This window comes from Balaenoptera ricei, chromosome 6, assembly GCF_028023285.1.
Source record: "Balaenoptera ricei isolate mBalRic1 chromosome 6, mBalRic1.hap2, whole genome shotgun sequence".
Taxonomy (NCBI): domain Eukaryota; kingdom Metazoa; phylum Chordata; class Mammalia; order Artiodactyla; family Balaenopteridae; genus Balaenoptera; species Balaenoptera ricei.
Window position 1 is genome coordinate 122,334,074 of NC_082644.1, and position 63,456 is coordinate 122,397,529.

At 63.4% G+C, this 63,456-nt stretch overlaps 6 protein-coding genes across 13 annotated transcripts; 1 reads left to right on the forward strand and 5 right to left on the reverse strand.

Annotated features, from left to right (window-relative positions):
• Window positions 1–2,643: 2,643 nt before the first annotated feature.
• On the reverse strand, window positions 2,644–8,671 carry CLIC3 (chloride intracellular channel 3). Of its 2 annotated transcripts, XR_009503825.1 has the most exons (7): window positions 8,521–8,671; window positions 7,621–7,730; window positions 7,400–7,525; window positions 7,173–7,279; window positions 6,917–7,092; window positions 6,610–6,828; window positions 2,644–3,261 (listed from the first exon to the last, which is right to left on the reverse strand). XR_009503825.1 is itself a non-coding variant. In XM_059926095.1 (6 exons), exons 1-6 carry the CDS (start codon window positions 8,554–8,556, stop codon window positions 6,670–6,672), a joined length of 714 nt encoding a protein of 237 aa, XP_059782078.1. In that variant the 5' UTR covers window positions 8,557–8,670; the 3' UTR covers window positions 4,362–6,669. The 2 variants fall into 2 exon arrangements, 1 of the variants encoding a protein (XP_059782078.1); XM_059926095.1 differs by lacking the exon at window positions 2,644–3,261 and having other exon boundaries at window positions 4,362–6,828; window positions 8,521–8,670.
• PAXX (PAXX non-homologous end joining factor) lies at window positions 4,314–6,022 on the forward strand. Of its 3 annotated transcripts, none has more exons than XM_059926097.1 (7): window positions 4,314–4,626; window positions 4,707–4,767; window positions 5,009–5,058; window positions 5,142–5,332; window positions 5,409–5,480; window positions 5,637–5,721; window positions 5,825–6,022. In XM_059926097.1, exons 1-7 carry the CDS (start codon window positions 4,502–4,504, stop codon window positions 5,841–5,843), a joined length of 603 nt encoding a protein of 200 aa, XP_059782080.1. In that variant the 5' UTR covers window positions 4,314–4,501; the 3' UTR covers window positions 5,844–6,022. The 3 variants fall into 3 exon arrangements, with proteins under 3 accessions (XP_059782080.1, XP_059782081.1, XP_059782079.1); XM_059926096.1 differs by having other exon boundaries at window positions 4,369–4,626; window positions 5,821–6,022; XM_059926098.1 differs by lacking the exon at window positions 5,009–5,058 and having other exon boundaries at window positions 5,182–5,332; window positions 5,821–6,022.
• A 2,796-nt stretch (window positions 8,672–11,467) lies between the features above and the next one.
• ABCA2 (ATP binding cassette subfamily A member 2) lies at window positions 11,468–32,403 on the reverse strand. Of its 4 annotated transcripts, XM_059926092.1 has the most exons (50): window positions 32,270–32,348; window positions 29,258–29,430; window positions 28,534–28,627; window positions 27,374–27,485; window positions 27,130–27,293; window positions 26,708–26,835; window positions 26,467–26,577; window positions 25,925–26,143; window positions 25,181–25,551; window positions 24,796–24,955; window positions 24,430–24,525; window positions 23,813–23,941; window positions 23,556–23,723; window positions 23,382–23,478; window positions 23,062–23,235; window positions 22,888–22,990; window positions 22,690–22,804; window positions 21,563–21,753; window positions 21,313–21,463; window positions 21,032–21,236; window positions 20,754–20,918; window positions 20,484–20,664; window positions 20,173–20,385; window positions 19,889–20,085; window positions 19,618–19,800; window positions 19,278–19,462; window positions 18,774–18,894; window positions 18,261–18,497; window positions 17,976–18,182; window positions 17,621–17,723; window positions 17,200–17,519; window positions 16,914–17,127; window positions 16,718–16,823; window positions 16,508–16,619; window positions 16,370–16,430; window positions 16,114–16,288; window positions 15,863–15,978; window positions 15,631–15,778; window positions 15,342–15,465; window positions 15,085–15,217; window positions 14,828–14,945; window positions 14,534–14,712; window positions 14,321–14,462; window positions 14,117–14,251; window positions 13,586–13,689; window positions 13,412–13,504; window positions 13,209–13,311; window positions 12,916–13,053; window positions 12,635–12,841; window positions 11,468–12,214 (listed from the first exon to the last, which is right to left on the reverse strand). In XM_059926092.1, the coding sequence occupies exons 4-50, from the start codon at window positions 27,436–27,438 to the stop codon at window positions 12,179–12,181; spliced, it is 7,203 nt and encodes a 2,400-aa protein (XP_059782075.1). In that variant the 5' UTR covers window positions 27,439–27,485; window positions 28,534–28,627; window positions 29,258–29,430; window positions 32,270–32,348; the 3' UTR covers window positions 11,468–12,178. The 4 variants fall into 4 exon arrangements, with proteins under 4 accessions (XP_059782075.1, XP_059782073.1, XP_059782074.1 ...); XM_059926090.1 differs by lacking the exon at window positions 29,258–29,430 and having other exon boundaries at window positions 32,270–32,403; XM_059926091.1 differs by lacking the exons at window positions 24,430–24,525; window positions 29,258–29,430 and having other exon boundaries at window positions 32,270–32,403.
• A 2,502-nt stretch (window positions 32,404–34,905) lies between these two features.
• On the reverse strand, window positions 34,906–38,717 carry FUT7 (fucosyltransferase 7). The gene is made up of 4 exons (XM_059926705.1): window positions 38,691–38,717; window positions 38,155–38,238; window positions 37,667–37,803; window positions 34,906–35,989 (listed from the first exon to the last, which is right to left on the reverse strand). The coding sequence occupies exons 1-4, from the start codon at window positions 38,715–38,717 to the stop codon at window positions 34,906–34,908; spliced, it is 1,332 nt and encodes a 443-aa protein (XP_059782688.1).
• Window positions 38,718–41,248: 2,531 nt separating this feature from the next.
• On the reverse strand, window positions 41,249–47,288 carry NPDC1 (neural proliferation, differentiation and control 1). Of its 2 annotated transcripts, none has more exons than XM_059926100.1 (9): window positions 46,931–47,288; window positions 43,972–44,118; window positions 42,664–42,798; window positions 42,405–42,575; window positions 42,268–42,334; window positions 42,090–42,174; window positions 41,905–41,984; window positions 41,688–41,784; window positions 41,249–41,619 (listed from the first exon to the last, which is right to left on the reverse strand). In XM_059926100.1, the coding sequence occupies exons 1-9, from the start codon at window positions 47,040–47,042 to the stop codon at window positions 41,551–41,553; spliced, it is 963 nt and encodes a 320-aa protein (XP_059782083.1). In that variant the 5' UTR covers window positions 47,043–47,288; the 3' UTR covers window positions 41,249–41,550. The 2 variants fall into 2 exon arrangements, with proteins under 2 accessions (XP_059782083.1, XP_059782082.1); XM_059926099.1 differs by having other exon boundaries at window positions 41,905–41,987; window positions 46,931–47,287.
• Window positions 47,289–49,242: 1,954 nt separating this feature from the next.
• On the reverse strand, window positions 49,243–54,940 carry ENTPD2 (ectonucleoside triphosphate diphosphohydrolase 2). The gene is made up of 9 exons (XM_059926637.1): window positions 54,802–54,940; window positions 53,250–53,367; window positions 52,512–52,662; window positions 52,171–52,330; window positions 51,865–52,092; window positions 51,152–51,406; window positions 50,942–51,061; window positions 49,877–50,011; window positions 49,243–49,775 (listed from the first exon to the last, which is right to left on the reverse strand). Exons 1-9 carry the CDS (start codon window positions 54,916–54,918, stop codon window positions 49,572–49,574), a joined length of 1,488 nt encoding a protein of 495 aa, XP_059782620.1. The 5' UTR covers window positions 54,919–54,940; the 3' UTR covers window positions 49,243–49,571.
• Window positions 54,941–63,456: the final 8,516 nt, after the last annotated feature.

Here is a 63,456-nt window from a genome sequence, read left to right on the forward strand (position 1 = left end):
CCTTCTTCTGACCCCACCACTATGACTGCAAAGAGCCGGGTCACTGGAAAAAAGATTGTCCCAAGCCTGGGTGCTTCGGGTGCCTTCAGCCCTCGGACCAGCCTTTCCAACGCCCTCCTGACCCCCAGAGATGGGGCTCCGTGGAACCACGGGAGCTCTTCCCAAACCTCCCTCTTTTTTTCTTTTTTTTTTCTTAAACTGTGTCTTTTCTTTCTTTCCAACCCTCCCTCTTAATCAGCTGAGGTTGGTTACTGATTATTTACATTGACGAGAGGAAGAGACAAGTTTTGTTTGAGCTAAACTGAGGACTGCAGAGCAGGAGACCCAGATTCAAGAAGCACTTGAATTGTGTTCCCCAGGCTACAAAATGGGGGAGGCTTATACAAGCAAAAACTGCAAAGTTACATAAATTGTCAAGAATTAGGATTGGAACTGGCAATAAGGAAGGTGCTTGTAAAGCAAGAATTGGTTGGGCTCCAAAATGCATAGTTACCAGGAGAGATCTTGAGATTATAAGGTTGCTGGTGGCAGCGACTAGCAGATACTATTTTGAGAACAGTTGGTCATGACCTTGAGTCTGATACAGTTTAGAAAATTCAAGTTCCCAGTGATGCAGGAACTGTCTGAAACTACATCCGTAATGGCCACCCGGCTCCAATTTGGATGCCTGAACCACAGTTTAATAACTTGTCAGAACAACAAACATCAAACATGACAAGGGTACATTTCTGCAAGTTTTCAAAACAGATTAGCAGGTACACAGAAAGTCAGCATGACCTTGGCGTCTGGGAAGGGAATCTCATCTTCGAAGGAATGCTGGCATTGGTGTTGCTGGGGAAGGGGCAGCAGGCAGCATTTATCCCTGTATTCAAAGTGGACATTCTAAACAATCAGGTAATGCATTTTTCTCCTCCTCCTCCTTATTTTTTAATGGTTAAAGCAGATATACAGTTTATGTTTGACAGGCCATAAGACAGACTGTTCTAATTAGCATAAAGTTCAAGCCAAAGTATGTATAATCCAGAATAACTTCCCCATACCTTAATATGTGAAAATTTCTTTCATCAACTGTGTCTTCCCAAAGTGCTTGTTTAATTATTTCTGCGTTAGGGTGCTCTTGCTGTTTTCACTGTTTTAAGACACAAACTTTAGATGGGAAATTCCTGAGAGATCTCTCTCCTACCCCTCCTTGTTACGTGAATGTGACCTCAGTAGGTTTCCAATATGTGCACTCTCCCTTCCACGTGCGACAGGACACCCAGGAAAGGTCCTCCCTGGCATCAAGGGACAAAAGTTGCTGAATCTGTAAAAAACCTGACCGTTGATCAGCAATGCTTTTAGAGAAAGCATGTAAAGATTAATAAACAGAAACCTTATTTAAAATAGAGTCAGGAGGCCACAAGGGGGAGACCTCACCCCCTACTGTGCAGCCTCAATTGCAGACCAACAGGAAGGTTACTACTTACTACCCAGCAGGAGGAAGGAAGATTTTTCTTCCCGCCCAGCAACAGCCCAGCCAATGAGAGACCAGCACAGTTCAGCCAATGAAAAGCCACCACACTTCCAACTCCCAGTTTCCTCCAATGGACTCTTCGTTTAGAACACCCCCCCCATTCCCTCTTCTCCTCTATAAAAGAGTTTCCTGTCTGCTGGTCTTCAGATTTGCCTGTGGTTTCCCCTAGATTGCATGTACTGAATTGTGATTCTTTGCTGTTCCCAAATAAACCCACTTTGCTGGCAAAATAACTGGCTGTTTTATCGTTTTAGGTCAACACGTATAAGATAACCCTCACAAGTCCAGGGATTAAGGACCTGATATCTTTAGAGGTCATTAGTCAGCCTGCCACATTCTACCTAGAAACAACTTCCTAGAGCCTGAGCACTGTGCCTGGAGGGACTAACGTTTAAGGCTGTCCCAGGGGCTGGTGACTCCACACTCACATCTCTGGGCCTGATCCTCTAGACTAGAGTCTTGTGTACACAGCAGCTTTCATTCATCTCCATCAGATATACAGCCATATCAAGAACTCATAAGACAAAGGAAAGGCCCCCATGTCCTCTCCAATCCTGCCTTAGCCCAATTATCTTGGAAAGGGCATTTCTTTTTTTTTTTTGGCTGCATCAGGTCTTAGTTGCAGCACGCAGATCTTTCTTTGCAGCGCATGGGCTTCTCTCTAGCTGTGGCGTGCGGGTTTTCTCTCTCTAGTTGAGGCGCACGAGCTCAGTAGTTGTGGCGCATGGGCTTAGTTGCCCCTCAGCATGTGAGATCTTAGTTCCCCAACCAGGGATCGAACCCGCGTCCCCTGCATTGGAAGGCGGATTCTTTACCACTGGACCACTGGGGAAGTCCCGGGAAGGGCATTTCTACTCTTCCTAAATGCAGGGGTCATCCATGATCCCTCCCCTCCTCCCCCACACCTCTCTCCAACTCCACTCTGAGCCCTTGGCCCAGTCTTCATCAGCTCTGTCCTGAGGAACTCAGCAGCCCTCTACTATTCTCCCTGCCCCCCTCATCTCCACTCCCACAGCCAGCCTTCATCCCCTCACCTCATGGCATTCAACATGGGCTTTATACACATAAATCAGAAGTGCCACTCCCCACCCCACCCCCACTTAAACCCTCCAAAGGCTCCCCACTCTGCATTCATTTATTTACATATTTATTGAATATCTCTATGTGACAGCCACTGTTTAGACACTGAGGATACAGTGGCAAATAAAACAGACAGAATGCCCTGCCCTTGTGGACCTCATGGGGAAAATTGGCAATAAACAGGATAAATAACTATATTAGTCACCTACTGCTGAAGACCAGATTACCCCAAAACTCAGTGGCTTAAAACAACAGCATGTATTGTCTCCCAGTTTCTGAGGGTCAAGAATCTGGTCCTGGGTGCTCTGGACCCTCTGGCACAAAATCTCTCGTGAGGCTGCAGTCGAGCCACTGGCTGGAGCTGTGTTCTCATCAGAAGGCTCAGCTGGGAAGGGGTCTGTGTCTCAGCTCTCTCACTGGTTGTTGGCCAGGCCTTGGTCCTTTGCCACAGGACTCCTCATGTCATGGTGAGCAATTCCAGAGAAAGAAAGAAGTGACAGCCCGTCCTCTCTGCCACATTCTATTGGCTAGAAGCTAGTTACTCAATCCAGCCCGCATTCAGGGGAGGGCTACACAAAGGTGCAAACGCAGGAGGCACATGGTTGGGGGCCATCTTAGAGGCTGCTGTCACAACACGTAAATCAGAATGTACTTTATATAGTGACAAGCTGGAAAACAAGTAGATAAAAGAGGAGAGAGGACATGAGATGTTGGGCAGGGTGCTGAAATTGGATATAAAACAATAGGGAAGGCCTCACCAAGAAGGTGACTTTTGAGTAAAGACCTGAAGGGAGTGAGTGACTCTGGGGAAAAGGGGTGCCGGGCAGAGACAACAGCGAATGCAGAGGTCCTGAGGCAGGAGCCTCGTGGGAAGGGAGCTGAGGGTTGTCAAATAGGAGAAAGTAGGCAATGAGGCAGGCCTGGCTGCAGCCATACTTGAAATACATTAGCACAGCCTACAAACCCACCTGCCGCCCTCCTATGCCTCGGTGCGGGTACCCTGGCCTTCTTCCAAAGCCCTGAGCAGAACTGCTCTGTGCTCACTATGGGGCTTCTGCAGAGGCTGCCCCCTCTGCCTGGTACCCTCTTTCCTGGCATGCTGCATCCCTCTCTTCTTCCAGGTCACAGGCATTTGGCACGACCTGAGGATTGCAAGTTTCGTTTGTTTATTTGTCCATCCCATGAGCTCTCACAAGTTTCAGGAGATCAGAGACCTTGTCTCTTGATCAAGGTGTGCCCAAGGCCCGGGACAACACGAGGCAAAGAAGAGGTGCTGGGTAAACATTGTGGGATGCATGAACGAGTGGCGGAAGCCTGTTGCACCGGTTACCGTACTTTATTCACTTCTGTATTTTGACTTGTTTCAGTTGACGATAGGAAGCTGGGTGCGAGGGGGAGGCCGCAGGGATCAGCGAGGGGGTCAAAGCAGTCTGAGGCCAGAGCAGTGGCCGGCGCGGCCTGCGCCCAGTCAGGGTTTGCGCGAAGCGGGGGAACCCCGGACTCAGCGGGGACAGCGCAGGGGGTAAGGCTCAAAGAGACCCCCAAGTGTGCGCAGGGCCCCGAGTCCCGGACCGCGCCGCACAGCCCTCGTGCCGGGAAACAGCGCTCAGGACAAGCCAGCCCAGCCCGGAAGCCCCGCCCTGCGCACGAAGCTCCGCCCCCACCGGTGCAGGCGCCGTCCCGTGACTAAGCCCCGCCCAGCTAGCCCCGCCCCGCGCAGCCCCGTCACCGCTTGGCTCTGCCCCCGCCACCCCCAGCCCGCCCCCACTGGCACGGGCCCCGTCCCCGCTCCGGAAGCCTTCCGCCCGCGCAGGCGCCCTAGGTCCCGAGGCGGCCCTAGGTTTCGAGGGGGCCCTCGGTCCCGAGGTGGCCCTGGATCCGCCGGGTCCCTCCGCCTACCGAGGTGCCATGGTGCCGCCGCCGCTGTCGCCGCCGCTCTGCACGCTGCCGCCCGGCCCCGGACCCCCGCGCTTCGTGTGTTACTGCGAGGGGGAGGGCAGTGGGACGGGGGAACGCGGCGGCTTCAACCTCTAGTGAGTAGCGGGGTCCGCAGGGCTGCGAGGGGCGCGGGCAGCTCTGCGGGCGGTCCCGCCTGACAGCCCCTCCCCCGCAGTGTGACGGACGCCGCGGAGCTTTGGAGCACCTGCTTCACGCCGGACAGCCTGGCGGCCCTCGTGGGTAACAGGGCTCCTGGGCGGCCGGCAGCCTCCAGCACCCCACGCCTGCAGCGCGGACCACGTGTGGGATCGAAGGGGGCGGCCTGGGATTCCCCGGAAGGGTCAGGACACCCTTCCCACGGCTCTGTAGCTGTAGTCCTAAGATTGGTCCCGGGCGGCTCTGGGTCGGGCAGGTTTGGGGTGTCCCCAGTAGTCCTAGGGTGTCAGGCACCTGGTGACCAGTCCCTGTGCCCTGTAGAAAGCCCGTTTTGGCCTGAGTGCGGCTGAAGACATCACCCCCCGCTTCAGGTGAGCCCCTGAGCAGGGAGGCAGGAGGGATGGGGAGCGGCAGGTGGGTCTGGTCACAGCACTCAGCCCGCCTCCTTTCCCAGGGCAGCCTGCCAGCAGCAAGCTGTGACTCTCACCCTGCAGGAGGACAGAGCTTCCCTGACCCTTTCAGGGGGGCCCTCGGCGCTGGAATTTGACCTCTCCAAGGTGCCGGGCCCAGAGGCAGCCTCCAGGTTGCAGGCACTGACACTGGGCCTGGCAGAGCGCGTGTGCAGCTTGGAGCAGCAGCTGGCAGGTAGGGTGGGGGGTAGGCATCTCACACCCTCACTGGGGTCCCCCCGCTGGGGCCTACATTCCTGCTTTCTCCCCAGCTGCTGCAGAGGAGACAGCCACCAGCCCCAGGAAGAGCTCCCGGCAGGTGGGCCCTCTGCTCTTCTTACCGGGTAAGGCCTGTCACCTGTGACTTGGGTAGGGTGACTCAGTTTCCCCAGAACAAGCCTCAAGCTCCAGAGAGAGGATCTGTCTGTGTGGAGAAGGGGTTGTGGCCCTGGGATCCTGCTAGATTCAGGAGCCCCCCTCCCTCATCCTGTTTTCCCCAGACCCGGATGCTCAGAGAGGTGGCCCTGGACCTGGGGTCAAGAGGCGGTGTCCGGGAGAGTCTCTCATCAACCCTGGCTTCAAGAGGTGCCCACCCACTCCCCCGCCCTCTTGTGCCCAGGGTCCATCCCTGGACCCTGCCCGCCCTTCCACACCCCCATGGTGTCATTCCCTCTTCTCTCCCAGTAAGAAACCAGCTGGTGGTGTAGACTTCGACGACCCCTGAAGGTGCAGCAAAAAGTGTGACCGTCGGGAGGCTGCTTGCAAGGGGAGGGGCAGCCCCTGGGACCCTCCCGCTGGCACCTGCCCATCCCGCTGCCAGGCAGGAACAAGCCTGCTCCTCCAGCCCCTTCCCCATCAAATAAACATCTTCATCTGGCGGAGGTCACAGAGGTCCCGGCCAGGCTCTGGTTCCTGGGGGCTGGCTCCAGGAGAGGGCTCGGGGATTGCCAGGCCTGCGGTCTGGGCGTGGGGCCGCATCAGGCTCTGCGCTCCATGGTGGAGCTGCCGACTCTCCCGACCCGCCCAGCTGTCCCTGCCTGGCCAGCCCAGGAGCCAAGAAGGCTGTGTGAGGTGGGGCTGGGGCTCTGAGAGGCTAGAACTCTGCTCCTGTCCCTGCGGGCACACGCCTCCCTGATGCAAACCCCACGTGATGACCAGGGAGATGGGGGTGGCCTGCCTGCCACCTGGGGTAGAGCTGAGGAATGTGGGCCCGCCCTCCGGCCTGGAGACCGGAGTTGCCCAGACGGGGCTCTGCTCCCCACCCTCCCCAGCCATCCTGCCGCCCCGCCCTGGCCTGACTGGTTTGGGAGCCCAATCCAGTCCCGCCATCCCTGAGGAGTGGGGGAATGGACCGCGCCCCGCCCACTGGGCTCTCTGCCGGTCCTTCCTGGCTGTCATCTGGAGCTGAGCGTCTCACGGTGGGAGTTTGGGGGTGGCAGAATTGCGGGGCCTCTGGTCCTCGTATGTCCGTACCCGCTCACTGAGGCAGAGATGCCTTTCTGGGGCTGCAGACGGGCGGGGGAGGCGGGCGCGCTAGCGGGGGCGCACGGCGGGCCGGTAGGCCGCCAGGATCTCGGCGCTGTGTGGACACGTGTAGTTGAACTCCTTCTCCTGCAGGGCGTTGTCCAGGTAGCGGCGGACGCCGCACAGCTCAGCGGGGATGGGCGCCTGGCGGAAGTGCGCGCACACCGTCTGCGGGCGAGGGGCGCGGTCGGGGTCTCCTCGAGGGTCCGCCCCGCCCCGCCTCGCCCCGCTTTGGCCCGCCCGGCCCGGCGCTCACGTTCACGATGTGCAGCTTGGGCAGCAGCCCGCAGTCGGCCAGCGTGAGCTGGTCGCCGTCCACAAAGCGGCGGCGTGACTCGCGCAGCTGCGGCTCCCGCGCCAGCTCGTGCTCCAGGGGCGCGCGCAGGTAGCTGTCCAGCTTGGCGAGGGCGCGCAGCAGATGCTGGTACAGGGCTGGGGGCGGGGAGCGCGGTGAGGAGCCGGCCGGGGCCGCCACTCCACCCAGCCTCGCCGCGTCTCCGGACCCTCCTCACCATCGTCCAGCGCGGGCACCGGGTTCTTGATGAAGGCGGAGAATTTGTGAAAGACGTCATTGCCCGCCGCGGTGGACTCCCTGTATCTGGGCGCTAGGCTGGGGAATCTGAGGGCGGAGGGATTTTGGGTCAGACCCTTGCTGCCCCCTGCGAGGCCCCGGGCTCTGTCCTGGGGGTGTCCTGCCTGAGGGCCCCATCTTGCCCCTCCCACTGCACCCGGCCCTCACTCTGGGGGGCTTAGCGTCTCTTCCAGAAACTCCTCTATCTGCAGCGTGTCCGTTTTGGCGTCGCCATCATAGAGCAGGATGGGCAGCTGCGAACCCGGGGCAAAGTCCTTCAGCACATCTGGGGACCTGTGGGCACAAGGCAGGGGGCAAGCGGCTGGCCCGAGGAGGGCCAAAGCCAGCGAGGGGTTCCCGGGACAGGGGTTCCCGGGGCAGGGGCTCACCTGCGGGTGTCCACGGTGGTGAGTGTGAAGGACACACCCTTGAGAAGCAGGACCATGAAGAGCCTCTGACAAGAAGGGCAGTGGCCCACGCTCTCACCGTCCTCGCTCGCCTGGGTGGGAGGCGTAGAGGGGTGTCGGGGCAGGGGGTACACCCAGGACTCCCGCGGCCTCCCACTGCCAAGAGGTTGGAGCAAGGCCAGGGCTCCAGCTCAGTTGGGCATGGCCTGGACAAGCGGCCGCGAGGGCCCTTCACTCGGTCCCTGGGAGGCGGGGAGGGCTGCAGCACTGCTGAGAGCCTGGAGGCTGGGCCAGGGCACCGGGGTGAGGGGTGCAGAGGCGGGAGCCTGGCTCTGGGGGTTGACCCCTTATCTTCAGAGCCCGGGCCGAGGCCAGGCCCCTGGGCACCAGGCCCTGCAGGCTGGTCGCAAGGGTGGGGTGGGACAAGTGAGCTGCTTTCGGAGTGATTCACCTTGCTGAACCGGGTACCTCGCTGCCCTGGGCCTCAAGGGTGGGAGGAGGCCAGGCGCTGGCAGCCCCTCACCAGGGTCGGCAGATCGAGGCACGGAGGGCTGCCTGGCACAGCTGCTCTTCTGCGGCACTGACCCCAGCCTCCACCGGGCCTCGGCCACTGCTCCCTGCCAGCTACATCCCCCCCGCCCCCCAGGGGCTTCTCCTTCAGGAGGGCTGGGCTGTGCCGGGGAGTCAAGGCTGGCAGTCAGGGTGAGGCCACCCCAAGCCCTTTGGGAATAGTTCACCGGCGCTACCCCCCTCGCTGCCCCCACCTACGCGGCCTCCAGAGGACAGCCGGAGCCCAGCGCAGGGCAAGGGGTGCGGACCCTGCCGCGGAGACCCACCCTTCCGCCCTTCCCAGACCTCCCCGCAGCCCGGCCAGCCCAGCACCTTGACAAACAGCTGGAGCTTGGCGGTCTCAGCCATGGTGGGGAGCTTCGGACGGCGGCAGGGCCTGGGCGGGGACTTGCGGAGCTCCCTTTAAGGTTCCCTGAGCGCCCCGCCCTCCCCGGCCCGGGGGCCCGCCCAGTGGAGTCACCTAGGAGGTGCACAGGCAGCCAGGGCTCAGTGCCGGCGTGAGGGTGGGGCCGTGGAGAGCTGAGTGATCGGACCCGGGGCGGGGGCGCCACGGCTGGGGGCGGGGGCGGGGGCGGGGGGGTGGAGGAGGCCAGTGCACTGGCAGGCGGGGAGAGAGGGGTGCCGACCTGGGAGGGGGCAGCTCTGGGTCAGGACCACCCCCACCGTGAGCCCAACAGCCCTCCGTGCAGTGGACACCCCCGCCGCCTGTGAGGGTTCCCACCCCAGAAAGCCGAGGAGCGGGAAGAGAAATGAACAGCCTGGCCACAGCCTGTTTCCGCATCTGCGGACCAGGGCACTACAAGAGTGATAAGCCGCTTGGGAGGGACGCCCCCTTCCCACCTACTGATCTCCGTTAGATAGAGCCCCCCCCCCAGGGCAGGGCCCACATTCCAAACGTGCCGAAGGGGGACGGGCCGGGCTCAGGTGTCTTTACCCGGCCGACCCCACATCCCTGCCCTCCTTGTGGGCTCAGGGCGGGTTTCTCCCTGCTCTTAACCTTTAGAAGAAAGAACCCTTGGGTTAGAAGCCACAATCTTCTGAGCCACGGGGACCTCGCCCCCCACCCCACCTCCCCACGCTGGACTGGAGGGAGAAGGCCAGAGAAGGCTGGGGGAGTTGGCAGCCTCACAGGTGTGCGCCTGCCGGCCCGCCCCGATAGGGACCACTCACCGAACTTCCCCCACTGGGGCCCAGCGCCTGCGGGGAGGGGGCTTAGGGAGGAGCCATCATGGTGCAGCGCCACCTGGTGGCAGCCAGTGGGATCTGCATGGCACCTTCCACTCCAAGCCCAGGGCCTCCTCGTTCCCCTGTCCAGGCCCCCAGCCCGACAGACCCTCTCCGGAAGCAACAGTGGTCCGGGCTCCTGGCAGAGGTCCCCTGAGCCTGGGGCTGGCCTCGACATACTGTGGAGTTGGGGCCTGGGCCTCCGGACCACCTGCCACCACCACGGGGCTGCTCCTCAACAACTGGGGGGGGTCACCCCGCTCGCTTCCTGCTTCCCTGCCACACAAACTGCCACCCTGGAGAAGGGCCAAGGCCCCTCCACACCGGTGCCTGTTCACCAGATGTCCTGTGTGTAAAGGCACCCTTACACGTCCGTTAGAAAAATGGTGACACGGACAAATGAACAGGTGGTTCAGAAAAAAGGAAATAAAACACCAACAGAATAAATGACAGTGTGTTTCATTGTACACGTATTCCAAGAACAAATCAGAACAAGATACATACGGTTTGTGGTTACAACGGGCAGAAATGTGGCCACCATATTCTTGGCAACGGTGTGGGGAAACGCACTCTGGGGGCGTCCCTGGTAAACAGCAGCTGCCATCGAGACGTCCCCATAAGTACACGAGGGACAAACGGGTGTGCAGTGCCCCAGGGTGTGGCAGAGTCCTGGTGCATCCACAGGAGAGGACGGAGGAGGCGGGTCTCTAGCCTGAGATTTACTGGTGTTACGGGCTGAACTGTGTCCCCTCCAAATTCATATGAAGTCCTCCTCCCCAAGCCCCCACCCCTCAGAATGTGACCATATTTGGAGATGGGGTCTTTACAGAAGTAATCAAGTTAAGATGAGGTCATTACGATGGGCCCTAACCCAACATGACTGTGTCCTTATAAAAAGGGGAGGGACTTCCCTGGTGGTCCAGTGGTTAAGAATCTGCCTTCCAAAAGAGGGGACGCGGGTTTGATCCCTTGTCGGGGAACTGAGATCCCACATGCTGCGGGGCAACTAAGCCTGCACGCCACAACTACTAAGCACGCAGGCCGCAACTACTAAGCACGCAGGCCACAACTAGAGAGAAACCACGCACCGCAACGAAGATCCTGAATACCGCAACTAAGACTTGACACAGCCAAAAATAAATAAATGTTTTAAAAATATATATATACATATAAAAAAGGAGGAGATGTGGACACACACACACACACACACACACAGAGAGCCCTGTGTGGAGGCGGAGGCAGAGATGGGGGTGACGCTTCCAAAGCCAAAGGCCCCAAAGAAAACCACCAGCACCTGGGAGGGCAGGGAGCAGGCCATCCCTCACGGCCTCAGGAGGCTCCAATCTGCCGACACCTCGATCTTGGACTTCTGGCCCCCGGACGGTGAGAGTAAATGTCCGGTGTTTAAGCCGTCCCAGTTGTGGTACTTTGTTATGGCAGCCCTAGCAAACTAGGCCAAGTGGGAGAGAGAAACCCAGCAAACTGAAAAACTACCCATTAGCCTATGTCACTCTGAACCTATGCTTGTGTGTATCCTGCAGGATGACCTCTGACATGTACAAACACAGACATTCAATTTGTGTTTTCTATCCACTTCCATTGTATGAAATTTCTACCATATTTTAAAAATGTCTTTAAAGAAGTGAGAACAAACCTATGGTCACCAACCTTAACCAGACCACAACCTACCCCAGCCACGTGGATTGTCCCTAACCAACCCTCCCCGCCGCCCCTGCCATATCCACAGAGCAGCCCCCGGAGGGCCCTTGGGGGCTGCCCACCCTCCTCCCTTCACCGTCCCTGCGGGGCAGGCTCGGCCCGAGGGCCCAGGGCTGCTGTCCTCGACCTCATCCCTGTGTTGGAAACTCTTCTCTCCTGAGCCCCGGCCTGCAGGGCGAGGAGCCCACCCCTCCTCCAGGCTGACCCAGTCACCCTCCCCCACCCTGAGCCCGGCCTACAGGGCAGGGGCTGTACCTTGGCATCCAGTGGGCCCACCTTCACCCCACACCCCACCCTACGCACGCAAGCTGGCGTGAACGTTTTTGTTTATTTATTGAAAACAAACACCTGTGCGCTCCATACGGGTCTGGCTCCCGGGTGGGCAGGCAGGGGGCCAAGCTGGGTGGGAGAGCAATGACAGCCGGAGGGAGTGGGGAGGGGGTCCGGCCCCTCACCTGGCCGGTGGGGCCAGCTTCTCCGTTCCTGCTACCCGGCCCGCTGCCCTGTGGCAGCCCCCTCCCTGGCCCACGACAACGGCTCCCTGTGGGAAACCAGGGTGACGAGGCTCATCCTAAAGCAAAATGAACAGGCGCCTTGGGTGGCACCTAACCCCGCCCCCCAGTCCCAGGCTGGTAGCAGCCACCATCCAAACTGGGTGTAAGAGAACAGCCCTTTCAGGGGGGCAGGGGTCGCCAGGAGAAGTCGGGCGGTACCTGGCAGCCCGGGTCACCCCGTGGCCCTGGGGGTGGTGGGCAGAGCTGGGCAGGGGCGAGGGGCTGGCCAGACCCCAAGGCTTTAAGGCAGAGCAGGGTGAGGGTGTGCGCAGCCCGGGGCCGGGCCAGCCTTTGGCACAATGAGGGGAGGGTGGCGTGATGGCCGAGGAGGGCGGGGCTGGAGGGGCCTGAAGCCCTTGGTCCTGGACCTCCCACTCCAGGGCCTGGCAGGCGGGCACTGGGGGCACAGGGTGGGACCTCAGCCACCGCCCGACTTCCGTTCCCACAGCGTGACCTTGACCCAGCTCCGGCGGTCAGCAGAGCGTGTCCGTGTTGAAGGAGAGCTGGGCCTGGGGGACGGGGACAGGCCTGGCTCGGGCGTCTGGCCCCACACCTGCCCCAGGCCGGCCCGCACGCAGGCTCTCCCACCTCTGTCTGCCCTGAGCTTCCTCTCAGTGGTCAGCTCCCCGTGTGGCCTGTCTCTGACAGGCCGGTGGCTGCTGTCCCCAGGCTCTGCTCCCCCCACCTCCGCTCTGCCTGTCTCTGAAATGCCCTCCATTTCCAAGCTGTTCTGGGGTCTGTGTGGGTCTGTCTCCTCTGCCTGTGCCCAGGCCTCCTGCGTCCGCTATAGTCCTGAGCATCAGGCGGGTCCCTCTGTTCCCGTGAGCTCAGGACAGCAGGGGTCCCGGGGCCACCCCCCAGCCCCACCCGCCTCCAGAGCCTGGGCTCTCTGGCCGGCTTGGCTGCCCTGACGCTAGGACCCCGCTCACCCTCTCCTCCTCGAAGCTGATGAGGCCCTCGTCCTCCGTGTCCAGGTCCTCGGGCTCGTCGGCCACGAGCGCCCGCAGCTCAGTGGTGGGGGGCCGAGGCCGGAACAGGCTGAGCAGGCGGCCCAGCGGGGACTGCAGCGCCGAGGGCGGCTCCGTCTCCTGCTGTTCCAGGTTGTCGCTCTGCTTCTTGGCGAAGTTCACGAACACCTGGTGGGCAGGGACGAGAGGGTGGGTGGGGGCCAGCCCAGGTGGGCCCGGCGGCCCCGGCCCAGAGCACTCACGTTGTCCAGGGTGGTCTGGCTGACCGAATAGTCCTCGAGGCCCAGCACGCCCACCACCTGCTCCATCTTGCTGAACACCTGCGCCAGCGAGATGTGCTCCGACTTGAGCTGGTACTGCACCTTCGTGTGGTGCCGCTCCTGGGGGGGCGCAGAGGTCAGAGGCTGCTCAGGCAGTGCCGCCCCGCCCCGCCCCTGCCCCTGCCCCTGCCCCTGCCCCTCGCCCCGGGGCTCCGCCCCTCCCCTGCCCCTCGCCCCGGGGCCCCGCCCCGCCCCCGCCCCTCGGCCCCGCCCACCTTGAGCACGGCCTCCGGGAAGTTCCTGTTGAAGAACCGCACCACGTCCTTCACGTTCTGGCTGCTCTTGGTCCGCACCGTGATCATGTAGCCATCCCCGAACCTGTGGGACAGGCCCTTGGCCCCAGCCCGGCCGCCAGGGGAGCCCAGCCTCCGCCTGCCGCGGCCCACAGCCCACCGTCCCTGCCGCCCCCGCTGCTCACCGGTTCTTCAGGTGCTGGATGCTGCCCAGACAGCGCAGGCGCCCGTTCACCATGATGGCCAGCCGCGTGCACAGCGCCTCGCACTCCTCCATGCTGAGGGCGAGACGCACAGGCTGGCACGGGAAGGGGGAGGGCCCGATGTGCGGGGGCGGGGGCGGGGGGGGGGGGGCGGACCTGTGCGAAGTCAGCACCACCGAGCGCCCTGTCTTGATGAGGTCCAAAATGAGGTTCCAGAGGAAGCGCCGAGCCTTAGGGTCCATGCCTGTGGTAGGCTCGTCCTGGGGGTGGTGCCAGGCTCAGCTGCTGGACCAGTTCACCCCAGCCTGCCCCACCAGCTGCTTCCTGCCCGGCCCCCCAGGAAAACAAAAGGGGGGGGCACCTGACCCCCATCCCACCCCTGGACGCCCCAGAAAGACAAAGGCAGGGCACTTGACCCCCATCCCACCCCCGGGCTCACCAGGAAGACGTAGGCGGGGCCCTGACCCCCATCCCACCCCCAGACGCCCCAGAAAGACAAAGGCAGGGCACTTGACCCCCATCCCACCCCCAGGCTCACCAGGAAGACGAAGGCGGGGCCCTGGCCCCCATCCCACCCCCGGGCTCACCAGGAAGATGAAGGCAGGGCACTTGACCCCCAATCCCACCCCCGGGCTCACCAGGAAGATGAAGGCGGGGCCCTGACCCCCATCCCGCCCCGGGGCTCACCAGGAAGATGAAGGCGGGGTACCCGATGAGGGCGATGGCTGTTGACAGCTTCCGCTTGTTGCCTCCGCTGTAGGTGCCGGCGGGCTTGTCAGCGTACTTGGTCAGCTCCAGCTTCTCCAGGGCCCACCTCACCACCTGGGAGGGAGAGCGATGTCAGGGGCCCACGCTACACACCAGCCCCCTCCCCCGCCGGGCGACCCTCACCCGGGCCTCATCCTTCCAGGGGATGCCGCGGAGCCGCGTGTACAGCTGCAGGTGCTCCCGGGCCGTGAGCTCATCGAACAGGGCGTCGAACTGTGGGCAGTAGCCCAGGCTCTGCTGCACCTGGAGCAGCTCCTTGAGCACGCTGGGGACACAGCGCCGTCAGCACCGGTCACTGCCGTCGCCCCACCCACCCAGACACCCGCCCGCCCACACCTGTGCCCGTTGACAAAGGCCTCGCCCCCCGTCGTGCTCTCGTCGCCCGTCAGCATCTTGAAGGTGCTGGTCTTGCCCGCGCCATTGACGCCCAGGAGACCAAAGCACTCGCCAGGACGCACGCCCAGGCACAGGCGGTCCACGGCCAGGATGCGTCCGATCTTCCGCGACTTGTACACCTGGCAGAGGTGAGGGGGCGGCCCACTCAGCGGGGCAGGCGGGCCGGCCACCAGGCCGGACTCCGCCTGGGCCCCACCCTACCCCGAGCCCCGCCCCCACCCGCCCACGGCCCACCTTGGTCAGGTTCTCGATTTTGACCATGTCGTTGTCAGCGTCCCCCCGCAGCACCCGCTGCCGCTCGCTGGCCACGTCCACATCGTCCTCCACGGGCTTTGTCGACACGGGCATGCGCCTGGGAGGACAGGGAGGGCAGTGCCCGGCCGGGACCCCCGCCAGCGCCCAGCGCTCCCCTACACCGCGGCCACGGCGGGAAAGAGGGTAGCGCCCAGCCCGGCCCCCCACCGTGCGTTGCCCGGCGCACCCCCACTCACTGCGGCTGCCGCAGGAAGTTGTACTGGCACATGATGGTGAGAAGGAAGCCCACGAAGCCCTCGACCGTCATGGCCACCAGGCCCCTGGTGACAATGTCCCACTCGAACGGGGACTTCATCTTGTCAAACTGGCCTGTGGGGCAGCTGGTTCAGGGCTGGGCCTGGGGCCTCAGGAGCCCCCGTTCTCCCCCAGGCCTGGAAGTCCCCTCAGCCTCCCCGCCCAGGGGCGCACGCTGTCACCCCCTGGCCGGCCTCACCGATTTTGGCGTAGTACTCGTTGATGTACTCGTTGTAGGCCATCTCCATGAGTCCGTGGCCCAGGTTGTAGTTGGGGAAGATGAGGAAGCAGCTTTTCAGGTAACTGTTGACAACCTTCAGGTCCTAGAGGGTCACGGGGGTCAGGGCACAGCCTCAGCCCCGCCGCCCCGCCATCCCAGCACCCCACCATCCCATCACCCCGCCGCCCCGCCATCCCATCACCCCGCCGCCCCGCCATCCCATCACCCCGCCGCCCCGCCATCCCCTCACCCCGCCGCCCCGCCCCACCTTGTCACGCTCAAAGAGCTGCAGTAGGAAGGTGGCCACGGTGGCTGTGATGCCGATGAAAAGGTTGATGACGATGAGAAACACGTAGGCCGAGCTGGGCACCTCGAACCAGAAGGAGGCCGGGTACATGATGGGGGTGATGGACCACCTGCGGGTGGCAGGCGGGCGGAGGTCACTGGGCGGCCCGAGCCTGCCCTGCGCCCACTCCCCCCGCCCGCCCACTCCCCCTTACCCGTAGAGCAGGAAGAGGGAGAGCACGGCGGGGAAGTTGGTGGGTGACGTGTAGGCCGGCAAGTCAAACACAAATAGGATGATGACACAGCAGGTGGCCGGGACCAGGTAGTTGAGCTACCAGAGCAGGGGTGGCAAGTGAGGGGCCAGGGAGGGGGTGAGGCCCCGGGGCGGGGGTGGGGGGCCCGGGGGCAGAACCGGGGGCCCAGCAGGGGACGGGGGGACGGGACAGCCAGGGGTCTGGGGGCACACCATGTCCCACACGTAGTTAGCCAGCCAGTAGATGACAGGGTTGCAGCCGCTGACAAACTGCAGGTGCTTGGCCTTGGTGGACTTCTCGGCCACCAGAAAGACCACGAAGCTGGCCGGCACGAAGGACATGGCCACGATGATGAAGATGGCGATGACCACATCCGTGCCCTGCAGCCTGGGGGCGAGGCGGCCCTCAGCCCTGCCCGGCACACAGTCCCGCAGCGGCGCCCCCGCCCCCGCCCACCCCCGCACCTACAGGTAATCCAGGGAGAGGCTAGCACTCGTCTTGTTCATGGGATGGTTGGTGACGGTGATGCCTGTGGCACAGGGAAGGGCAGCCTCAGGGGCCTGCTCTGCGCCCAGCCCGGCCCGCCCCCCGCCCCGGCTCACCCACCATAGGCCGCAGGGCTGCCCTTGCTCTTGGGCAGGTTGGCACGCAGGATGGCATTGTTGAGGCTGTTGAGGTAGGTGGGCATGCTGTGGTAGCCCTTGTTGTTGTAGAAAACCTGCGGGGAGTAGAGAGAGACCCCGAGAGCCACGTCGGCCCCTGCAGACCTCGGGCGAGGGCCGGAAGGGGCGGGGCCCGGGGCCGAGCGGCGCTCACCTGGGCTGCCCGCCGCACCGCGATCCTCCGCACCATGGCCGGGGCCCGGGCGCCGAACGAGGCTGGGATGGACTTCTGGACGTTGCCGAAGGTGATGGCCCCGTACCTGGGCGGCAAGCCGAGGACCGGTGAGCCAGGCGGGAGACAGGTGTCTCCTCCTCGCCCACGGCCGGCGCGCCCCTCCCGCCTGGCTCACCGGTGCAGCCGGAAGCGGTCGGAGGTGAAGAGCAGGTACTCAGAGACATTGTGGCCGGTGATGTCGGTCAGGATGTCACCCGTGACCACCCGCATCTGGGGCGGGTGCCCACCCACACTGCCGGGGCAGGAGAAGCCGGTGCCCTGCCCAGAGCAGGTGCAGCGGACGGGCTCCCGCACCAGGCGTGGCAGGGAGGGTGCCGATGTCCAGTTCTCTGTGGGCGCAGCGGGCAGAGTCAGCCCAGCCCGTGCTGCCCCGAGCCCCAGGCGTCCCCACCAGCCAGTACCTGGCGAGGAGGTGGGCGGCAGGGAGGTGTTCCAGGCCTGCGGCGGGTCCTCGTCCAGGGACACGGGGGAGTCAGACGGGGCAGGCGAGGGTGGGGGCGGCACGAAGTTGGACAGCGGCAGCCCCTGCGTGAAGGACTCTAGGCACATGCTGTCGAAGAACCGCGTGGCCAGCAAGCGCGACTCACCGCTGCTCAGGTTCAGCGTGGGCCCCAGTGAGCCGTTAGCCGGAGACTTGAGCACACACGTGGCGCCCACGCCTGATGGCAGCCGGAAAGTGCTCACCAGCTGCTGGGGGCCGGCGTCGGGGGACAGCCGCAATCTGGGAAAGCACAGAGCCAGTCTGGGTTCAGGGACGGGACCACCCCTCCCAGCTCTCGCACCGGCCCCCGCCCTGCAGGGCGGCCCGTCCCACGGCCTCACCGGTACTCCCGGCGCTCCTCGTTGGCGAAGGGGATGAAGTTGCCGCGGGGCTGGGTGTAGTTGTGGTACTGGGAGGGGGACAGGACCAGCGGGGGCAGGTCGCCTGGCGGGGTGCACGGGGAAGCCTGAGCAGGTTCCTATGGCCTGCCAGCATCCCCCAGGCCCGGGTCCCCTCTTCCCAGTACCCACAGGGCCCAAGCTTGGGGCCTGGACCCCAAGGAGGCAGGAATCCCAGATGAGCCTAGGCGCATGCCCGCCAGCCTCAGGCGCAGCGCCCAGGCCCAGAGCAAGTGTGGGTTCCCCACATGGCTCCCGAGCAGGGCGGACATCCTGATGCCTGGCCGGGCGGCCATACCGATCTCTGGGACGGAGAGTGCCACCGTCATAGCCACGCAGACAAAGAAGGCAGGGAGCAGGATCTGCGAGGACAGCGCCTTGGAGTTGCGTCGAGCACAGTGGAAGCGCTTCACCAGGAGTCCGTGGAACTGGCGCACCTTCAGCCACCAGCCCTCCAGCTTGCGGCTGCCCTGGCCGACCCGCAAGAGGGTCTCCGCCTCGGCCTCTGCACGGGAGGGGTTGCTGAGCAGGGGGCCCTCACCACCCTCCAGGGACCCTGCGGCCCCACCCGGACGCCTCCCACCTTGCAAGCTGACGTTGTCAGGGTCCTGCAAGTTGTCGCAGAGGGAGCGGTAGTCGCCGTAGACGTCGGTGTAGCCGGCCCCCTCGTCACCACGGGCAGAGCCCACCGAGGACGCAGACTGCAGCGACGCCTGGGACTGTGCCAGCTCTGCGCACCGGGCCAGGTTGCCAGCGTGACCCTCCCCCGACAACGAGTCCACGGCCCCAGGCAGCACATCTTTCCTGGACTCTTTCACGTCTGCAGCAGCAGAGAAGCCAGGGAAGGGGATATGGGGCTCAAGGCTGCCTGCCACCTGCAGGCCTGTCCGGGACCCCAGCCTCCACACTCACCCACCCACCCACGGCCCCAGACCCAGTCTGACCCTGGGGAGATCTGGATCCTTATTCCCACCTAAGACCCTTGGCCCCCACAGACAGAGGAAAAGTGAGCAGCCCCAGGCCCAAGTTCGGACCTGGTGGAGTAGGGTGGTGGGGGCAGGGGCAGAGCTGGGTCAGTAGCCGTGGAGCCTCTCACCTGCCTCGCTGTTCTCCAGCGACTGGTCCTCCTCCGATACCTTAAGGAACACCTCCTCCAGTGTCGTGTCCATCAGCCCAAAGCTGCTCAGGTGCAGTGCATCCAGACTGCGCTCCAGGTGCTGTGAAAGAGCTGGGTGAGGCCCACCTCAGGGTGGGAGGGGGGACCCCACAGGGAGGGTTGGGCCCACTTCCCCTTCAGCCACACCTCCTCCACTGGCCCCACCCCTGAGCCCAGCCCCGCCTCCTCCAGCAGTCCCACCTCCCCTTCAGCCCCGCCTCCTCCACTGGCCCCACCCCTGAGCCCAGCCCCGCCTCCTCCAGCAGTCCCACCTCACCCTGTAGCCCCACCTCTGCTGGCCCTGCCCCCGAGCCCTAACCCGGCTCCGCCTCCTCTACCAGCCCCACCTCCTCTGCTGAACACACCTCCTGGGCAGCTCCACCTCCTACACTGACCTCTCCCCTGAGCCCCACCCCCTCCACCAGCCCAGCCCCACCCCCACACCTGAAAGAGGCGCTCAAAGGCTCCCTTCTTGGCGGCCTCGCTGGGCAGGATGTAAGAGAGCTCGGTGCTGGTGTCCGAGACCAGCAGGCAGGAGGCCACATGTTTGCGGATGAACTGGGAAACCTGGGGCTCAGAGCAGCTGCTCAGCTGGGCCCGACCTGGGGGGCTGGCTGTCAGCCCTGGCTCTGGGAGGGTAGGGAGGGCTTCACTCAGGGGCTGGCGGAGAGTGTGAGCCAGGCCCAACCAGCACCCTGGGCCCACTGGGGCAATGGTGAGGGCCCAGCCCCTCAACCTCATTGGTCTTGGGAAGGGGTCCGGGGCAGGCAGCCTCAGCACAGACCTTGGGGGTCCCCGGGCTCGGCAGGCCGCTTGACCAGCGTGAGGCGGTAGCCATCCCCGTAAGCACCCTTGAGAAAGAGCGGGGAGCCACAGCACTTGAGCTTCCCGTGGGAGATGATGGCAATGCGATCCCCAAGCAGGTCGGCCTCGTCCATGTGGTGGGTGGAGAGGAGGATGGTGCGGCCTGCGGGAGGTCAAGATGGGGGTCGGGGGGGGGGCGGCCGGGCAGGGCTGGGCAGGGGCTGCTCACAACCACCCCGCGCCCCGCGCACCTGGCTTGTACTTCAGGATGAGGTCCCAGATGGCGCGGCGTGCGTAGGGGTCCACGCCGGCCGTGGGCTCATCCAGGATGATGGCGCGGGAGCCGCCCACGAAGGCGATGGCCACGGAGAGCTTGCGTTTCATGCCGCCGGACAGCGTCTGCACCAGCGAGTGCCGCTTGTTGGAGAGCTCCAGGTCCTCGATCATCCTGAGGGCAGGACGGGAGGGTGGGACCAGCCCTCGGGGAGCCGGTGCCTCTGCCTGCAGCCTTGCCTCCCACCCGAGCCCCACCCACTTGTCCATCTCCTTGCGGATCTCCTCCTGGGCCATGCTCTTGAGCCTCGAGTAGAACCAGAGGTGCTCCTCCACCGTAAGCCGGTCGAAGAGCACGTTGTGCTGGGGGCACATGCCCAGGTTCTTGCGGATCTCGTCCATCTCCGTGCGGATGTCGTGCCCGTAGATGGTGGCCGAACCCGATGTCGGCGGGAACAGGCCGGTGAGGATAGACCTGGGCGGGGAGGCGGGGTCACGGCCCCCACCTCCTGCAGGGAGCCCTCCCTGCCGCCCGCTCCGCCAGGAGCTCCGGGCCGACCCCCACACGCTCACATGGTAGTGGTCTTGCCAGCCCCGTTGTGGCCCAGGAAGGACACCACCTGGTTCTCGTAGAGGTTCAGGCTCAGCCTGTTCAAGGCCGGCTTCCTGTCGCTCTTGTAGACCTTGGTGAGCTTGTCCACGCGGAGCACCAGCGGCAGGTGGGTGGGCTCCTCTTCCATGCCCCGCATCTCCTCTGCACCAGGGCCGAGGGTCAGCGCCAGGGGTGCCTCCGGCCCCTGAAGCTCAGCCACTGCCCCTGTCCCCGCCTTGGTGCCCGCTCACCCAAGCGCCGGCTCTCCATGGCGCAGGCCTGGTCCTCCTCCATGACGCTGAGGCGGGGGGCGCGAGCCCACGGCCAGCTCCACTCCCACGCTTCCGTCCGCCCGCTGCCCAGCCAGTAGGACTTCTGCAGTGGGAAGTACCAGGGCCGGGGCAGCCCGTACATGCCTACGGGGTAGAGGGGAGGCTGACCCAGGGTCTGGGGTCACTGTCTGCCCCAGGCCACGGGTCCCCCTGGACACAGCCTCCTCCCCTCCCCCACCCCACCAAAGGGCTGGTACCTGGATGCACGGCCTCGATGTACCACGTGAGCACACCGTAGACGACCGCGTCTACCATCAGCATGGTGACAGCCAGGAGCAGGTTGAAGTCGTCCCCTTCCACGGGCGACTGGCTGAACGTGTGCCACTGGATGCCCACACCCGCCACCTCGTACAGGGCGAAGTACTTGGAGCCCAGGCCAAAGGCTGTCGTGGACATCAGGGACTGAGGAGACGGCGGTGTCAGTGGGGGAGAGGAGGCTGGACACCCCCAAGCCTGGCCCACCCCCCGTGACCCTCACCGCGATGCACTTCTCGAAGGCGGTGATCTTGTCGTGGGCCACCTCCTCACGGATCGCCACGTACATGTAGGGCACGTAGCTCAGGAAGTAGATGATGCCGCCGCAGGCCGAGGCCAGCTTGGCCTTGGAGTACAGCACGGACACCAGGAAACTGGGGGCACGCAGGGCCACGGGCTGTCAGCCACGCCTGAACCGCGGAGCCACACTCGAGGCCCGCCCTCCAGCCCACTGCCATCCACACAGCGCTCACCAGAACATGATGGTGGCCACGGCGTAGACGGCCAGGAAGAGCCAGATGATGACCACGTGGCTGTGTGTGAGGACCTGGCCGTACTTGAGGATGGCAGTCAGTGCCGTCACCGAGATGGAGAGCTGCACGAAGCCCGTGATGAACCAGGCCACCCAGTGTACGGCGTTGTTCAGGCCCATGGTCTTCATCACCTGTGGGCAGGTGGGCGGGCACGAGGCCTTGGGACAGGGGCACCAGGAAGGAACACCCTGCCCCTGCCTTGCCAGCCCAGGTCCGGGGAGGGAGGGCTGCCCACAGCTACCCCCCTCACCTGTAGTCCTCCCCCTTCTCTAACCTCTATCTTTATCGCCCCCATTCCCCACCTCCATCCCTCTCCTCTTCTCTCCTCCCCCATCTCCCCCCTCCATCCCTCCCCTCTTCTCCCCTCCCCCATCTCCCCCCTCCATCCCTCCCCTCTTCTCCCCTCCCCCATCTCCCCTCCCCCATCTCCCCCCTCCATCCCTTCCCCCTCCTCCCCCTCCTCCATCTCTCCTTGCTTGCATCCCTCCCCCCATCTCTCCCCTCCATCCCTTCCCTCTTCTCCCCCTCCCCCATCACCCCCCTCCATCCCTTTCCCCTCCCCATCTCCCATCCCTTCCCCCTCCTCCGTCTCTCCTCTCCCCATCTCCCCTCCTCCATCCCTCCCCTCTTCTCCCTCTCCTTCATCTCCCCCCTCCATCCCTCCCCTCTTCTCCCCTCCCCCATCTCCCCCTCCATCCCTCCCCTCTTCTCCCCTCCCTCTTCTCCCCTCCCTCTTCTCCCCTCCCCCATCCCTCCCCTCTTCTCTCTCTCCTTCATCTCCCCCCTCCATCCCTCCCCTCTTCTCCCCTCCCCCATCTCCCCCTCCTTCCCTCCCCTCTTCTCCCTCTCCTTCATCTCCCCCCTCCATCCCTCCCCTCTTCTCCCCTCCCCCATCTCCCCTCCATCCCTCCCCTCTTCTCCCCTCCCCCATCTCCCCTCCATCCCTCCCCTCTTCTCCCCTCCCCCATCTCCCCCTCCATCCCTCCCCTCTTCTCCCCTCCCCCATCTCCCCCTCCTTCCCTCCCCTCTTCTCCCTCGCCTTCATCTCTTCCGCTCCAGCCCCCCACCTCCTTCAGCCGATGCTCCTTCTCCGCCACAATGTGCTGGATGGTCATGGCCACAGAGTAGACCCAGGAAATCACCATGCAGAGCGGCATCATGTGCTCGATGACAAACAGAAAGCTGGGGGGGGGGGGGGGGAGGGGAGGGGCGTGAGGGTGGGGCTCCGCGCTGGCCCCGGGCACCCAGCACTCGTCCACACTCACTCGTCCCGTGTGTAGCAGGGGTAGGGGAACATCTGCACGTAGTTGCCCGGCTCCACCACGTCGTGGCCCACGAAGGTGTCGATGATGGCGCGCTCCATCATGTCTGCGGTGGGGGGCAGCGGTCAGTGGAGGAGGCCACGTCCCGCCCCCCGCGGACCCAGGGCCGGCCCTCACCCTGGATCCAGACGAAGCCATACAGGAAGTAGAAGCGGCCGCCGGTGTTGGGCCCCGGCCGCCAGTAGGCCCGGCGGATCTCATTGGTTTTCTCGGTGAAGCTGGAGTTCTGGCGGATCTTGTAGTGCACGTGGGGCGGCAGGGAGCCGTCCTTGCGGGTCTGGAAGATCACGCCTGGGACGGGACGAGGGGCGGGGCCGAGGAGGGGGACGGGTGAGGGGCTGGCCAAGGACAGCATCAAGGGGTGTGGGGCGGGGAGGGACTAGGGGAGGGAGAGGCGGAGGAGCAGGGGCCGGGACCTGCCCAGGGGACTGGCTCACTGGCGAACACGGTGACGTTGTCCTGGTAAGCCTGGTTGAGGGTGTAGTTGACGATGCTCTCCTCGTCAGGAAAACCCTTGAAGATGTCCACACTCACCTGCGGCGGGGGGGGGGGGGGGGGGTGTCCTCAGAGCCGACCCCAGGCACCAGCGGACCCGGGGCTCGCCCACCCACCTTGGACATGAACTGGATCCAGCCACAGGCCGCGTTGTCGATGGTGTCCAGCTGCCGCAGGAGGACCGAGCCATTGGGCAGGGAGAAGTTGTCCTGGCGCAGGGCAGGCGGCAGCTCCTCTGGTGACAGGCTCAGTGCCTCCGGGTGCAGCCGCAGCTCTGCCACATACTGGGGGGTGAGGGAGGCCAGCTCAGAGGGTGGCCTGAGGACAGAGCGGGCTCCGTGCCACCCCCACCCCAGCCCAGCACCCCCAGCACCTGCTGCAGCCAGCGCAGGTGTTGCTGCAGCCGGCCCTGCTCCAGGTAGCTGCGGATCTCAGCTGAGATGTTGAGCCAGACCTGGGCGTAGTGAGTCACGTTGCCTACAAGGGCGAAGGTCTCGTTGGCCTGCAGAGAGTGAGGGCAGAACATGGGGCTCATAAAAGGACCCCGGCCAGCAAGGGGGTTCTCACTCCTTGCCTCCCCCCATGGCTGGGGGCCAGCCACTGGCCAGTCCCCACCAACCACTAATCTTGGTCTGGCCAGATTCTACCTGGAAGCTCCAAGCCCTCCCGCTCCAGGCCTCTCTTCAGCACCTCCCCTGAAAGCCCCTCTGCCCAGCTACCAGGAAAGCACGGCCTCCGGTTCCCCCCACACACACCTTCCCTGCTCCTTTGGGGGACCCCCTCCACGCATCTCTTGGGCAGCCCTGACACTTGGTCCTCATCTTCCCCCATGGTCATCCTAGGGACCCCCCTCCACAGCCTCTCCCTTTCCTGAGCCATTTCCAGCCCTGGTTTCTACTTCTTCCAGACAGGACTTCTACCCTGGGATGGCCACAGACATCGTGCCCTCAGCTGGCCCCAAACCACCCAGCTGCGCCGCCCAGATCTCACCCACTGGCTGCTGCTCTGGACGGGTTCTGCACGCGGCCCCTCCTCTGTCCTCACCAGCACTGCCTGGCCCCAGCCGTGTCCAGCCAGGCCCGGACCCTGCACCACACCAGCCATCCAGTGTCTCCCCAAGGCAGCCTCCAAAACGTCCCTGCACCTTGAACCTGCCTACAGGTCCCCTCACCCACAGAGCCAAGCCGGAGCTGGAGAGCCAGGGCTGCACCCCTCCCATGCCAATTCTACGAACCACACCACCTGCCCCCGTCTGCTCAGGGGTCCCCGGCCTGCAGAACCCTCTGCCCAACCCCTCCAGTTCCTGTTCCAGACGACACATGCAGGCCAAGCACATCACACAGTGGACGCACGCACCTTGAGGATGACGCGATCTGCCTCGGAGCCCGCCGGCGCGTACAGGATCTTGGGGTTGCTGGTCATGAGGTGCACGAGGAGGCCCAGGTTCCGCTGCTCCTTGCTCGTGAAGCCCAGGGAGCTCATGTTGCCCCTCCGCAGCGCCTCGGGCTCGATGGTGCTGGGGCGGCAGCGGGCGAGACCTCAGGGTGGCGTGGGGCGTTGGCGGGGAGGGGCGTGGGGCGAGGTGTGGGGCGGGGCTTCAGGGCAGGTGCCAGTGTCAATTGATGGAGGTGGAGTGGGGGCAGTGGACCGAGCCCAGGGAGGAGGCGTCAGAAGCAGGCCTGGGGTCGGGCCCTGCCCCCACCTGTCTTCCTCACCCCCCCTTCTCCTGCCACCCACCTACCGGTTGTTGCCACACAGGATGGGCTGCAGGCCCGCCCAGAGCTGCACAAAGGCTGAGCACTGGCCCTGCAGCACGTCCGAGGAGGAGGCCGGGGCTGCAGCGGACGGGGCACCCTCCTCGGACGTGGTGTTGGAGCCCAGGCCTGCCCCAGCCCCGGTGCCGTTGGCTGCCCCGCCAGGGCCGCTGGCTGGGGGCCCAGGAGGCCGGCCCGTGCAGGCACCCTGAGGCAGCAGCAGGGCCAGGGCCGAGAGGAGGTCCACATCCTGCAGAACCTTTTGGGCGTCCAACAGGTCTTCCAGCAGCGCCTGCAGCCGCTGGGGAGGGGCTGGCTGCGGCTGGGGGGCGGAGCCGTTGGGGGCATCCAGGCCCAGCTGAGGGGAAACGGGGCAAGTGGGGAAACGCAGGCCCAGGGAAGGGAACAGCGTCTGGGGGCTGATCTGCAGATGGGTGACTGAGGTCAGGGTAGACTGAGGAGGACACCCTCAGGGGACACGAGCTGGGAGGAGGGGAGCAGCCTGGGGGTCAGGGGAGCACTGGCCAGGGGCCAGGAGACAGACCAGGGCGAAGGCCTGGAGCAGGGCAGGGGGCACAAGGCACAGCATTCGTAGGGCCACAGGACACCCAACCGCAGGCACACCCAAGCACAGCCTCAGGCCCAGGAGTGCCCTGTGACGCTGAGGGGCCCTGGCACCTCCTCCAGCCCAGGCAGCAGATCTGTGGGCCAGCTGGCAGGCAGGGCCTCACCTGCTGGGCGATCTTGGCCACATCCAGTTGGTTCCGGAGCTCAGCGGCCAACCCAGAAAAGCGCTGGGCACGCACTGCGTCCTGACCTCCGCAGATGGCGTCCCGGTAGCCCTGCAGCGCTGTCTCCTGACCCTGGGGCACCGTGAGGATCCGGCCCAACTCCCTGGAGCCTGGCGTGCACGTGAGCTGCTCCAGGAGGGCAGGGGTCAACAGCAGCTCCTGGGGCAGGGTGCAGGGGAACAGCTGAGAAGGAGCCCCAACCAAGAGGAAACCAAGGGCCTGGCCCAAGATGGGGACCTTGCCCCACCCACTGTGCCAGGTCTGAGACCACCCAGGTTTTGCAACGACAGGCTGGGGGGGGAGGGGGGGGCGGGTGGGTAGGGATGGAGACGCATCACCATCCTGCCCCCTCCCTGTGCCAACCACAAACTCCTGGGGACTCTCCCTCACCCCCAAGGGGGCCCCTATCTTACCCACCCAAGCAGAGACACCCACCCAGAAGCAGGCAACATGTCTCCCATCCCACTAAAAGCCCCCCTCACCTCCATCCGGAATAGGGGATTGCTGCCCCGGCGGCTCCAGGGCTCCTGATCCCTGGGGATGCCTGACCCCGCATCCAGGGCAGGTGAAGAGCCAAAAAGCAGACGATACACCTAGAGCGTGCGGGGGTCATGGCTCAGGCTGGGGGCTCAGGCTGGGGGCCCTGCATTCCCCACCGGAAACCAGGAGAGGGCAGAGTGGAGCGACCAGGGCTGGGAGCTTCCCCAGGAGCAGACACCTCACCTCGGGCAGGTCCACCTGGGCGGCCAGGAGAGCCTGGGCTGTGCCATCAGGGAGCGACAGGTTCTGTGTCAGGAAACGCCAGAGCTCCCGTGGGTCCCTGACCACCGAGTCCAGAGAGAAGGAGGACACTGGACAGGTAGAAGGATGGGGCTGAAGGCCAGCCCTGCCCGGGGCCGAGGTGCCCCAGACAGCCTCAGAGCTGAGCTCCCGGCATCACAGCTTGGGCACAGTGGCAGGCGGCTCGCCAGGCCCCAAGCACGTGCACCCTGAGAACTCAGAGCCAGGGTGTAGGTAGCAGGGCCCGAGGCACACGCAGGCCCAGGGCAGGAAGTGAACGAGCTGGGCTTCAAACCCAGCTGACACTAGAGCTCGGGGCTTGGCCACCCCCAGCACACGCACTGCTCCACCCACCCAGGGCGCACCTGCAGGTCGGTCCAGGTGGCTCTCCCAGGTGTCCAGGCCGGATCTGAGGGCCTCCAGGTGCTGGCGCAGCACCTCGAGCTCCGAGCCCAGGCTGGGCCTCGCGGGGTCAAACAGGTTGCCCTCCTCCACCACGCGGTTGAGACGCTCCAGCAGCTGCGTGACCCTGCACCACCACCACTGGACGTCATCCGCAGGTCACCAGGCCTGGGACGGGGGACAGCTGGGGTCCGAGGGGGCACTCACGTGGAGTTGGCGTACTGAAGGAAGCCGAACTCGTCCCGCTGGCCATCCGGGCACAGCGACTGCATGACGGGCAGGATGCCGGCGGAGGTGAGGGGTGCTGCTGTGTAGAAGGCTGGGGGGGCCGGGCAGGTGAGAGGGCCCAGGGCGGGGCGGGGAGGGGGAGAGAGGGAGGAATCAAGAAGGGGGAGGAAGACAGAGGCCGAGAAAAGAGATTTAGAGAAAGTCAGAAAGGAAAAGCAGCTTCAGGCAGCAGACAAGAAACAGAGGGCCAAGAGTTCTAGTGCAAATGACCCAGCAGGTCAGAGGTCAAAGGGCATCTCACCGTCCCTTCCCGACAACTCCCAGAGCGCCCCCCTTCCCTCAGCCAGTCAAGGCCAAAATGCTCTGACACCTTCCCCGAGAATTTGGATGCGGCACTGCCCACAGGGCCCAGGGGAGCACGTGGGCCCCTACTGGGCAGTGACCTCTGACCTCTCTGGCCAGCTGGTTAGCAGAGTGAATGCAGGAGCCCGCAAGGGTCTGAGTGGAGAGTGGCCAGGCGCCCCGGCCCAGCAAGGCGGGGCCAGGCAACCCCACAGACAGAGGGTTGACCCCGAGGAGCTTGACCTGGGAGCCACTGTGGTCCCGGTGCCTCCACCCTTGACCTCCCCCCACCCCCACCCACCGAGCGTCGGCTGCTCCTGACAGCGGGCAGGGGGCCCTGCAGGACCCAGCTGGCCAGGAGGGGCTGTTAATGCAAGCGAGCGGGTGGGGAGGGCTCAAGCCGCACCAGGAGGCCCCGCAGGGCTCCCGTGGCGGCTGCCCGGGCCGGCCGGGAGGCAGCGGCCACGCACTTACAGACTGCATGCAGGCCCGGGAGGAGGACGCAGACCGTGCGGGGGAGGGGCGGAACAGGACAGAGGAGAACAGTGAGAACTGGGCGCCTCGGCCGCTCACAGCCGCGTGGCCAGCCACGTCCTCCCGCCCGGCCAGGAGGCAGGGCCAGGGCCCGCGCGGGGGGACGGGCACTCAGACTGCACCGGGACGAGCTGCGGGAGCCGGCTGACGCGCGTGTGGTCGCGTGCACACGGGACATGCGTGTGTGCTGCGGTGAGGGCCTGCCCTCCCCGCCCACCCGGCTGTGCCCCGGACCCCCGCCCCACCCCCCCGAGGACCCTCACCTTCCTTCACAGAGATGGTTGGCTTCTTCTGCCGAAGCCCCAGCAGGATGAAGAAGAGGACCAGAGGGATGAAAATCTCGAAGGCCAAGACCCACTGGAAAGGGCAGGCGGAGTGAGGCCACCTGCCCAGAGCTGGACAGGACAAAGCCAAACCCTCCTCTCCCTACCAGACAGACACCACCCTCCCCGCAGGGCCAGCCCAGCCCAGCCCGGACCCTCCATGCTCCCCCAGGGGCCACAGAAGGTCAAGCCAGGCCCCCCAGGGCCACAGAGATCACAGCCCCTTCTTTCCAGGACCTCTTTGAAGAGTGAGAGGGTCAGTGTCATCCGGCTCAAGCAAATCAGGTCTCCCACCCCCAGCCTAGATTCTGCTTGTCACACTGAAGACCAGCAGACACAAATCAGCCAGCTTGTGGTCCACTCTGACCCATGTGTCTGCCCAGCTCATCTTCTCCCCCATCTGCAGGGGCGCCTGGGCAAGATCTCGGAAACAGTCTCTGGACTGGCCTGCAGCTCCCACACTCCCCCAGGGTCAGCCCTCCTTCCCGCCACTGTGGTGCCATCACACCCCCACGCAAGGGCCTAGGGGCGTGAGGCCTGGCGGCGGGGGAGGCCTGGCTGTAGCCCAGGACCCTGAGCCTCCCGGAGGACCTGGTCAGGGGTCTGACAGCCCCCAGTCCCTGAGACACAGGTCCCTCCTTCTGCCCTGGCCCCTCTCCCTCACCCCAGGTGGCTCAGGCGGGCGCGGCGGCCCTGCCTGCAGGGGGCATCAGCTCAGGGTTCGCAGGGCAGCTCTTGCCGCTCCGGGCTGGGTACCAAGGTGAGCCCTGCCGGGATCTGCTCGGAGTGGGAAAGAAGTACCAGGGGCCCAGGGGCCCAGACTTCTCTCTGTCTCACCTGGAAAACGGAAGGACTTCGCCATTCTCACCTCCACCTCTCCTGGCTCAGGCAGGGAGGAGTGCAAGGGGGAGGAGGACCTCGGGCCGGCCGCTCTTTGGGGGACCACCCCCCCGACCCAACCCTTCCCAGAGGCACCAGGGTTGCTTCACCCTCACCCCCCACCCCAAACAGACTTCAGAGCCCCCAGTCAGTGGCGCTCCCTCTGGCCCAGGGCCCGAGCCCCAGTGCCCCGGGGTGGGGGCAGCTGCTGCCCTGTTTACTGGGCTTTGACAATAGAGCTCTGTGGTCTGGAACACCCCGCTGTGTGTCTGCGCCCCACGCCCGCGCCAGCCCGCGCCAGCCTCCACCCCCACCCGGAGTCAGGATCCAGCCCAGGGCCAGCCAAGGAGGCACTGTGGACTGGGACGGGCGCCTGCCACACGCACACAGCGCGAGGGTGGCTGTGTGCAAGCGGCACACGGGAGGCCAGGGTCATGGCCGCGGGGCCGGCACCAGCCGCACCCGCCCGGCCACCGGCCACCCGGCACCTCCACCAGTAACTGCAGCAACGGGCCTCGCTGCCTCCTCGTTGCTATAGCAACGGCCGCTCATGCGCTGCTGGGAGGAGGGAGGCCTGCTGGGCGGGCGGGAGGCCAGAAGGGCGTCTGGTTACGGCAGGCGGTACAGGTTCAGCCCCACCTGGGCGCCCCACCCAGCGGCCTGCAAGGTGGTCAAACCTCTGTTCCTGGAGACCAGCCTGCTACCCCATGCTGTCCCACTCTGGGCCCCCTCCTCCTGCGTCAAGGGGAGAATAGGTGAGGCCTGAGAATGGAAGTGCTGCCCCCCACTCCAGGGACTTGGTGACAGTGACCTGGTCCCCCCACCAGGAGTAGCCTATGGCCCCAGGGTAGAACGATGTCCAGCTAAGAGGGCACAGGCCACACTGACAGATGGAGAAACCGAGGCACAGAGCTTGGGAAGAGGAAGCAAGCAGGGCACAGAGATCCTTGGTTCCTACTCTCCAGACCAAGCTTTCCACAGAATACACCCCCCCCCCCAAGCAAGGCACATAGCACACAGGGTAAAACCTCTGCCAGCCAAGCCCAGGGGTCCAAGTGTGAAGCCCAAGACCCTCCCAGAAAAGTGGAGGACTGTGCCCGACATCTAGCCAGCCCCAGCCCATGGCGTGGGCCCAGCAAGGCCTCAGCCACCCTGGAGGAGGAATTTCTGGTTTGCTGTGGCCACAAACCGCGAACCTCCAGACGCCTAACCATGCCCTGGGAGTGCTGCGGGGCAGGGGCAAGGAAGGTTCTGGGGGAGGTCCAACCTGGCATGCGGGGGCTACTCCTACTCCTGTAGGTCAGTGGGCACCTCCCACCTGCTTGCCAGGTACCCAACGAGCCACTGCTCCCTTCCCTGAGCCTTGGGGTCCCCAATGGATGCTGGAGCCATCATTGGAGCCTCTGCTCCCAGCCCCTGGGGGTCCTTCCTGCCAAGAACTCTGGGGCTGATACTAATGCATGCCCATGTCCCAATTCCCCTTCATCCCCGGATCCCCGCCCTGCTGTCCCCAGTGACCCAAAACCTGAGGTGAAGGAAGCTGCGCCAGAGGCTGCCCGAGGCTGCAGGTCTGATCCATGGAACCCAGTGCCAGCCAGCCCCAGGCACCCTGGGCAGGGAGTGTACACAACCCTGGCTCCCTGCCAGGGCCAGGTGCCCAGGGGAATCCTGCCAGGCCATGGTGATGATGGCCACCCTGCCCATCTGCAGGCCTGGGTTTCCCACTGTGCACTTTGAAACCCCTCTCGAGGAGGGACCCAGGCAGGAGCTGGTCAGCCCAAGGGGTCCCGGGGCCAGGAGCCTCCCAGACCCCAGACGGGCAAGAGGATGCCTCCACCCCAGGCTCCATCTCCAGACCCTGACCTGCTCTGGGCCCCATCCTGGAAAATCCCCAGGGCCCAGCCAGGAACCCGAGCTGCCCAGGCCTCTCTGGTGTGTGGCTGCTGCCAGTTGGGCAGGCCAGCAGGAGACGCCCCTGTCCTTCCCAGGGCCAGAGCAGTGACGGTCAGCATGATGACATCCATACCACCCCAGCGCCGCTCCTCACCAGGGCTTCTGCCCGCCAGCTGCTGTGCCCTGCAACCTCAGGCACAGGGCAGAGAGCTGGCGTGGTCACAGCTCCAAACAGCAGGACCCAGTCCCCAGAGGAGGTTGGGTGGGGGAGATCAGAGAGTGGATCAGCTTCAGGGAGGATGGCCCCAAAGGACAAAAGGATGCAGGGACTCGGGCTGGCTGAGGCTGGCACAGCAAGGACACTGCCGGTGGTGAGAAAGCAGGAGCAAGGGCTAGTGGATGTGGGCGGGGGAGGGGGGGAGGAGAGGTGCCTGCCCAAGGACAGAGGGCTGCTGCACGGAGGGGAGGGACAGGGTCCCTGCAGGGGCGCCAGGGGGCTGGGCCCAGAGATCACAGAGCCTCTGAGCTGGATCCATACCCCCAGCCAGCCTTCTGCCCCGGGAAGCAGGGCCTCTCAAGACCCCAGGGTCCCAGGGCCACCTCCCACCCCCGAAGCTGGCCCCGGAGAGCGCGTTGTGGAGGGCGCCCGCCCCGTGACTCAGCCGAGCACCACGAATGTCAGCGGACGCGGGCGGCGGGCCGGGCACTGCCGAGTCCCCTCCCCGGAGACCGGAGCGCGGGCAGGGGCGGGGGCGGGTGAGGGGTCTCCGGCCCTCCGCCCCGCCTGCCTGGGGTCTGCGCGTGCCCGGCCGGGCCGCCGCACGTGCTCGCGGGGAGCGCGCCGCTGGCCCCGGTGCGCGCAGCCTCCCGCTCCCGCAGGCCCGCGGCGCGCGGGGTCGCTCACCGGGCTCCGGCGCTTCAGCGTCACGTTCTTCCAGAGCAGCAGCTGCAGCTGGTGCAGGAAGCCCATGGCGGGGCCGCGCTCCGGCCGCCTCCGCGCCGCGGCCCGCTCCTCTGCGCGCCCCGCCGCCCGCCACCCGCCGCGCCGCTCGGCATCGCCCGCGCGGGGCGGCGTCTCGGGCGTCCGGGACCGGCTCGGCGCTGGCTCCGCCCCGGCGGCCGCGGCGACAGGCGCTCGCGCCCGCCCCCCCCGCTTAAAGGGGCCGCCCGGTGCCCGCCGCTCGGGCCCCCCCGCCCGCCCCCGTCCGGGCCGTTCCTGGAGCTCTGACCCGTCAAGAGTGGCTTTCTGGTCGCCCCCCATCTCTCTAGGCGTTGAAGTGACGCGCCCAAGAGCCCACATCTAAACCGAGACCCCCGACTCACTCCCTTCCAGGGCGCTCTTCTCCCAGGGGCGCCAGGCCTGCGCGCAGCGCCCCACCCCCTTGAAATCCTCCTCCCACAGAGGCACCCCAAGGTCATCACTGGCCCTGGCCGAGGGCGCCCTGAGGGGATGCTGGGAGCGGTCGTCCCCCACCAGGTCCCCACCTCCGCCTTGTCCTCGCCGCAGAAGGGCTGATGGCAGGAATTTCATCTGGACCTAAAAGACAGGTCCCAGTGCCCAGGGCACTTGGGGCCTGGAGGGAGGCAGCCGCCCACACTTGGGGAGGGAGCTCAGCCTTGCATGCAGATCCCACCTATGCACAGGGCGGGCCCTGCTCTCACCGCTTCGAGACTCAGCTTTCCTGCCCCACTGGGTGCAGCCCCGACCTGCACCCCTTACGAGAGGGTGGGGCTGGTGAGAGGGGCTGCAGGTGGGCTGCCCTACCCCTGTAAGAGTTTCCTGTGTTCCTTGTGAATGAGCCGCTTGGTGACCAGGTGGCAGGACTGGCCTGGCTGGGCTCGGCCAGGGCTGCAGCTCCCTGGGCCCAGCGAGGAAGGGAAGGGACCCAGAGAGAGAACTGCTCCCTGCAGGCGGGGTAGGCCGGAGCTCGGGGAGACTGAGGCTGCTCCCTCTGTGAGTGGCTCATTTTTCTCCCTATATGAGAGGGTGAGTCTGACCTCTGCACAGGGAGTCTGGGGTCCAGTGAATTCCGCAGAGGTGGTTTGGTGCCTGCCGGAGCCAAGCGGCTGGACAGACGGAGGCCGGGTCTGAGCTGGGTGGGGCGGTCCATTCCCGGGGAGGCCAGCAGAGGGCAGCGGAGGACAGGCCGGCCCCTGCGGGGAACGGAGGCCTGGTGGTTGGTTCTGATGGCTCCTCCCAGCCTCAGTTTCCCAACTTGTGAACGGGAGGGGCAAACGGAGTGGCGTCCAGTGTCTGGGCTGCACAAAGAAGACGCACCCTAAACTGAGTGGCAGATCTGGGGGGCCGCACCTCCCCACCCCCTCCCAGCTCCTTCCGTACGGTGCGAGGCGAAGCAGTCCCGGGAGGAGGGGCAGAGCACAAGCCCCCAGCCACCCCACGCTGCAGCCTGAGGACACTTCCTTCTCCTCGGCCAGTACCGGGGCTAGGGCAGGGCAGGAAGTCACCGGTGGGCCTTTCCCACAAGCCACTGCCAAGGGGGCGGGCAGCTTCCTGCCTCCACCTGCTGCCCACCCCACCTGGGGCAGGGGCGAATGAGCTCCTGGGGCCCTGTCAGCACCACCCAGAGGCTCACCGTCAGCCTCCCCTCCCCCCGCACAGCCTGCCACAAGGGCTCCCTTGGCTGCCGCAGTAACCTCGGTGCCTCCTCGATGCCCGTGCTGCCACCAGCCACCAGTCAGAGGGAACCCCACATCAAAAACCAGACCTCGTCACACCCCGGACACCCTGCAGCCTGAGAATGAAATCCCAAGGCCTTCGAGATGGGGCACCTTCCCCTGCCCCAGCCGCGTTTCTGTCCTTGGCCGCTGCTCTCCGCCCCTCGGCCTTTGGGGGGTCAGGGAAGGCTCTCTGCTGCGGTGCCATTCAGTGTGGCTGAAGGAAGCTGGGAGGACAGAGGCCTGGGATGGAGAGAGCGGGATCCGGCCAGGACAAAGGCCCGTGTGGCCAGGGTGGCAGGGGGAAGCAGACTCGACACGTGCCATTCTTGTCCTTTGTTTCTTTATTGATTGGTGTTCCCCGAGGGGACTGACTGCAGGCTGCCAAAAGCCCAAGAAGCTGGTTGGCTGTCTCGGGTCCGGGCCACACAGGTCTGTACGCGGGGCTCCAGCCTGCACATCCCGGACGAGGGGACCGCGGCTACAGAGGTCGGGGGCCCAGGTTTTGCCCCCACAGACCTCAGGAGGACAGGCTTGACTGGCCCAAGGTATGATCAAGGTGGGGAGGGAGGGCCTCTGTAGCCTCTTATCTCTGATGGGCCCCAGCAACATGCACCCGCATTGCTCCCTCCCTGCTCACACCTCTGTCCCCAAATAGTGGCTCCAGTGCCCACCCGCCTCCACCTCCGGGCAGCCTGCCAAGGTTACCCCTGCTTCCTGGCCTCCGTCCCCAGCCCCCAAGTCAGCCTGTGGGTTGCCCATGGGGGTTGGTCGGATGCCGGAGGGTTGGATTTCAACACCCAGGCCTCCACCCACACCTCCGGCTCCCAGCCACCCTCCCCTGCCTCCTCCAGCCGGCGGAGTTCAGGCCTGGAACCAGCCCTCGAGGTCCTGGTAGACCTGGCCACGGGGCAGGTGGGGGTAGCGGGCGCAGATGGCGCAGAAGCGTTCCCGCCAGTCGCCGAACAGCCGCACTCGGAACCGGTCTCTCCAGGCGAAGTAGCGCTGATAGCGGCTCTCGTTCATGCCAGCGAGGAAGGCGGCCAGCTCGTGGGCCGAGCCGAAGTCGTCCACGTGCACAAAGGCATCAGGTGGGGCGAAGGCCTCGTAGGTGACCCTCGAGGGGCCCAGGACCACGGGCACCGCGCCGGCCAGCAGCGCGTTGCGCCAGAACTTCTCGGTGATGTAGTCTCGGTGCTGGGAGTTCTCGAAGGACAGGTAGAAGAGGTACCGGGCCACGGTGGGCAGCAGGCAGTCGGCGCACAGGGGCTGCTTGCTGGCGCGGCCGAACACGTCCACCTGCAGGTGGGGCGCCAGCTGCCGGTACAGCTGCACGCGCCGCTGCCTCTCCTGGAAGTTGCTGACCACCCAGGCGGCCACCCCGCTCTTGGCTGGCAGCGGCGGCGCAGGCCCCTCACGGGGCTCCAGGCGGCCGTAGGGCACAAAGATGTCTGAGTCACGCCGGTAGCTCAGCACCCAGTTGAAGACCCCACGGAGGCGGCCGAGGCCGCGGGTGTGGCTGGGCGACTCCATGGAGGCCCACACCCAGGGCTGCCCTTGCGGCCGCTCGGCCAGGGGCAGGCGGGCCTGCCGGGTCTGCAGCTCTCGGTGGTGGAAGACCACGGCGTTGGCGCTGGCCAGCAGGCTGCGGTCGGTGGTCAGGCGGCAGTGGGCCACACCGTAGCTGGTGCAGGTATTGCTGGGCAGCTCTGGGGGCTGGCTGGCGAAGGGCCAGTGCCAGATGAGGATGGTGATCGTGGGCTGGGGCGCCGGAGCTCCCCCAGGGGCCGACCTGAGCAGCCACAGGAGCCAGAGGGCCGAGAGAAGAGCCGCTACCGCCAGGGCCCCCAAAGCCCGAAGCCTCGGAGCGGGGCTGACCCCTGCACAGGACACAGGAAGAGAGGCTGTCTCCTCGGGCTCGCCCCAGGCCCCATCCTCCCAGCCCAAGCTTCCCCGAAGACCAGACACTCACCGGCATTATGCATTGGCGGCTCCCAGATTAATTACTCGAGAAGCCGGAGGTTCTCAAATCACAGCCGCGGCTGCACGGGGATGCCCCGAAATCACGGCTGCGCCCCTGCACCCAGCGCCACCTGGAAACGCTGTCCTTTCATCTGCTCAGGAGGAGGCAACCAGGGTACCTTCCCGCTCCTGTCCTGCCCTCGCCCCCGCCCTGAGGTGACCTTTGGCATCACCGCCATCCTCACCCCGTCTCCCCCTCTAGTCCTCTAGCTGCTGAGGGGAGGCGGCTACAGGAAGGGTGCCCAGCCAGGGTCCAGGACCGTGTCCCCCACCCTCACTGGCCTCTGGAAAGGCCTGGAGGTGACGCACGGGGCAGGCACGGGAGGCAGGAGGAGGAGAGGGCCCGCGTGACCTCAGGGAAAGGGAGGCCATCCTGAGCGGAGGTGGCCCCCGCCCCAGAAGGGTGGCCCAGCCATTGAGCACCCAGCTATTGCCTGCTGCCCAGGCCTGGGGTGCCCGTGGAAAGCAGGCATGCTTCCCTCGGAGGCCACCCGAGCCCAGACCAGCACCGCCTCCCCCAGTGCTGTGTCATCACCCACTTCCCCTGCTCACCGCCCGCTCAACTCCGCCGTGGGCTCCCAGACCCTCTCGCTGCAGATGTGCTGCACTCAGCTGTTTGCCAGGAGCCTGAGGTCTTTCCTATTCTTTGCTTCTAATTGGGCCACTCCACCCCACCCCACCCGTGCTGCCTCTAGGACACCTTTGTCCTGGAACCCAGATTCCCAGAGAGGGGTTCCGTCCAGGGGTCCTAGGAGTGTCTGCCCACACAAGGCCCCAGCACATGCCCACGGTGGGCAGGTGCCAGGCTGGGCCTGGCCCCGGGGTGGGCTGTGAGGCTGCCACACCTTCTTTCCCCTCCCAAGGACCCGTGTCTGTGGAAGCCCCGGCTGCAGGGCCCCAGGTTCTGGCCAGGCTGGGAAGAGCTGCAGGAACCTGGGGTGGGAGGCCTGCCCTTGGGGGCTCCAGGTCTCTTCTTCCAGGTCCCACAGCCCAGGGTGGGAGTGGGGGCAGGGAGGGGGCTTTCCAGGCTGGAAAAGGAAGGAGTCACTGTGTCCCTGACGTGGGCAGGGGGCTGGCACCCGCTCCAGGAAAAGGAAGGCTGAAGACCAGAGTCCCTCTCCTCCCCCGCCGTCCGGCCAGCCCTGGAGGCCCAGGCATGGAGGTCCAGTTCCTTCCCCTTTTGCTCTGGTTCCTCGGAGCTGGACAGCCCTGGCTCCGGCCTGCACCCCACGCTCAGCCATCAGCTTCCTTCAACCTGCCTGGACATGGCTGGGCAAGGCCCAGCCCTCATGCTAGTGTCCTAAAGGCCTCAGGCCAGTCCAGTTCTTGGAGGCTGCGGGCTGGGTGTCGTGGAGGGAACAGCAACCAGGAACCGTTGGTCGGATCTGCCGCCCACGCCATCCTGGGGGCCTCCCATCACCCCGAAGTCCCTGTCCTGCTCCACTCTTGGGCTCCCGGGGCTGCTGGCCTCCCCCAACTCCTGCCCTCCAGTGAGGACGAGTCTGCCCTCAGGGCAGGAACTGGGGAGCTGGCAGCAGACCCATGGAGGGGGACAGAAAGGGGGCAGTTTGGCCCCTCTGCGGCTCCCCACCCCCTGCATAACCTCTGAGCTGCGGTGGGGCCTTGTGCAACATCGGCGGGGGGGCGCGGTGGGGGCTGCAGGATCTGTCGGAAACCATCTGGTGGCCCAAGGTGTGGATGCAGCCGCCAGGCCTGGCTCCCACGGGCCAGCGTCAGGCCCTGACCAGAGCGGACAGCTGCTGTCACCCCTGCCCTTCCGGCACCCAGCATTTAGGGAGAGGACCACAGTGGCACTGGGCCTTTGGTCCCACCTGGGCGTCTCTTCCCTGGCACGGGGGCCCTGGAGGAGACCACCCCCTCTCCCTGTGGCAGGCGCCCCTCGGGCAGTGGGGGAGAGCAGGAAAGAGCTGATCCCGCCACAGCCTGCCAGTGACCTGGCTCCTGGCTGCCAGAGCCTCTGCCCTTCCTGTTTGCACTGCCAGGCTGGCTGGGGCCCTGCCACCGGCCTCACCCACACCCGCAGCCCGCTCCCTTCCTGGGTGGACTTGAAGGAACCTCCCCCACCCTTACACGAGGTCTGCTGCTCCTAGGGGCCCCTGGCACGCCTGCCAGCTCAGGGTGGCTGCCTGCCGGGGCGCCCCCGTTCGTGAGAACCTGCTGGCGGGGAAATGGGACTCCAAGGTTGGCCCAGAGATGGGTCAGAACGAGAGGTTCTCAGAGGAAGAAGAAAAAGGTGAGAGCGTCTGAGTCAAAGGGAAAGTGGGGCCTCCTCCTGCCAGCTCAGCCCTGGGCCTCGGAGTCACTGGGATGCAGGCGGGCACCCACCTCCAGCTTGGCAGCCTGTGAGCATCTGGGACCCGGGAACACAGGGTCACTCCCACAGCCATGCACAGGGCTGCTCCAGGGCCAACCTCCTGGCGGGCACCGATCGGAGGGCCCCCAACCTGTCCCCAGGGTCCCTGCTTCCCACTGCCCAGGGCCCAAGGGAAGAGGATCCCCCTTCCGGTGGCCTCCGCAATGAGAGAGGGGCCAGCGGACTGGGTCAGGGAAGGGAGGGCAGGGGCTTGGGGTCCCCCAGGGAGGAGGGCCTCCCTCAGCCCACTCACCAGGCGCAAGGCCCCGAGCAGTTCCATGCCCGCTCCCCATCTGGCTTTTTTGACTTCCACTGGCCCCAGGCGAGCTCACACAGAGCCGGCCCCTGCTCTTTTTTTTTTTTTTTTTTTCCGGCCCCTGCTCTTGGTCAAATCCTCGACCACCCTTCCTTTCACAGGCCCTGGGGTGCAGGGGGCTGCCCTGGGGCTGGAGCTGCTGTCCCCAGCCCAGGTGCCCTGTCCACGAGCACTTTTCCTGGTCACCCCACCAGGAGCCCTGAGCCCACCTGGGACTCTCACAGGCCCCGCCTCTGGCAGCCCTCACCCACCCCCACCCGGTTCTCGCTAGAGGGCATGGGGGGGGCGGGGCCGGTAATGCATGTGTGCCTCTGCTCTCAGGAAGCTTCCCCGGCCTGGTGTCCTCCCGAGTGCAGGTGCCAGAGGGTGACACCGCCACAGCCCAGCAAAGACCCTGGGGCTAAGACGGTGCTTGGCACAGACCGCGGGGTGGGGTGGCCCCCTAGCCAAGAGCCTAGGCAGTGGGAACCTCCCCAGCTGCAGACCCCGGGAGGAGATGTCCTCCTGCCAGCCTGGGTGGCTGGGCTGCTCCGGGGTTCCGAGTCCCCATCCTGCACCCGCCCCCCCGGGGCCCTGGAGGAGCCCCCCAGCAGGTCCTGGAGCTCCCCCTGGACAGGAGGTAGCCGTGCTCCCCAGCCTGGGCAGGGAGGGAAGGAGGGCTAGGGGGGGCTGGGGGCCTCCAGGTGGTCCACCGGGAGGCTGAAGGCTGCCGCCTGCTGTGACCGCCCTCCGGCACTGCCCTCGTGCTGCTCCCTCAGCTGCACCCCCAACCTGGGGCGCCCTTGGCCACCTGCCAGACTGGGCACCCACCTTCCCAAAGGCACCCCCTGAGCCCCTGCCTCACCCTCTCCCTGGCAGTAAAGGGCGCGCGGGCTCCCTCTGCTGCCTTCAGCCCGCTCCTGCAAGAGCCGGCGGCCGGGAGCATGGCCACCAGGGGGCGTTCTGGGCGCGTGTCCGGACTTGGCTCTGCTCAGGCCCACCCTTGGGGCGGACAGCTGGGCAGCCAGGCTCGGGCCCTCTCTCCCTGAGGCGTCCCTCGGGCTGGGGCTGCGCGCGCCCCACTCCTGCTGCCTAGGTGCTGTTGTCTGCAAAGCGACAGTGGTCAGCACATGGGGTGGCCGCTCTCTGCCCAGGTCAGGCCAGCACGAGGTGGGAAAGGCAAGTGCCAGGAGCCCAGGGACGGACCCCAGGGCTCCAGGGGAACCTCCGGCCCTGGGTCTGCAGGGTCCAGCTGGCGAGACAGACTGGCCTGGGCCAGATCAGCCTGGGTGCCTTGCCCTTGAGTGAGAACTTAATCTCTCTGCCCCCCGTTTTCTTCGTGGCTATTTCCCCTCACGATACAGATTAAATGACAGTGGACAGCAGTCCTCGTCGCCCTGCCTGCATCCCACCCTACTCTCATTCCCAGCTCCCTGTACCCGGCCCCTTTCATCTCCCACACCAGTGCGTCAAAGGAAAACTGAGGCTTCCTGCTAAGGGCCAGCCCAAGGCCACGGCCCAGGAGTCAGGGGTGGGCTCTAGCCCCAGAAACATACCGCTTTAGGACAAGCCATTAGCTCTAAGCAGAGCCAACCCCATTTCCCCGGCCCAGCCCCACCTCAGGGACCTGACTGTCCCAAATTGGCTTTGTCCTCCCCATTCACGGCTGCCCCCATCCATCTAGGAGCCAGAGGTCCAGCATGCTCCGGACGACCCACCCTAGGAATCACTAAGGGACTTCTGAACCCAACCCATCCCTCATCCCCAGCCTTGGTGAGGCAGACAGGTCTGATACCCCCACACTGTCTGCACCAGGCCCCCGCTGCTCCTGGACCCCAGAAACCCCTCTGCCAGGCCCAGTCTTGGCACTTTTGACCACGAAGTTCGGCCACCACTCTGGGCCTTCAGCTGGAGGTCACCCTCCCCCTCCACTGGCCTCCTTGCTCCTTGGTGGGGGACTGGGGTGGACCAAGACCCAGCTCCTGACACTCAGGGCCCCTGCCACCTCTGTCCCCTAACCTGGCCCACCCACCTGTGTGCAGCCTGTGTCCCTCTGCCTGGCATGCCCCTCCACATAGGCTGCAGGCGCCCATCGTCAAGTCCTGCATGTCGTCCCTCCCCGCCCTCCAGACCACGTGGACACGAGGCAGGAAGCGGAGGCCTGGGGTGCCCGCTGCCAGGCGTCTGCAGGTGCCCGCTCCCAGCCCTTTTTATCACACAGAGAACGGGGTCTTGAAGGAGGGGCACCAACTTCAGACTGGCCTGGCCCTGCGCCGCACTCCTCCCCTCCCCGGCTCTGGGGCCCAAGTGTTGGTGGGGGGAGGCCTGGCGGAGAAAGAGGTTAGGGTGGTCCTCTGCCTAGGAAAAACAAAGCCTCTCTTCCCCAGCGGGCGGTGACAGGGTCTTCCCACGAAGGGCACGGAGATCCCGCCTCTCTAGGGGCGTGGAAGGAAGCCTGAGGCCCCGCTCCCGGGGTTGGGGGGGAGGAGGGAGGTCAGTCTCCAGCACACCCAGCCGAAGTTTTGAAATGTACTTTAATTGGCTTGTCTCCGGGATTCCCAATCCATGCCTTGCCTCTCGGGCTGTCTTCCTCCCCTCGACTGGGGGGGGGTCCAGATGTGAGGGGCAGGAGCAAGGAGCAGAGAAGGCCCCTGGCAGCAGGGGGAGTCTCCCCGGCAAGGCGTTCCCGGCCGCCCCGGGGCCCCAGCCACAAGCACACGAGCCTCAGGACACAGTCTCTGTAATGGGAAAGGCTGGGCCCTGCCCCTCCCCACCCGTGGGCAGCGCGTCCACGAGAGGGTGGGCACCAGCCTCCGGGTCACTGCAGCGGGGGCGCGGACAGCGAGGCGTGGTCGAACAGTGGGTTCCGCACCTCCATCTCTCCAGTCTGCGAACGCTGGCGTTAGGTGGGTCCAGGGCAGGGGAGGGACACCCACCGCCCACCCCCGCACTCACCGGGGCCAGGCCGGGGCACTCGTACACCGTGAAGTCGCCGTCTTCGTTCTCCTCGTCAGAGGAGGCAGAGTCCAACTCCTTGGGGGGCTCCTTATGCCTGGGTGGGGGCAGGATCGTCGGGTCCTCCCTCACCCTCCAGGTGCCAGTGGCTGGGAGCAGCGGGCCGGGGTAGGGGTGGCTGGGCCCGGGGTGGGGCGGGTCCGGTGGGGCTTCTCACCGCTCCAAGCACCGCATCTGCTGCCTCTGGTGCTGGTAGTGGTACATCTCCGCGCTGTGCGCCAGCCGCTGGTCCCCGGGCTGCTGCGGGAGTGGGGAGACAGGGTCAGGCCGAGGCAGAGGAGCGGAGCGGGACGGGGCGAGCGGAACGGGGCGAGCGGGGCAGGGCCGGGCGCGGCCACGCACCGAGATCCTGGGCGTGGCTGGGGAGCTGGGCGCCTGCGGGGCCGCGTAGTCGGCCTTCTGGGTCAGGCGAACGTCTCGCTGCAGCCTGCGGGGAGTGGAGACACCCAGCACACCTGAGACCGGCGGGGTCACCGCCTGCCCGCCCGCCCGCCCGCCCCCAGCCCGGCCCCATGCTCACCGACACCAGCAGAGAACGGCCACGGCAAGGATGGCCGCGCCGGCCACGGAGCACGCCACGATCAGCACTGCAGGGAGGGGGCGCAGTGAGGGCAGCCTTTCGGGCAGGACCCGGCCTCCCCGCCCGGCCAGACTTACGGAGGGCAAGGCTGTCACCGCGCCTGCCCCGCGGCTCCAGCGGGGACATGTGCACAGGCCCAGATGACACAGTGGAGCGCAGGGAGAAGGTGCGGGGCGTGGGCACTCCCCGCGTGGAGGGGAGGCCCAGGTTGGGGCCCTGGCCACGCTCTGAGAGCCCCAGGGTGGATGCTGCAAAGAGAAGGCAAGTTAAACGGCAAGACCAGGCTGGGGTCAAGGGGGGCGCGGAGTTGGACAGGGGAAGGGGGCGGGGTCTCACCAGCCTCCAGGAGCCGCTGTCGCCCCTCAGGCTGGGGTGGGGCCGTGAGCCTGGAGTGCCCCGCCTCCTGCCGGGCTAGCTCCTGGGCCAGGAAGTCGATCTCATCTTCCAGTCTGGGCTGGGGCAAGCCCTCCCCTGGGGAGGGTGAAGGGCCATCAGGTGGAGAGGCCCCCAGCCCCTCCCTGGCAACACCAGCTACAGGTGGCCTTCCCAGAGGGGGACAGGGAGAGGCCCATCTGGGAGCCAGTCCCCAGGCCAAGGCCTCTTTCTCCCTACAGGCTCCTCCCCGCCACCTGTAGCCAGGGGACCAGGTACCAGACTGCCTGCTCCTGGCCATCCCGGTTGCCATGGTGAGAACTGAGGGAGCTCTGTGTGAGCACCAGCGTTCCCAGGAAAGCGGGCAGGGGGTGGAGGTGCTATGGGAACGTGCAGAGGCCAGGAGGAGAAGGGCAGGGGTGCTGCCCCACACCCCACCCATTACCCACAAAGCGGTGGGAGGAGCGCGGGGACAATGCGTCACCCGGCCCACTGCCTCCGCTGCCAAGACGAGCAGGACCCCCCAAGGAATGCGGAGAAGCCCCATTCTGTACTCCCGCCCCCACCAGGTCATCAGGAGGAAGGGAGGGCGGCTGCTGGGGCGGGGCCGTGGCTGGGTCCCCCTCGTCCCTGCCGTGGGCACCAGAGTCCGGACAGAGGCTCCAAGTAGACACCGCGGCTGAGAGCACCCAGAGCGCAGAGCACGCGCCTTCTGCAGCAGGCCCCCGCCCCACTCGCTGCCAGGAGCATGCTCCTTCGGGAAGCCCCTCCCAGCCCACCCGACTCTTCAGCCCCCAGAGCACCCTCCGCAATGCCCCGTCACACCTGGAGTCACTCTGGCTGCCACCATCCCGACAGACTCTGGGCTCAGGCCGGCGGGCAGGGCACCGCCAGCGCAATCAAGCAGACAGGACGGGTGAGTGATGGAGAGAGAGGGGTCGCTGGGCAAGGAGCAGGGGCGGCCCAGCGGGTGGAGGAGTGGGTGCCTGAGGGGTTTGGGACCAACCCTGCAGAGACCCAAGCCTCGGGAACTGTGACCCTGCCTCTCCCAGGATCACCCCAGCACTTCACACTGGATACCTCTTGCCCTGGGAGGGGCTAGCTGCCCCAGGCCTCAGCCCACCACCCAGCTCTGGGCTGGTGCCATCTGGAAAGGATCACCAGGCCACTTGGAGGGTGACTTGAGAGTCCCTGGCACCCCACAAAGCGCAGGAGACCTGAGAGCTGAGGCTGGGGTCAAATGTACCAGGTGGGGGAGGGAGGAAGCCATACCCAGAGGCGGGTGCATCCTGGGCACACAGAGCCCCTGCTGGTCCTCCTGGAAGGGCTGAAGGCAGGGCCCACAGACACGTGCACCCGGGGGGCACCGGGCCCGCCTCTTCAGGGCACAGTCCAGACTCCCAGGACAGACGGCTGCATCTGAGAAGGAAGCAGAGACAGAACGGGGTCACGGCCAGCCTGACTCAGGCCTGCACAGTAAGTAGGACCGTCCTGGCCACCCCAACCCCTCCCTACAGAGCTGGCCAAGCCTGGCTCCGGCCATTGTTCCGGGCAGGCCCTTCCCCCCCAGCACCAGGGCTCAGAACCAGGAAGACAAACAGTCCTAACACTTATCGGAACTCTCTTGCCTCACCCACTCCCCAGAGTCCACTTCCCAGGCCTGAGCCAGCTCTCCGCACAGGAACTGTCCCCTACCGTCCAGAGAACACCGAGCTCTCCCGGTTAGGGCCGTGCAGCGCTCCAAGTCCCACCTCCAGTCTCAACCTGTCCTAGAGCGAGTCTCTCACCCCTGCCCAACCTGGGAGCCCCAGAGGGCGGGGCCCAGGTCGCTCCCTCCCACCACCTCGGGGCTGTCTCCTATTTCAGGGCTGCCTCCCCCCCACCCCACCGCAAACCTCATCATGACATCCTACAGCCCTAGAGGGCCAAGCTGGGAGACCGCACGGGTCGGGTCACTGCCCCCACATCTAACCTCTGGCTTGTCGCCAGGGCACAGCCAGCCGCTGGGGCTGGGGATACTTGGGATGGAGTCTGCCAGTCTCACTTGCTTCCGAAACAGAAACCAGGCCGGGGTCACTCCTGCAGCCACCACTGCCAGGGACTGGGGAGGGCCTGGGACTACAGGCCAGGCCATTTCTAATTTGGGGCCCAGACCTCAGTGTCCTGTACACGTGACCAAGGCTCCCAGCCTGATGCTGGGGGGTGGAGGGCGATGGCCCTCTCTGCCTCAGTTTCCTCTCTGGATGCAGAAGGTGAGTTGCCTCAAAGCTGGGGAATGTCTCAAGACCTGGGACACTAGCCCCAGTCATGGGACAGCAGAGCCAGTGGAGCCAGGGGGAGACCCAGCAGAACCGTCAGTGGTGTCTGGGGAGGTGGGGGTGAGCGCATCTCGGAGAACCAGGACCAGTCCCCGCTGCAGGAGGGTGACATGGGGCATCCGGGAATGCTGGCTCTGTCCTTCTCCAGACTTCGGCTGGCCTGGCTTGGTTTCCTTGGTAACCTGACACCCACAGCCTCTTGCCTGTATGCATCCCTGCAAGGAAGTTCCAGCAGCTCCTACAGCAGGTGGGCAAGTGGGCTGAGGTTCCCATCCCAGGGATCCCCCCTCCAGCACAACCTGGGTCGGCAGGCGCCCGTATCAGCGAGCTGGGCCCAGGGCTTGGGCTAGTTAAGCGTTAAGCCTGTGCCAGCTGGGCCGCCTGGACCCCACCCACCAGCTGGGCACCTGGGGAGCCAGGCAGCAGTCCCGGCCCCTAGTGCAGAGAACCCAGAGTGTGCCAGAGCAAGGGTGGGGCCTGAGTTCCAGAGCTGGCTCTGGGTTCTGGGTCCCAGGGGCCTCCCTCCACTCCCAGCCCCCCACCCCGGGAGGATGTGGCTGCTGCCCATTTAGACCTGGGAAGGCCCCTGCTCCAGACTCACGGTGAGGGAGGAGGGCCCAGGAACAAGAGCAGCTGGAGAGTGGCTGGCACCCTGCCCCGCATCTGGGCGCGCACCAAGCCGATGAGCAGCTGGGGCGGCACCTGCTCACCCCAGAGGCCCAGTACTGGGACTAGAATCCATCTCCTCAGGAGGCCCCACCCCGTGTGCCCTAGAGCCAGGCCATCAGCAGGCAGCCTCCACCATCCCTGGCCAGCCATGCTCTGGCCCTCAGGCCTCCTTGGGAGCCTCCCCTGGTGGTGCCAGGCCTCTGTCCAGGGGTGCTGTGCCCAGGAGGAAGCCTGCCCTGCTCTGGCCTCTTGAGGCCACACATGCAGACCACACGCACTGCCCAGGTTAGCATCCTAGCAGCATCATATAGTGGTCACTTCTCTGTACCTCAGTTTCCCCATCTGTAAAATGGACTAAGAACAACACTTCTCCTTTGGGGCCGCCAGGAAAAATGAGTGAAGTCATGGGTACGAAGTCTCCCAATTCTGCCACCTGGCAGACTGCATTTGGGGTTCTGGGTTCCTGCAGACCTTTGGAACCTCAGTGCCCATCTGGGGAGCTAGGAGTGTCTGCCAGGACCCTGGGCTCATCCCTCTCTGCCTCAGTCTACCTTGGGGGGTGCCCTCCAACCCCAAGCACAGAAGACAAAATGGAGGGACCCTGCAGGGCAGAGGATGAGTGTGGAAGCAGAGACTGTAAGCTCCTTCTGTCCCCACTGAAGCCAGAGCAAAATGCTAAACCTGGGACAAGCTGTTAGATGCCCAAGGAAACTTCAGACCCCACCATGGCAGCAAAGCAAGGGGCATGTCCACCACCCGAGGCATAGGGACCGACCAGCACTGCAACTCCGACTCCAGGACGGACACCGGCAGTAAGGCCGGCAGGCACCCAGGGCCCGGCCGCACCCGCGGTGCCCAAAACGCGCACAGACAGAAACGCCCACGGGACAGACTCCAGGCCGCGGGGCCACGCAGAGAGAGCCCTCCTGAGACACCAACCGACCAGGCTCACGGACCCAGACAAAGACAAGAAGCGAATCAACTTCAGGTTCGCCTCCAAGAAGCCGGGAGAAGCCCCATCCAGAGGAGCCCCTCGGCGGTCCGGTGCCGCGCCCTCCCCGCCAGGCCTGTTTACCCGACTCGGGAAAGGCGGGGCCGGCGCGGTGGCTCGCGGGCTGGGCCTGCGGGGCCCGCGGGGCGGCGGCGGGGAGGATGACTGCGGCGCCGCGCGGCCCGACCCCCGCCCGGCGATCCCCGGCCCCGGGGCGCCCCGCGCGCGGCCTGCGCCCAGTGCATTCGCTCACCCGGGCGGCGGGCGGCCGCACCGCGCAAGGCCGCGCCGAGGACGAGGCCAGACAGCAGCAGCCGCAGCAGCCGCAGGTGCCGCGGGGAGGGCGGAGGGACAGGCGTCGCCATCCTTCAGCGCCGCCGCCGGGGCAGCATGGCACCGCGCGGCCCGGGGCTGGGCACGGGCTCCGGGCGCCGCGTCGGCGGGGGAGGCGGCGGCGGCGGCGGCGGCGGCGGCGGAGGAGGAGGAGGAGGGGGCGGAGGAGGAAGAGGAGGCAGAGGCCGAGGAGGCGGAGGATGAGGAAAAGAGGCGGCGGCGGCGGCGCTGACGCTGCGGCAAAGGATCCGGGACAGAGGCTAGGCAGCGAGAGGCGCGCGTGCCGGGAGTGCGCCTGCGCGCTCCACCTGCGGGGGCGGGACGGCGCCGTGAGGCTGCGCCCCCTCCCCCTCCCTCCAATTCTGCTCCCCCTTCCACCCAGCCAGCCAGCCAGTCCTCCGGGTGCCTCAACCTCTGCAGCCTGTGCTGCCGGGGATCTTCTCTAGGCTAGGGACTGGTTGGGGATGGGTTACCCCGGGATGCGCTTCCCCCGGGCCCCGTCCCTCTCGGGCTGCTAACTCCCACCCCACCCCCACCCTCCTGGAGCGGAGGACCTGCCTGGACCCGGAAGGACACCAGGCGCACACAGCTGGACAGGTGCACAGAGATGCCCAGGTGTGCGCAAAGACCCACCGGGCATTCAGACACACTGTGAAGGCAAACACACACGCACAGAACTAGGTCGGTGCCGGTGGCCACTGTGGTTGCAGTGGGACGGCCGCTCTCAGGGAGGCCACCAGGGGGCAAGAGTGACCTGGAGCTACTGACGACAGCCAGCTGAGAGCTGTCCGCGGTGCCCAGGTGACAGCCTTTTAGCTCCGGGGTGCCCCACGACAGCAAGCACTGTGATGCGCCCTCTCACCCCCCACCGGCTGCCTCCTGCGAGCACCCGCACCCCATCCCACCTGGAAACCTCCCAGGCTCACGTTACTGAGAGAACAAGTGCGGGCCCCCCAGCGCGATGCTTCCTTTCAGCCCTTTTTGTTTCAGAACTTCGAAGATGGGGCTGGCTGCCCTCATGTTTGTGAAGTGGCTGAGAAACCAGCAGAAGTGGACGTGGTGCGTGCGCTGGGCAGGGGGGTGACGAGCAGGACAAGGACCGCCACCCTCCCACACAAGGCACTGACCAGACAGAAATAGTGTCTGAGCTCACGTCCCAGAACAGGGGAGGCGGCGGGGAGATGCAGCCAAGACCACGCGTTCCCACGCTGGAGAAAACAGTGCTTAGGGCAGGGGGGCTGCAGGAGCGGCAGGTGGGGGTGGCTGATGTCTCTTGAGGATGCGGAAAACAGCACCTGGGCAGCAGGGACGCGACGTCTGGTGTGATTGCACGGCTTGGCGCCAGAGCCAGGCTCTTGGCAAGGGTCATCCTTCTTAGCAATGGGCCCTTCGTCCCTCTTGGCCCTGATCTCCACATCCCCCGACACCACCTCCTGTTGAGGGTTTGCCCCCTCACCCCAGCTCGTGAGCACTGCCTGCACCCAAGGCAGCTGCCTTGCCCACTCACTCTCCTGCCTGCCATCCGCACCCACACCCCAGGCCAGCTCGAGGCCGGGGCCCAGACTCCAGTCTGGCCTAGGTCACTGCTGCAGATCTGCCATTGCTGGAGGGGCTCTGCTGGCCAGAGAAGACTCAAGGGACTCAGGGACTCTTTTAGGCCAGCCAACTGGCAGCTACTCCAGGCCACAACCGTGGAGCAAGAGACCAGGGTCAGTCAACACCACCCCAGGTCTGGGCCCAGAGAGGAAGGAAGTAGAAACAACCGGGGTCCTCCCTCGGGACCAGGAGGGGGCCTGTGCAGCCAACACAACTGTGGAGAGGGCTTCCCTGGTGGCGCAGTGGTTAAGAATCCACCTGCCAATGCAGGGGACACGGGTTTGAGCCCTGGTCCGGGAAGATCCCACATGCCACGGAGCAACTAAGCCCGCGTGCCACAACTACTGAACCCCGCGCACCTAGAGCCCGTGCTCCGCAACAAGAGAAGCCACCACAGTGAGAAGCCCACGCACCGCAACGAAGAGTAGCCCCCACTCACCGCAACTAGAGAAAGCCCGTGCGCACCAACGAAGACCCAACGCAGCCAAAAAATTTTTTTAGAAACTGTGGAGAGGCAGGGCAGGCAACGGCAGAGACGCCCCACCCCACGAACATTCTCTCCACTGCTCTATGAAAAACTTTTTACTACAAAATTTTTACAAGTAGGCGCTGGGCTGGCTCCCAGCTTGTGGGCTCTGACCCTCCCCCTACAACCCAAGACTGGGGGTGGGAGGGGACTCGCAGGACTCCATTCCCTGGAGACCCAACCCTGGATTCACAGGCTGAGGGCTGCGGGGTGTCTGAATCTCCACCCCCAGGAAGCGGAGGAGGAGCGCTAGGCCTTGAGATGAAGCCGAGGCTGGAGTGGGCAGGCGGGGGCTGGATTCGGTTCCCTTCACCTCTCCGGGCCAAACGTGGGCGTGGGCGCTAGAGTCTTGCTCCCGGGCTTCATTAGGGACAGAGATGTGGAGAGTAGGGTGGGGTGAGGCATGGGGGACTTGGGGCTGGGGCAGCCCAACCCGCCCCTAGATGGCGCTCGGCGACTCGGCAGAGCGCGCCCGGTGCAGCAGAAGTACGAACGCAGCCAGGGGCATGGCGGCGAAGAGCAGGAGGAGGACGACCCAAGAGCTGAAGTCTGTGCCCTTGCGCAGCCCGGGCGGGTCGGCGGGGATCAGGTTGGTCAGGTTCAGCATGTAGCCAAGCGCCCAGCCGACCGCGGTGTCCCCGGCCTACGGGCGGGAGGCGCGGCCTCAGCCTCGGCGCAGCCTGGAAGGCCCCGCCCCTGCGCGCTCGGCCCCGCCCCCCTGCGCGCGGGCCCACCGGCTCCCACCTTCTTCTGGAAGGTCACGCCTCCGAAGGCGCGCTCGTCGAAGCCGTAGCCGCGGCGCAGCAGCTGCTGCACGAATGTGGCCCCAGCGCAGTAGTCGGGCAGGCGGGCCCGCTCCCCCGGCGCCCGAGCCTGCAGCTGGAATGCAGGTGGGAGACTGTAGGGCCAGCGGCCACCGGGAGGTCTCTGCCCCACCAGACACAGAAAGGCAATGCAGGGCTGGAGACCCCACCGCAGGTCCCAGAAAGAACGAGGTTGAGGGGGCCACCCCCAGGCAGAGCTCTTTCTTCAGGGAAGAACAGCGTGACTTCTGGATGGCAGCAAGCACCTGTGCCTGGGAGGGGGACCTCCAGGGGACAGCGGTGATGGCCGGGCAGAGGGCTGCAGCAAACTTGGCGATGGTCGGGGGAACAGGAGAAGCTCTAGGCTTGACCCCAGGCCCCTGGGCTTGCCTCCCGATCCCCACTTTCCCAGCACCCCCAAGTCTGTCTGAGACTAGCCACAAAGAGGACAGGATGGGGCCTCTGTCACCACTGAGCCCCACAGACACTCCAGTGCCTCTCCCGGAGTCACCTCTTCCTCTGCATGCCCGGACCCCTCCATCCTTCACCTGGAGCCAGTGTCCGGTCCATGGTGGCAGCCAGAAACCTGGGAGTTTCTCACTCCCCCACCCCCAGTTCTATCTGCTAAGTCTCCCCTGAGTCCTCTGCTTCTCCCCTGCTTGGCTGTTCTCCCCTACACTCTCCCAGCTACACTCCTCCCCACCCTGTCCACTCCATGCTCCCTGCTGCCCCAGGGCCTTTGCACTGGCTGTTCCCTCTGCCCTCCTGATCTTGGTTCTAGGGTCAGGCCTCAGGGAGGCTTCTGCAATCTCATCTGGCTCCCGGCCTCCTTGCCGTAGCCTGGCCACTTTTCAAGTCTGATTAACAGTGTATCCCCCACTGCAGTGGGCACTCTGAGAGGCCTAAGACCCCCTCTACTCATAGAGCAAATGCATGATCGGGACGCGTGACGCTGGCTGGCTGAGCCCCCTGCACAGCCCTGGAGGAGGGGGGGAGCAGGCCTCACCTCACTCCACGTCTGGTTGCAGATGGTGACCACGGCCGCCTCTAGTTGCTGCAGGGTTGCCACGGGCAGCCCCATCACAGTTCTCAGGAAGTCCACCGTGTAGAAGAAAGCAGAGAAGGCCTGCGAGGGGGGGACAGTCACACCGTGACCAGACCCCAAGCACTTCAGGGCACACCCCCGTCCCCCCCACCCCCAGTCCTCTGGACTCACAATGAACTTTCCAGCCAGAGGGGGCTGGAAGATGCCGTTGAAGGAGCATCTAGAGAAGCGGCAGGAGGAGAAGTTAAAGAGCTCAGAGATGAGGCCACGGCACAGGGCAGGGTCGCTGCTCCCCGACAGGCTGACCTTGGTGCTTCTGTTGAAGGTCTGGGGCCGCTGGGCTGCAGTGCACGGCGACTCATACACATCCTGGAGCAGCACGTGAGTGGAGTAGCCCTTCGGCCAGCAGGGGTGGAAGCCGTGGGTCTGGGCAGATGACAAGGGTGTGTGTGGCAACACCGCCACTCCAAGCACTGCCCACCATCCCCACCCTAAGACCGTAGGAGGGCCTCCCCAGAGGACCAGCTGATAAATCTCCCACAAGTTCCACTTTGGCAACATCACTTCTGAGCTCAGGAGCAATCCATGGGTCCGCCTTCTTGCTGGACAAAAAAAGCAACCCCCTTAGTCAGGCAGCCCAGGTCCTCTGAGATCTGGCCCTGGCCCTCCTTCCTCCCCAGCCAGCCACTCACCAGGCTCACCTCCAGCCCCTGGGCCTTTGCCCGTGCTGGATCCCTGCCCACCTGTCCTTACAGCTGATGAAAGCCCGACTTTGGTTCCTGGAGGAGCCCCCCTCAGTACGGCTGCTGTGCAGGCTCTGCTCTGGGCCCTCGGCCCCCACTCCCCCTGGCTCCCTACCTCCCGAAGGGCTCAGTGGAGGGTACCTGGAGTGCACTGGCCAGCAGCCTCCGGAGGACCTGGTCACGGCCATAGCAGAGGAAGCTGTGGGTGTAGACGCGGTAGTGCTGGCCGTAGAGCCGCAGCTGGACCTCACTGGCCGGATCCTCAGCTGGGCTGGCCGTCTCGAAGGTGATCTGTGTGGAGGCGCCCCCCAGGTCCATGGCCCCCAGCGTCCCCTTCTTTGGCCGGAACCACTGGCCCACCCAGCCGTACTGTGGGAAGTGGAGGTTGAGGTCAGGCGGTGGGTGGGTGCCCACGCCCCCGGCTCATCGGGCGGCCACCGGGCCCACCTTGATAAAGTTCTCCAGCAGGTAGTTTGCGGTCACCCAGCCAAACACCCCCTCATCCTGGGCCGAGAGGATGCGGGCACCACGGAAGTCAAAGGGATACTGGGTCAGCGTCTGCGTCGCGGCCGCGAGCACGTTGGCCGAAGCCTCTGGACTGGTTAGGCTGTGACACAGGGAGGACCCTGAGGGGCATCTTCCTCAGGTGGCCGTGATCCTGCTGCTGGGGTGCACAGCCAGCCGAGGGGGCCCCAGCCCAGGGCTACTGCTGGGGACATGCGGGGCCCCCCCTGTGCTGAGGCTGTCGCGGTCCCCGGGGCCAGGAGGTCAGGGGATGGCGCACTCACTTGAGCAGGCGCATGCCCGCCGTGGCTCCCAGGTAGAGGGGCGTGCCCGCGTGTCGCTCCTTGGGCACATCCCGAAGCGCCTGGTTCAGGCATTCCACAAGACTCTGCCCAGCCCTGGAAGGGCTGTCAGCATAGCTAGAGATGCCCCCACCTAGAGGGAGGCAGCAAGATGGGCCTAAGCCTGGTGGGCAGCCTCTAGGTGGACCATAGGCCAGCAGGGCGGGGGCGGGGGAGGAGGGGCTTGTGCTCCTAAACCACGTGGCAGCTTAGACCAGTTCAGAGACCAAAGGGCCCGCCCGTGTGCCACCCACAGTCTCTGAGCTGCCACCTGCCCAGTGGATGTGCACACAGGTGCCAGGACAAAGCACTGGCTATTGTCAACCCAGCCTACCCTGCCCAGGAGCCTGCCTGGGTGTGCCCACTAGCTCCTCGGAACCCCTCCTGCCCCACCTGGGATGTAGAGGCCAGTCTTGGGCCAGCGAGGGCCCAAACCTTCCAACTGTTTCCTGGGGCTTCTTTTCTAGGAAGAGAAGGGGACCCAACCTTTTCTAAGAAAAGAAGGGGACCCAGCCTTTTCTAGGAAAAGAAGGGACCCAGCCTGTCTTTGGGGGAGCTCCTGCAGCTCCTGCCTGGATTGGGCCCCACCTGGCATAAAGCACAGGGTTCTGATGGCTGGTGTCTGCAAAGGCTAAGTGGGTATCCAGGCCAGGGGGCACCTAGTGCTCAGGGGACCCTTACCACGCACGTCACAGGAGCTGTGCTGGCCCACGATGCCTGTGTCGTTCTCTTTGTCTGCTGGCCACTTGTAGATGAACATGGATGTGTGGGAAGAGCCGGCGTCCAGGACGATGCCATACTGGGGGTGGGGGTAAGGTCAGCCTCAGGAGGGGGGCGGGGGCCTGAAGCCATGCCCTTTGACTCTCTCAGCTCTCCAGCCCACCCCACCCCACCCTGTGTCAAGGGTGGAAGCTTCAGAATGAAGTTCTGAGGCTCAGAGAAGGCCAGGGACAATCGCTGTGACACAGCTTGGTTGGGGGGAGAATGGGAGTGGAGGTGGATGGCCCTCTGACTGCAGGAGACTTCCTGGCAAGGGCAAACTGAGGGGCGGGGTCAGAGTCAGGGGTCCCGGGACCAGCCTTGGAACCTTGCCCGGGGGGGCATGAGGTCCCCAGGCTGCAGGAGAAAAGCTAGCTTCAGGAAGCGCCCTTTCGGGCCTGCTCTTCCTTCCTCCCCTCTGTGCCTATCTCTCTGACCTCAGCCCAACCTGAGGATGTGGAAGTGAGGGCCTCAGGGGGAAGGCTGGACTGAGGCTGAGCTTGGGCCTGCGATAAGCAGACACCCCCTCCCTGGGCCTCAAAGGCAGGGCCAGAGAGAGCTGCCCCGGCACGGCACGGGCCTTCCAGGCAGATCGGGCGGGTGACCGTCAGCACCCAGATTGCAAGAGCCACTTTCCAGCACCTGCCCCCAGGGGCCTGGATTCCAACAGGAGGAGCCGGGCTGGAGAGCATGTCCTCCTGAGCCGGGAAAGGGGCCGCTCTGGTCCTCCCCCTGACACAGGGAACTCCAGCAGCAGCAGGCCAAGTGGCCCGCCCCACCGCACCCCTACCGGGTGGTTGCCCTTGGCTACAGGGCACCCACCCCAGCGATCTCCATCCTGGGCTCCTGGGCCTTAGAGCACCCACCATCCACCCACGCACCAAGCCGGCCCACAAGCCCAATAGAGGGTTAGGGAGGGCGGGCTCCTGGAGGCTGAGTCTGGCGGGGATGCGTGGGGGGGATGAGGCCTAGCCCGCTCCGACCCCTTCAGGACCAGCCAGGGCTGCCCCCGCACTGTGGGAGCCACCGGAGAGGCTGGGGACGAGTCCCTGGGCCCCAGCGCCTGTCGCACCCCATCTGGGCCAAACCCCGAGGCGATGCCTTCCTGGACGCCCAACGTGTTGGGGGCGCGGGCGGGGCCGCGGCCTGGGGCGCCCCGGGGGTGCGGAGAGACGCCCCTCGGCCGCGCCGCGAAAGGCTCCGCGGCGGGTGCGGCGAGCGGAGAGCTCCCGGGACTTCGGCCTCCCGCACCGCGTCCCCCGGAAGCGCCGCTGCCGCGCCCTGGACCGGTACCCGGAGCGCTGGTGAGGGGCCTGGGACCTCATCCCGCCGGGCCGGGAGCGGAGCGCGCGGGGTCCCGGCTGCCACGCGGGCGCAGCCTGGCCCTGCTCGGTCCGAGCCTCCCCGCCCGGCGCCCCGGCCCAGCCAGCAGCTCCCGGACTGCGCCGGGTTGCCAGGGCGCTCCAGCGTGCACCTTGAGGGCGGGCGGCTCCCGGATGTCGCGGGTGGGGACACACAGCAGCAGGAGGCCGGCGAGGCCCGCCGCGGCCAGCAGCAGCGGCGGCAGCAGCGACAGCGCCTTCCCGGCCATGGGGGCGCGGGGCGGACCAGGCGTTGACGGCGCGGCGGCGAGGAGCGGGGAAGCGGAGGTCCCGGGACCGCGGGGTAGGCGCCTGGGGCGGGGCGCGGACCGGTCCACGGCTGCCACGCCCACTGGCGGGCCGCCCCGCCCACCTCCCGCTTGGCTCCGGAGCACAGGTGAGAGACGCGGCGGCTGAGTCACCCGCGCTGCCCCTCCCGGCGCCCTGGTCTCAGCCCAGGCGCCCTGAGGCTATGTCCCACCTTCCTCCTTCCTGTCCGCTCAGCCCCAAAGATTCATCCCTTCTGACCTGTCCCCCTGACCTGTAAGTGCCTGCCGACGACGCTCTGCCTCTGGGCACTCCTCTCCAGCAGGACCTAGAGAACCCCCAGCCCCTCCGGCCTTAGGGCACGGCGGCAGAAGGCCTGGCCTGGGGATGGGCTGGGCTGCCTCCCAGGCCGGCACGTTCCAAGGGTCATGCCGCTGCAGAGCCGGCTTTCCCCCGGCCTGGTCCTGAAGGAAGGAGACACCGCCAGCCACAGGAACCACGTGGGCTCCTGGCTGGGTCCCTGCCATGCCCTCCCTGCAAGAAAGGGCTGGCCAGCCTGCGATGCTGACCCAGTCCTGGGCTGCATGGCAGGGCACCGCCCTGGTCACCCCCCAGGACACTGAGCTGACCCAGGCTGAGCCTGCCCTGGAGGTGCTGGGACCCCAGAGCTGAGTGCCAAGCAGGGTGAAGCCAGACCTACCCCACACAGTTCCAAGGTGACAGATGAGGGCACAGGCAGAGAGAGGGAGAGGATGGCCACAGCCACACCATGCCCAGAAACGAGAGAACCCACGCTCAGGCTGGCCCACCCCCTATCCCGGTGGCCCCCTCTGCCTGGGGGGCCCAGAAGCCTGGACTGGGGAGGCCAGAGGCTTCCCAAGGGGGGAGGCGGAGCCTCTGCACACAAAGCCTCATCCTGCGGACGAGGGAGAGGGTCCCCCAGGCCGGGCTTGTCAGCACCCAGGTCCCTGCACACTGGGGTGAGCAAGTGCTCAGCTGGTCGCAGGACCCAGCTCTGCCCTTCCACCCCGTGAAATGCCTGGCCGCTATGCTTGGAATCCCCATGGGCCCTGTGTGCCACCCTGGCCAAGCATCACCCCTTTCTCTGGCCAGGGGCCACCCTCATTTTGTGCAAAATGGGAATTCCAGCAGCAGGGAGCCATGCGGCAAGACCACCCAGGAGAGCCAGCAAATGGGGGCGGGGGTGGGGGTGGGGTTAGGGGACCAAAAGGAGAGCCTTTGATGCGCACAGGGTCTGGGCAATGGCCCGGCCGGCTGGAACCGGCAGGGACAATTGGGATCGCTGGGACGGCTGCCCAGGCTGAGGGTCTGGTGTCTCAGGCCCAGCAAAGGAGCCTTTCTTCCAGCTCAGGACCCCAGTGGGAAGGGTGGGAGACCCGGGACGTTGCTGGGCCTCCCCAGCCCCGCCGGGCTGGGCCCCAGCAGAGAGTCACTGGGTGCGGCAGGCCAGCACAGGGCTCCAGGCCCCGTTTTCCTGCCAGCTCTCCTCCCCCTCCCACAGGCCCTTTCTTCCACCCCAGAAAGTTCAGAGGAGCCAGAGGCCTGCAGTTTAGGCTGAAACGTAAGAGACAAAGGCGGCCCAGAGAGAGGTCAGCACATGAAAGGGCAGCAGACACTGGTGCTGCTGGCCGGCCCCTGCCCCCTCCTCACCCCTCTAGGCCCAAGGGAGCCCCGCCAGGCCTGAGAGGAGGGGCCCTGGGGAACAGAGAACTGGACCCTGCCCTGGTGCTCATGGCGGGGGCCCAGACTAGCCTGGGGAGAGAAGAAGGGAAGAAGGCAGGGAACATGGGACAGCCACGGCGAAGACTGGGAGTGAGTTCTCAGCCAGGGAGACCAGGGCGGGAATGCCCCTCTTGGCCCAGAGACTTCCTTCGACCGGACCCTGGAAAGTGGGCTGGGGGACAGGCGACAGGGAGACCCTGGCAGGAGCCCACCGGCAGGAGGGGGCTCTGGCGGGGCAGCCCCAGGCCTCGGGCCTCCGGGAACCTCAGCAGGGGTGGGGCTCCAGATGCGCTGCACATGGCTTGGCCCTGGCTCCAAGCAGAGGCATGTGGCTGCAGAGAGGTGCCAGGAGAGGGGTCCTCAGAACCGTCCTCCCCCCGACAGGATCCAGACCTCCCAGGGAGGCCGGTTAAGGTCTTGGCTGCCCCGGGCTCAGTCTCTCCATCGGAAGCCACAGTGTCTTGTGGCTGAAACATCTCCTTCACTCACTGCGCCCTTTCTACACGTGCTCATCAAGTCATTCAACAGACGTTTGCCGAGCACCTCCTATGGGGCCAGAGGCATACCAGGCTCCGTGCACGCACAGTGAGCGAGGGATGCTCACGGCCTCCATGGTATGTGGGGGGACCCACCACCGGTCCAGGGGAGAGCAGGCTTGTCAAAGGCTCCCTGGGTCAGGGGAGGCCCGTGCTGCCTCGTGAGATGCAGCAGACAGACAGGAGAGCAAGTGCGGCGCACGTGTCCTGTGGAAAGAATCACAGTCCAGGAACAGGCATATCAGAGAGCCTTCAGTGGTCCTGACCAGAGGTGTCTACTCTCTTGACTTTTGTACTTGCTACTCTCTTGCTTTTCTTTATAGTTTTCCATCTCTCTAAATAATATATTGTGCTGTTTCTCCTGGGTTTTTTTTTTTTTAGAATTTTATCTTTTATTTATTTTTGGCTGCTTTGGGTCATCGTTGCTGCGCGTGGGCTTTTCTCTAGTTGCGGAGAGCGGGGGCTACTCTTTGTTGTGGTGCGCGAGCTTCTCATTGCGGTGGCTTCTCTTGTTGCGGAGCACGGGCTCTAGGCACGGGCTTCAGTAGTTGCGGCACACGGGCTCAGTAGTTGTGGCGTGCAGGCTCAGTAGCTTTGTGGCATGTGGGATCCTCCCGGACCACGGCTCGAACCTGTGTCCCCTGCATTGGCATGCGGATTCTTAACCACTGCGCCACCAGGGAAGTGCCTTTTCTTCTTCTTCTTTTTTTTTTTTTTTTTTAATACTGGAATACTGTTCTGGAATTTGCTTCTTTCACTCCCATTGTATTTTTGAGATTCAGCACGCTGACTTGTGAAGCTGTAGATGGTCCACCCTGTTGCTGCATTGTCCTCTGCTGTGAGTGTTGCAAAGCTCACATCTCAGCTGTGAGTGTGTCGGGGGTCCTGGCTTCAGGCTGTTTTCACTAAGATTGCTCCTGTGCACATTTGCACACGGGCAAGCCTTTCCCTGGGGAATAGCCTAGGAGCTGGTGACCAGAGCACACGTGTGTGTTCAGGTTCACCTGCAAATAACTGTATTGTTTTCAGGATGGTGGCGCCACCTGGCGATCTCAAGAGCACACACCACCATTTTGGTTGGTATTGTGCAACTCTTGGATTTTGGAGAAGCTGGTGAAAAAGAAATCTCTTTGAGCTTTTTTTTTTTTTTTTGGCTGCGTTGGGTCTTTGTTGCTGCACGCGGGCTTTCTCTAGTTTCGATGAGCAGGGGCTACTCTTCGTTGTGGTGCACAGGTTTCTCATTGCAGTGGCTTCTCTTTTTGCAGAGCACGGTCTTTAGGGCATGTGGGCTTCAGTAGTTGTGGTCTGCGGGCTTCAGTAGTTGTGGCTCGCGGGCTCTGGAGCACAGGCTCAGTAGGTGTGGCGCACGGGCTTAGTTGCTCCGCGGCATGTGGGATCTTCCCGGACCAGGGCTTAAACCCGTGTCCCCTGCACTGGCAGGTGGATTCTTAACCACTGTGCCACCAGGGAAATCCTCTCTTTGAGCTTTTAATGTCATTTCCTTGATTACTAAAGAAATGGAGTCTTTCCTGTCTTCCATGAGGCATCTTTTCAAATCTTTGTTCATTCTCTAGGGATTGTTTATCTTTTCCTTATAGATTTGCAGGAATTCTTTATGTATACTGGGGACATGAGTCCTTTGCAGTGAAATCATGGAAGTGCTTGTTTAGTCCAGATGTATCCGTTTTCTGCTCTATCATTTGCTCCTTTTGGGTCCTGCGTAATCTACGTAATCTATGCGTAATCTACCATGAGGTATTTATCCACCGCTAATGGATTGGCATAATCTTGTTTAAAATATCCTGTTAGTGGGAATTCCCCAGCGGTCCAGTGGTTAGGACTCCGTGCTTCCACTGCAGGGGGCACGGGTTCAGTCTCTGGTCGGGGAACCAAGATACCGCATACTGTGCAGCAGGGCAAAAAAAAAAAAAAAAAATCCTATTAGCATCTGCGTAATTTCTGCAGCATATGTTGTTATTTTTTTAAATTGCTAACATCATTTTATTTCTGCCTTATCTCTTTTATTCTTCACTAATCCAGGCAGATGTTTCTGCACTTTGTTAGTTTTCTCAATCAAGTTTTTGCCTTTATGGATGTTTTCTATAGCATGTTTGTTTTCTATTTCACTAATTTCTGCTCTAACCTTTATTATTCTTACTCAAATATAACTTTATGTGAGCAGGAGTTTTCGTGTCTCTTTTGTTCGGATGTTCCCCAGAATCAAGAAAAGTGTCAGGGAATTCCCTGGTGGCCCAGTGGTTAGGACTCCACACTTTCACTGCCAAGGGCCCGCATTCGATCCCTGGTGGGGAAACTAGGATCCCAAAGCCACGTGGCATGGCCAAAAAAAAAAAAAAATTTTAGGGCTTCCCTGGTGGCGCAGTGGTTGGGAATCTGCCTGCCAATGCAGGGGACACGGGTTCGAGCCCTGGTCTGGGAAGATCCCACATGCCGCGGAGCAACTAGACCCGTGAGCCACAACTGCTGAGCCTGCGCATCTGGAGCCTGTGCTCCGCAACAAGAGAGGCCACAACAGTGAGAGGCCCGCGCACCACGATGAAGAGTGGCCCCTGCTTGCCGCAACTAGAGAAAGCCCTCGCACAGAAACGAAGACCCAACACAGCCATAAATAAATAAATATTAAAAAAAAAAAGTTTTAAATAAAGTGTCAGGTACATATATATACTCAATAAAAATATTTTAATATAATGTGTTATAATTTCTTTCTTCTATATTCTTTGTATTTATTTCTGCTATTTCTTTTTCCAACTTCTGAAGTTCAATGCTTAATTCATTATTTACAAGGCTTTCTTCTTTCCTAATGTATCTAAGTGTCTATATAAATTTCCCTCTGGTCTCTGCTTTTGATGCACACTCTTTTTATTTTCATTTAGATAATTTTTTTTCATTTTCATTGTGATTTTTATTTGACATATGAATTGTTTAGATGTGGGTGTGGGTTTTTTCCTTTTTTTAAATTTATTTTTTCCTATTTTTTGTGCGTTTTTTCTTTTTTTCCCCCTTTTGTTTTTTGTTGTTTCTTTTTGCTTTTGTTTCTTTTGGTTTTGGTTTTTGGTTTTTGGTTTTTGGGGGGAGGTGTGTGTGCTTTAATATCCAAAAGTCTGGGCTTTTTTCTAAGGTACCTGCATCGTGGTTACATCATGTAGTCTGCATGAGAGCAATCTTCTGATATTTGTTGGGTTGCCTTTTGGGCCCAGCATGTGGTCATAAATAGTTATAGATGCTCCCCGTGTGCTTGAGGAGAATGTGTATTCTCCAATTAGTGAGTGTCTTGGTCTGGATTTGTCCATTAGATCAACATTACCAATAATGTTCAAATCTACTATATCCTATGAATTATCAAGAGATATATGTTAAAATTTCTCATTGTGATGGTGAGTTTGTCAATTTTTCTTTATAGTTCTGATAAGTCTTGCCGTATATATATATATATATATATATATATTTTTTTTTTTAACATATCATACAATAGCAAAACCAAGAAATTGACATTGGTACAACCTAAGGGGCTTACTTCTATTTCACTGGTTTTACTTGCACTCATTTGTGTGTGTAGCTCTCTGCAATTTTACCACACATGTAGCCTTATGGAACCACCACGACAACCAAGGAATTCAATTGAACTAGCCCCACGAGACCCCTCGCACCACCCCTTTAGCCAACCCACACCCTCCATCTCCATAATCATGTTATTTCCCAGTTGGTACGTGAATGGGTCACACATAATGTATCCTTTTGAGATTGGCTCTCACCACCCAGCATAATTTCCCTGAGGTACATCCATGTTGTTGTGTTATCAATAGATCCTTCCTTTTCATTGCTGATTTGCATCCCGTGGTGTGGATGGACCATAGTTTGTTCAAACAGTCAGCCATAGAAGGAAGGACATTTGAGCAGTGTCTAGTTGGGAGCTACTACCAGTGAAGCTGCTATGAACAATCATGTACATGTTCCTGTGTGAAAATAAGTCTTCGTTTCTCTGGGATAAATGCCTAAGAATGCAATCGCTGTGTGTATGATGTGTTAGGGTACTCCAGAGAAAGGAAAGAGAACCAACAGGAATATATATATGGGGGTGGCAGGGAGGAGAGAGGGAGAGAAACAGATTTATTTTAAGGAATTGGCTCATGCGGTTGTAGGAGCTGGCAAGTCTGAAGTCTGCAAAGCAGGTCAGCAGGTTGGAACTCAGGAAAGAGTGAATGTAGCAGTCTTGAGCGCAAAAGCAGTCTGCAGGCCGACTACCTTCCTCTTGGGGGATCTTAGTCTTTTCTCTTAAGGCCTTCAACTGATTGGATGAGGCCCACCCACACTATGGAGAACAATCTGCTTTACCCAAAGCCCACTGATGTAAACGTCAATCATAACTAGAACATACCTTCACAGCAACTTCTGTGTTTGACCAAAGGATTGGGCACCATATCCTAGCCAAGCTGACATATGAAATTAACCATCACATGTGGTAAGTCAATTTTATTTTATTTTATTGGTTTTTTAAAATAAATTTATTTTTGGCTGCATTGGGTCTTCATTGCTGCGTGCAGGCTTTCTCTAGTTGTGGCGCGCGGGGGCTACTGTTTGTTGTGGTGTGCTTCTCATTGCAGTGGCTTCTCTTGCTGCAGAGCACAGGCTCTAGGTGGGCGGGCTTCAGTAGTTGCAGCATGCAGGCTCAGTAGTTGTGGCTCGTGGGCTCTAGAGCTCAGGTTCAGCAGTTGTGGTGCACGGGCTTAGTTGTTCCGCGGCATGTGGGATCCTCCCAGACCAGGGCTTGAACCCGTGTCCCCTGCATTGCAGGCGGATTCTTAACCACTGCGCCACCAGGGAAGTCCCTTATGTGTTTTCTGATTTTTTTCTTTTTTATTGTAGAGTTGAACTTCTTTTCCCTTTTCTCCCCCATTTCGCTGTCCCTCCCTTCTTTGGAAGGTATACACCAAATAGCTGTTATTTTATCTGGTTCTCCCAGTTATTGTAACCTACATATTTAATAAAATAAAATATAAAGTTAATATCTTTTCCCTCCTTATGATCAATTATACTTTATTTTTTTAACACTTGATGAAGTTTTAAAATTTACTAATTAATTAATTAATTTGGTTGCACTGGGTCTTAGTTGTGGCGGGTGGGCTCCTTAGTTGCGGCATGCATGTGGGATCTAGTTCTCTGATCAGGAATCAAACCTGGGCCCCCTGCATTGGGAGCGCAGGGTCTTAGCCACTAGACCACCAGGCAAGTCCCTGAACAATTATACTTTAGAATTGTTTATCTCCGATCAGTCCTCCCTATTTTTATGCCATTATTGACGTTATTTGGGTCCTGTCCTGCTCTCCTACAAATCATCATCATCATAATTATTGTTACAACGGAGACGAGAAACGGCGGTGTTTTGCCGACAGCCGTGTGGATGTGCTGTCTTGGAAGTGGGTCCTCCCTGTCAGTCAGCATCAGGGGAGACTGCAGCCCCGGCAGATAATCTTCACCGCAGCCTCACACGATTCCAGGCCAGAGCCACCCAGCTCCTAACCCACAGAAACGGCAAGAAAATATGTTGCCTTAAGCCACTAAGTTTTAAGTTGCCTCATTCTGCAGCCACAGATAACTAACTCATCCCGGTCTACAATTCCTTCTTGAATTTTACCTTCTCTCTGAAATCCTTCTCTGGAATTTCCTTTAGTCAAGTGCTGTTGGTGGTAAACTCTCAACTTTGTTTGAACATGTTTTTATTTTGCCCTCACCCTCAAAAGACAGTTTCTCGGGACGTGGGCTTCTAGGTTAATAATTATGTATATAATCTCAGCCATTGAAGGCATTTCACTCTCTCTGGCCTCTGATGTCACTGTGGCAGCTCTTTTGTAGGAAATTGTTTTTCTGTTTCTGGATTCTTTAACAATTTTTTTTCTGCTTATTTATATTTTCTATGTTTTCTATAACAAACATCTATAAGCTACATAAAACACACATATGCAACCCAACTAAAATCCTTCCATAGCTCTCTAACAGAGCTCAGGAAAAAGTACAAACTCCATCCATAGGCCATCATGCCCTAGCTCTACGCCTACTGAACTCTTCCTCTTCCAAACCTCTCCACTCCTGGAATGGCCCATGTGCTCCCTTGCCTCTATCTTACTCATCATCTGAGGCTTGGTTCAGGTATCCATTCACTTTTCAACTTGTCCAGAAGAGGTTTTCCCTGAACTGTCTCGTCAC

Excerpts from the sequence above, each read along its gene's own strand:
- NPDC1 (XM_059926099.1), bottom strand. The coding sequence starts at position 47,042 with ATGGCGACGCCTGTCCCTCCGCCCTCCCCGCGGCACCTGCGGCTGCTG. Across the intron at positions 44,119-46,930 it reads TGCGGCCGCCCGCCGCCCGG|ATGCAGCCGTCTGTCCTGGG; the intron begins GTGAGCGAATGC and ends CTTCCTTCTCAG. Across the intron at positions 41,988-42,089 it reads CAGCCACGCCCAGGATCTCG|CAGCCCGGGGACCAGCGGCT; the intron begins GTGCGTGGCCGC and ends CCACTCCCGCAG.
- PAXX (XM_059926096.1), top strand. The coding sequence starts at position 4,502 with ATGGTGCCGCCGCCGCTGTCGCCGCCGCTCTGCACGCTGCCGCCCGGC. Across the intron at positions 5,059-5,141 it reads GACATCACCCCCCGCTTCAG|GGCAGCCTGCCAGCAGCAAG; the intron begins GTGAGCCCCTGA and ends CTCCTTTCCCAG. Across the intron at positions 5,481-5,636 it reads CCCTCTGCTCTTCTTACCGG|ACCCGGATGCTCAGAGAGGT; the intron begins GTAAGGCCTGTC and ends TGTTTTCCCCAG.
- ENTPD2 (XM_059926637.1), bottom strand. The coding sequence starts at position 54,918 with ATGGCCGGGAAGGCGCTGTCGCTGCTGCCGCCGCTGCTGCTGGCCGCG. Across the intron at positions 53,368-54,801 it reads GGGAGCCGCCCGCCCTCAAG|TATGGCATCGTCCTGGACGC; the intron begins GTGCACGCTGGA and ends CCCCACCCCCAG. Across the intron at positions 50,012-50,941 it reads GCAACCAGACGTGGAGTGAG|CTGCAGGCTCGGGCGCCGGG; the intron begins GTGAGGCCTGCT and ends CCTGCATTCCAG.
- CLIC3 (XM_059926095.1), bottom strand. The coding sequence starts at position 8,556 with ATGGCTGAGACCGCCAAGCTCCAGCTGTTTGTCAAG. Across the intron at positions 7,280-7,399 it reads GAGACGCTAAGCCCCCCAGA|ATTCCCCAGCCTAGCGCCCA; the intron begins GTGAGGGCCGGG and ends CTCCGCCCTCAG. Across the intron at positions 7,093-7,172 it reads GGTGCCCGCGCTGGACGATG|CCCTGTACCAGCATCTGCTG; the intron begins GTGAGGAGGGTC and ends CCCCGCCCCCAG.
- ABCA2 (XM_059926090.1), bottom strand. The coding sequence starts at position 32,335 with ATGGGCTTCCTGCACCAGCTGCAGCTGCTGCTCTGGAAGAACGTGACG. Across the intron at positions 20,665-20,753 it reads CATGGAGAGCCGGCGCTTGG|AGGAGATGCGGGGCATGGAA; the intron begins GTGAGCGGGCAC and ends GCCCTGGTGCAG. Across the intron at positions 19,801-19,888 it reads CATCCTGAAGTACAAGCCAG|GCCGCACCATCCTCCTCTCC; the intron begins GTGCGCGGGGCG and ends GACCTCCCGCAG.
- FUT7 (XM_059926705.1), bottom strand. The coding sequence starts at position 38,717 with ATGGAACTGCTCGGGGCCTTGCGCCTG. Across the intron at positions 37,804-38,154 it reads CTAGGAGCAGCAGACCTCGT|GGCCTGACGCTGGCCCGTGG; the intron begins GTAAGGGTGGGG and ends CGCTCTGGTCAG. Across the intron at positions 35,990-37,666 it reads GGCCCCACCGCAGCTCAGAG|CTTGGGCTGGGAGGATGGGG; the intron begins GTTATGCAGGGG and ends TCTTCGGGGAAG.